General features: G+C 37.9%; 2 pseudogenes; both read left to right on the top strand.

The window, feature by feature from the left end:
* The first annotated feature begins 3,419 nt into the window (after positions 1–3,419).
* Positions 3,420–10,924, top strand: LOC104451586 (annotated as a pseudogene).
* Positions 10,925–41,100: 30,176 nt separating this feature from the next.
* Positions 41,101–56,087, top strand: LOC108960346 (annotated as a pseudogene).
* Positions 56,088–72,089: the final 16,002 nt, after the last annotated feature.

Below are 72,089 nucleotides of genomic sequence, written 5' to 3' on the forward strand. Positions count from 1 at the left end.
TTTACTCCTTTTCGAGCAGGGATGTGGACGTAGCAAATGCATCCAAACACTTTGAGATGCTTTGCTGAAGGCTTCCGTCCACTCCATGCTTCGATTGGAGTTTTATTTTGAACTGCTTTAGTTGGACACCTGTTTAGTAGGTATACAGCAGTATAAACTGCTTCTGCCCAGAAAAGTGTTGGGAAGGCCTTTCTCCTTTAGCATAGACCTTGCCATCTCCATGACGGTTCTATTTTTCTTTCAGCTACTCCATTTTGTTCTGGGCGTAGCCAACAGTTAGTTGATGATGGACTCCTTCATCTTCACAAAATTTATTAAACTCCTTTGAATTGTATTCTGTGCCTCTGTCACTTCTTAGGACTTTGATTCTTTGGCCACTTTGATTCTCAACGTGGTTCTTGAATTTTCTAAAGATAGAGAAAACCTCAGATCTTTCTCGAAGAAAGTATACCCACGTCATTCTTGTGTAATCGTCAATGAATAGGATAAAATATTTATTTTGACTTGGTGTAGGTGTCCTCATCGGACCGCACACGTCCGTGTGGACAAGTTCTAATGGCTTCTTAGCTTTCCATGCACCTCCAGATGGGAAGGACTGTCTCTGTTGTTTTCCAAGAAGACAGCCTTCACAAACATCTGAGATTTCTGTGATGGCTGGAAAATCTCTCATCATATTTTTCTGATGGAGAATTTTTAGCCCAACAAAATTGAAGTGGCCAAATCTTGATGCCATAGCCATGAATCATCAAGTTGAGCTTTCATGGCTATATCTTTGACCAATTTCCATTGAATAGGAAAATTGTTATTTTTCATCTTAACAGAGGCAATGATATTTTTATATTTATCATAGATAATGCAGGTATCTCTATTAAAATATAGAGAATACCCACTTTGTATCATTTGGCTCACACTTAAGAGATTTTGTGCAAGACGAGGGACTAAATATACATTACGTATATATTTTGGGCCTTTATTCGTTTCCACGGCGATGGTGCCTTTTCCTTTGACATCTACTAATGCACCATTGCCCAACTTTACTTGAGATTTCACCGACTTATCGATATCGGTGAATATAGTTTCGTCCCCTGTCATGTGATTGCTACACCCACTATCGATGTACCATATTTCGCTTTTATTGTCATTTGCCGCTTGGCCTGCGTAGAATGTATTCTCTTCACTTTCTTTTTTTTCTACATAGTTTGCTCGATTATTTGTTTTCGAGCGACAATCTTTTCTACGTGGCCATATCTTTTACAAAAGCGGCATTGTTTTTTATTTTTAAACCAACAATCCTTCTCCAAATGATTTGTTTTCTTGCAAATACCACAAGGTGGATAATTTTCTTTTTTTATAATTTCTCCTCCTCTTTTGTTTTTCCATGAGCTCCTTCCATCATTTTTAGTTTGATGAGACCGTATATTTACTTTAGACTGAAAGGCACTTTCAACCAAATCTTCATCTTGTGCCATTAGTCTTTTCTCATATGCTTCTAGAGAGCCAATTAATTCACTTATTGATAGGGTCGTCAAGTCTTTAGTTCCTTCTATAGTTGTAACTATAGAGTTGTATTTTTTTGTAAGTGACACCAATATTTTCTCAACAACCCTTTGATCAGTTATCCCATCTCCATAGGCTCTCATTTGATTAACGAGTTCCTTTAATTTTCCACAATATTCTTGTACGGTCTCATAATTTTTCATTTTAGAATTCTCAAAATCTCTTCTTAATGTTTGAAGACGAATAGTGCGTACCTTTTCCGATCCTTGAAATTCTTCTCGTAGTATATCCCAAGCCTCTTTTGCAGTCCTTGCTCCAATTATTCTCGGAAATACGGTTTCCGAGAGTGCTTGTTGGATAAAATATAGCGCCCTTGCATCCTTTTGTAGTTGATCCTTCGAAACACTTGCACTTAAAGCGGAGCCTCGTGACCTTTTTCCACGATGTCCCATAAGTCTTGGGCCATCAAGAATGTAGTCATTTTTATGCTCCAAAAGTCATAGTTGTTCCCATCAAAAATGGGAATGGGAAATGAGGACGAGGTAGAGTTGGCCATGGTTTAGTTAGTGGGTATTTGGAAATAGTAGTTTTAGGAGTGGGTGGGTAGGACAAACGCCCGACACCAACCAAAGACGTGGCTCTGATACCACTGTTGGTGTTTTTGCGGAAGCGTGTGTGTGTGCAAGTGTGTATGTGTGAAATATGGGCTACAAAGGCAAGGGTGTATGGATTAAAAAAAAACAGAACTTTTATTATGAAAGTAAGTATTACAAAGGAAGGAGTGGTTTTGGTTTTTCAGCCAACTAAAACAGACACCACACCTCTATTTATAGGCGTGAGCACCGCCTCTTCTTCACCGACATTGAGCACAAGAAATAATAAAAATTTCAGCTTGTTTCTTTGTCCCTGCATGTTGCGGCTTCTCCCGATTATTCTGGTCTCTCCTCCATTTTTCTGCATTTTTCTATTCTCTCCAACTCTCAGCCACTTTTGTTGACTTTTCTTTGGCCTATTTGCTGTCCACGTGTTCTGCTGCCCACGTACCAGAAAATTCTTCAGCCTTTGAGAGTCTTCGAAGCTTGCTTTTTGCTGGTTTGTTTTGGCCAACTTTTTCTCTAGTGTAGTCTAGAATTTTCTACAAAAATGGATCACTTTTTTTAACAATAATAATGTTTATGGGTCTGTGTGTCTGAGAAACTCTCCAAGCAAAATGAGCATGCCTTGGAGAAAGTTGTTATTACCTTATGGGCGTAAGAATGAAGCTCTTATGAGGTAGTTTAAACATTTGAATGGTGGTCTGGATATTTTCTAATAAGAAGATCCAACTTTGCGGTCGTTTGAATCACAGTTCTATTTTTGAGTCTTTGCCTTATATATCACGTCTGATATACTGTTACTAGGTGAAAATGTATTTATGCACTCCAACTAATTATAAAGTCTCCATTGACTCCAATTAGTCTTTCTCCTTTTAATTAGTTGAGAAAAGATATCTTTAATAAAGATAAAATATTACTTTCATCACCTTTTGATGTTTTCGCCTTTCAACTTGCCTTACCTGTCCAGATTTTGCAACTGGTCTGCATTTTTGTACACAATAATCATTTGATGGAATGACTTTCTGTGTATTCTTCAAATTGATTATATTTTGGAAATGGTTGACTATTTCTCTGTGTAGTGACCTATCATACAACAAATTCACTTTGGGATTATCAGAGTGTCAAGAACATGATGTGTATGTACTACTCCCTTCAGTCTAAATCAGGGATCCCCTCAAATGTGCGATTATGATTAGCCTATAATACTGCTTGCATACGAGATTTCTATTTATCTACTGAATATTGATTTTGTCTTTTCTCTGCAGCAACTTGTTCGCAAGCTAGGCGGTTGACAATGCGTATGTTTATGATTAAATGTTTCACCAAGAGATTTGAATTTCCAAGGACCTGCATTTTAGTTGTTTATGTATGTAGCATGGAACTTCATTCAGTATGATGATGATTGTAACATTAAAATCTTTGTTGACTTGCTCAGAACCTCATATCCTGCCACAAGTGAGCTTGCCTCATGTTTGAAAAGTCAGCAATGTCCAGGAAGTAAGTTGATCTGTTGTGCATCCTATCATTATCATCAAATCCTAATATTGCGTTGTACTCTGTGTATTTTCTCATCAAAACTCTCCTCTGGGCTATCAGTATCATTATTTGATGACTAATGCATAATTACTCTAGATATTTTAAAAGCCGCCTCCATGAAATAATGTCTTTTTTGTAAACTTGGGAGTTTCCATGTGATCTTTTAATAAGGGAATGCTAGATAACAGAAAGAAGACTTGATTTTTCTGTTTGTGGCTGTTTCATTACTCCATCCAGATCGGTATAACCTCTTCATAAATTGCGGTGGGAGTGAAGTAACAGTAGGGGACATCACATACACTGAGGATAAAGAGCCGCCTTCAGCTTCAAAATCCTTCCTGACTGGACATTACTGGGCCTACAGTAGCACTGGCCACTTCCTTGATGACAATACTGATTCAGATACATATATAGTCAGCAATAAATCTGAACTATCCATGGATAATGCGCAACTTTACATGAATGCACGGCTTTCTCCTATCTCTCTAACTTATTATGGTTTTTATCTGATGAATGGGACCTACAATGTAAGCCTTCATTTTGCGGAGATAATGTTCACAGGCAACAAAAATTATACAAGCCTTGGAAGGCGAGCTTTTAATGTTTATATACAGGTAAATTTTGGGCACCATGTAGTGCTGGTTCTTAGATGTAAAGCATATAAAGCGTTTAACATGTTATGATTGGATTTTTTTATCTAGATATCTCGTATTTGCAAATCATGATCTTTGCACAATTGGTCCAGTTTGTTGAGGCTGAATGTTTCACCTTGTTCTGTGTAAAGACACTCAAGTTGAATCAGATTAAATATTATCTCAGGGGAAATTGGTGTGGGAAGATTTCAATATTGAGATTGAAGCAGGTGGAGTTGGAAAGGCGGTCATAAGAAATTTTACTACCATGGTGACTGAGGGCACTCTGGAGATACGTGTTGGAAATTGGTGATTCATTTTCAATAAAATCTAGAAGCTACTAACTTAATGGAGAAGGAATGAGTCGGCAACGTTGCACGTGCATGCAAGAAAGATGAAGAGTCCAAGTTGAACTTGAAGACTCTGTGAAGAAGCATCAAAGAGAAACCTAGAATGAGCTAGAGAAATCTACATGCAATCTACGTGCATGGGAAACACGTGAAGACCTCAAGCTGATCAACAAAAGATGGGCACACATTATAAAATATTATAGGAGCTTGAACGTAAAGGAAAGCCCACAATTGTTGACTCTTAACCATGAAGGAAGAAGGAACGAGAAGCTTGGAAGAAAGAAGAAAAGAAAAGCAAAGTCCAACTTGGACTTTGACTAGAAGAGAAGAAGCCGCACGAGCAGAAGACAAAGAAGCTGCAATTTTATATTATTCTTGTACTCAAAGTCGGTAGATATGGCGGTGAACTCACGCCTATAAATAGGCTTGTAATTGATCATTTGAGAGTGTGTGAGGGGAAACCCTCCACCGAGAGTGTGAGGTCCACCTTGTGTGGGAAAATCCTCCACCATGACTATCTTCATCAAACTATTTCCTTCAACTAATGAAAATATTTCTTCCATATCTCATGTCATTTATCCTTCAAATAATCCTACCTAGTCCCTTGTCTATCCTCCACAAAATATACCATACACTTGCACACATCACAAACCAAAAACTATAACTAATATCAAAACCATGCTTCCGCACGCACACACATCTAAAATTTTTTAACAATACGCTTCTATTGGGCTGGGAAAGGAACCTATGCTATACCTGTCCGAGGAGTCTATGGTCCTCTTGTATCTGCCATCTCCGTCTATCCTGGTATGCAGATAGACACTTCCATGTTTCACTTGGTGCTTCTCTATTGCGAAAGTTACTTGTATTCATATTAGGAAAACTACCCATATTTTGTCTAGATTCAGTTACTTGATTTGATTGCCAATGTCCACTCTTAGATTCAGGCCATCTGTTACAGTTGTTCAGATAAATTTCCAAAGTAGCTGACTAGGATTTATCATTCTTCTCTTAAGAGGCAAAAATTGGCTATGGTTTGCTTTGTTTTCTTTCTATCTGAGCATGTTTCTGTGTGTATCTTTAATCCTTCTATTCAGACTATGAAACAACAGCCTTGTTCACTTTTCTACTATGGATCAACGACCATTGCGCCTGTATTATATAGTACAGCCTTGAGAATGAAGAATATATTTCTATTTATTTTTCTTGTTCCCTTTGTATTTAGTATTAAATGTTCCAAAGATGATATCTTCCTGTGCTCATTAATCTGATAGTTTTCGTGGAGTGTTCTGAGCAGTTCTCATGTCCTCCTGATTCTCAATTAGTGCTGTCCCATCTGTTGGTTTCTGTGTTCACCAAGAAGCTACCGATATATTTCCACACGTGTGCTTACCCCATTTACTTGAACATTTTTGGGTAAACATATGTTCTTTCTTCACTGCAGATTTTGAAATCCCACGAGAGTCGGCCATAATAACTGCTGGTACAGTGGTTGGGATTGTGGCTGCTATAGTTTTTGTAGTTTTTCTTATCCTGGGCATCCTTTGGTGGAGAGGATGTCTTGGGCGTGAAGATGAAATGGCAGAAGGTAGTTGCTTACCTAGAGTCTCTGTCATTTAGTTCACATAAATATGTCAAGAAATATGAGAATGTTATGCACTCTGAATACGTTGTCCCCCTTCCCTATTCTGGTGGGGGAGGGGGGTAATCACATTGCATCTTTTATATATCAGCTAGATCACACGGTTGTCCTGTCAAACTGTTGGTGCATGACTCTTCTTCTTACCTTTTCTGGTGGGGGAACAGGTAATCTCAATGCATCATTAATACTGCAACTAGGTTACACAGTTCCCTTGTAAAACTGTTGATGCATGACATTTGTGTATTCCATTGGAGATTTGATTTGACGTATAAAGAAAATCAGTTATTATTAAGCCATGATACAGCTGAAGGGTCATAGATCCATTTGGCTCACTAAACTTTTAAATGGAAATCTGAGAAATGAAGGGATAGATAGTTTATAGGAAGAGGACAGTAGATTTCCTAGTGTGTGAGTGTGTGTGTGTGTATGTGGGGTCTTCTTGGGGGCACGATTGACCATATATATACTGAATCTATGTTTCAAGACATTGAAAACAAATGCCCGCTTCGCATATATGAGACATTGAAACATACAACCCTGTGTTATGTTTCCAAAGTGGGCTTTCTCTATGATTTTTCTTTTCCCCTACTACTAAGTACCCTGAAAACACTTTTTTTTTTCTTTTTTAAGTACATACTGAACCAATACCAAAGTTTCCTAGAAAATAAATTTCAAGATGCTAAGATATTCAGTGATAATAATGTTTTTTGGTACATCGAGAAGGAATTGCTCCGTTTTTGTTAGATGGTAGGTTACATACTATAGTTGTTGACTCCTCCAAATTCTGAGAAGTTCCAAACCATGGTGCAAATTTGAAGGGTCTAGCATTGCAAATTGGTTCATTTACCTTGCGACAGATTAAAGCTGCCACAAACAATTTTGATCCTGCCAATAAGATTGGAGAAGGTGGTTTTGGTTCTGTGTACAAGGTATACAGGAAAATCGGTGAACCCATTTCCCTCAATTCCCAATAGAAAAGCTGTGTAGAAAGCAGCATTCAATGTAACTGAATCTTCACAGCATAAATCTGATGCGAAAGTGCATATGCAGGGTCTTCTGTCAGATGGCACCACTATAGCAGTGAAGCAGCTTTCATCAAAATCAAAGCAAGGAAATCGTGAGTTTGTGACTGAGCTTGGGATGATTTCTGCTCTTCAACATCCACATCTTGTGAAACTATATGGATGCTGCATTGAAGGAAATCAACTTTTGCTGGTTTACGAGTACATGGAAAATAATAGTCTTGCTCGCGCTTTATTTGGTAATTTGATATCACACCGTGCTTCTCTAGCTTTAGTTAATGACATGGGACTAATGTAGCTTTGATGTCTTCTGATACAATTGAAGGTCCTGAAGAATTTCAGTTAAAGTTGGATTGGTGGACAAGACACAAGATATGTGTGGGTATTGCCAGGGGCTTGGCATATCTTCATGAAGAATCCAGGCTGAAGATTGTGCATAGAGACATCAAAGCTACTAATGTTTTACTAGATAAGGATCTCAACCCTAAAATATCAGATTTTGGTTTAGCAAAGCTTGATGAAGAGGACAACACACATATTAGCACCAAGATTGCTGGAACTTAGTAAGTTTATTGCTTTATGTTCCTGTTAGCCTAATTAGGAGTTGGTCAGCGACAACATAAAAAACTGGAGTAGAGATATCTCGTCTAATTTAAGAAAAGTGAGTTGAAAGGAGCTTTGTGGTTGACTCACATCATCCCAAAGTTTGGTGCTCAACAAATGGGGCTTAACCGCAAAGCTTTATGCCTGTCCCACCAATCTTCACGTTAATTACAGAAAAATTGTTAATTATGTCTCGTACTCTACCATTAAGTAATGGTACTTTGATATTATGTAAATGTTAATTTGAATACAACTTAGTATTATACGGAATAGAGCTAATTCGCCCATGTTTCTGTTGTATACACACGGAAAAACGTAAATAAGCATGTTCACGTATTTGAGACGTTTGCATTAACATGTGTGAAAAGTCAACTTGTTTATGAAAATGATGTGACTAGTTAGGGAAAAGATAAAACTGTAAGTTCATTCTACCTACTCTAACAATAATTCAACAAAAAAGAACTATAACATTAACTAATTTCCATTATCTCAACAAACTTAGATAATCTGATACAATTTCTGGAAAGTTCATATCCTCCTACGTGAGATTTTACTCAAAAAGATTGATAATACCCTATGTGCTCCATTTACTACTTTAAGAACAATTCAAGATAAACATTTCATAAGGTAATTCAGTGTGCCCTACCTAATGCGTTCACTCAGACAAAAAGCTTGTGAAATTATCATGATACAATTATAATGCAATACATTTTAATAGTCTATATTGATGCGTAATTTAATTGTTTTTATTATGTTTCCCCGTTGACAAGCAACTTAATGCAAAAAAATATAATGAACAACAACTACTACTATATGTTAAAAAATTTCACTATAAATTATCTATATGCTCCTTTGTATGAAAAACACAGTTTTAGTAAATATGTCTCACATGACATTGACATAGATGTTGCACTTGCAAGTGAATTTAAAAATCATTTTTTGGTCAGATTGCCTCTTTTCCATGTCATAAAGTCACATATGTAGCCTGATAATTAAATAGAACATTAATGGTCTTTTTTTCTCTGAGATATCCTCGGTAAATTCTATCAAAAAATTTTAGGATGCACTTGTTTTTTTATCTACTCTTGAGACCATAGTGTCACATTTAGGAACGTCTCTTTCTTTTGAATTTTAGAAATATTAAGTATGTTCTATATGAGACAGTTACCTTGTTGCAAACACAAGCACTTTTCTTATTGTGCAGCGGATATATGGCACCGGAGTACGCAATGCATGGTTACCTCACTAACAAAGCTGACATCTATAGTTTTGGCGTCGTTGCTTTAAAAGTTGTTAGTGGCCAGAGCAACACTAGCTCCCAGAAAACTGAGGAATGCTTTAATCTACTTGATTGGGTAATCAACTCTATCATTTCAATTATGATCATATCCATATTTAAATCTCTGCTTGTGCTGGTGGAAAATGGATTACGAAGGTGTAAGCGTAGTGTGTAACTCCTCACATGCACTTTTAATGGTTGCAAATGAGTGTTACGGTTACCAGCTATCGAAATTTGCTCAACGAATTATCATGCTGTTATTTACAATTTGTCATTTCAAATTAATCCAGTTCTTATTATGTTGGTCTACACTGAATTTTCATATAAAATCTTTTTTTGGATTGAAGAAAATTCTATTCCTTGAAATTTGGCGTAGTTCAGTTTTAGTCTTTATGTTTTTATGCTTGACATTCATACTCCCTGAAGTTTCATTAGCACCAAACAAGTCCTTCGACCACTATGGAATTTGGCAATTACTGTCAAATTATAAAGTTTTCAGGACCATGTCTTGACTAGAATATTCATATACTTTTAATTGAGGCATAACTTTTTTCACATTCATCTAATTGAGTCCTTCAGTTAGATTTTGTTTTGCTTTGATTGAGCAATCATTAGAAAAAATAATCATTGTAAAATAACCTTGAGGAAAACGTTTTCTGAAATTTTCCGGTGGTCATTTCACGAAAAATGAACTAGTTAGAAAAAATATTTTCCATCAACAGAAAAAAAGTCTTCTAAAATAGGTGAAATTGTTTTTTTTTTTTGAGAAAGAGAGAAAAATATTTTCCATTTCTTCTTTCACCTCGCTATTTTTCACCAAATACATTTTCCTTTTATTTTGCTGTGTGTAAGCAATCATTTTTAGTCCTCATGAAATCTGATTGTCGCCCGGGTTGCATAATCAGGTATTTCTTGCTAAACTAGAAACGAGAGTAGAAGGCAATGGATGGTGTAAAACATTGAAGAACGAGTCTACCATTTCATGTAATGACCCCGACAAATAATTTGTACTGATAAAACTCAACAAGAGCTGGGGATTTCTTTCATTTATACCCTATAACAAAGATGAAAAACTAGCAGGTGCTTATCAATTGCATTTGTCACGTAATAATCAAGGGACATAATATACTTCTTCTTGTTTTAGTATTTAGAGCATATTTTGCAACTGATCAGTACCTGAAGCTTGAGAGGGAAATATCTTCACTTTTTATTTCTGTTTCTAGGCACACTTTCTGAAGGAGAGAGGAAATTTGATTGAACTAGTTGATTGGAGGCTTGGTTCTCACTTTGACAAAGAGGAGGCGCTGGCATTAATAAAGGTAGCTCTGATGTGTACTAATGCGACTCCGGTCTGTGGTTAGCATGCTTGAAGGCAAGGTTGCTGTTCCGGTGCTGGACTCTGAGGGCACTACCATGACAGAGGAGAAAATTGAGGCCATGAGGAAGCATTTTAGAGGTGGCGAACATCAGGCAGTTATTGAGAATATCACCAAGAGCATGTCCACTGATAGGCCATGGACTGGAACCGCTTCGTCTGCATCTGGTAACGATCTCTATCCAATACTTCTGGATACTGATTACTGGCAGAAGAGAGAGTAAGAAATGGTTTGTTGTGTTCTAAGTAAATTAGTTCCTGAAAGAACTGGGCCTTTATTTGGTAATCCTCGCACCGGAACTCCTAAATTTTGCTTCAAAGTTTCTCTTTCCCTCACGTTTGGAACAGAAAGGTATAGATAATATAAAGAAAACAGCGACTGTTATGCAATGCAGTAATTGTGTATTGTGAATTAATTATTGGGGAAAGGCATAAGACAATTGCTTGTGGTTGGTGGTTTTATTCGTACTGTTTCTTTTGATGTTGTTATTCGAACAGACGATGTTACTACTTTTCCTCTTCAATCAATAGCCGTGTGGACGGTTGTCGCTGTAAGGGTGGGAATCTATTATGGAAGCTTATCTTTGTTTGAATGGCGAGATGTGCAAAGTGGCGCATTCTTGCTCTGTGTGTGTTTTGTTCCCGAGCTCGACCTGTTATATTGGTACCTGAGAACTATAATAAGAAAATGCGAGTTTTTTTTTTCTCTTCGGTGTGGATGACGCATCGCCCAGTTCATCTGTCCTATCTTTAAGAAATGATGAAAGGGGCAGGTTCTCTAATGAATACCAACGACCAATTTTGCAATGGAAAAGCATTGAATGGTTTAAGACTTTTTTTTTTATATTAGGACATAGGATGGAAAGGAGCTAATATCAAGAAATTGGCAAACCATAGAAATGGTTTTTCTTGTCCTCATCTCTTCACATCGTCTTTCATCTGCGTTCCTTTCATTGGATGATGACATGTGCATTTAATATCAAAATAAAGCTAGATAATATCGGGATTAGAAACATGTAAATTGAATTAGGATATTATAAAGGAATAGAGAATTCACATAAGCATGGTTATTGTTAGGCCAAAGAAAATACAGGTTTCAAAATTTAAGATAGGTTATTAGATTCTTCGTCTCTGTTGACATCCAAAATTATTGTTACTGATGCATGCTGGTCACAAGGGGCGTTGACGTTAAAAATCACTCTCCCTATCTCATGTGGGTACCTAACCCGTGTCAGTCATAAAAGTAAGGATGTCCAATGTTTTCAAGAGCCCTTGGGCTGAATTTCGATGGGCCTACAAGTGGAGATGCATGATTTGATGATAAAGTAGTTGATTGCCACGTGTCTAGGTCAAGAGATATTACTGAAGACATAAAATTCAGATAAAATTGGCATCAAGATTTAAGTAGGAATAGTTGGTGCTCAAGAAGGCATGCAAAATCAAAGGAGTGGTTATTACTTGCTAGACAAGTCATGTGAGCATTGTCAACAAGTTAGGAAACAACAAGATATGGATAAAGTAGTTAAGCAAAGAATGTGGGATAAGTTAGGAGCGACTTTCAAGGAAAGATCAACCGATTGACGATTACTAGATTGTCCTATAAAAACCGTAGACAATCCAACGAAGAGCCCCCTGAACAATACATCAAAATCATTTATCTTATCCTTTAGTTATCTTAGCCTAGCCTAGTTTAGTTGTAGTCTCGGATTCTTGTCGTTGATTCAATTCTCACAAGTGTCTATATTCTAGGTAGTGTTGTTAATTAGATTTCAATGTTGTCCTACCATTCAGCGTCATCGATTAAATTCCAATGTTGTGTCCTCATATCCATCTAGAAACAATACCTACCTTGTGTTATTTCCACTGTCTAGCATTGTCGATTAAATTCTAATGTCTCCATCTGGGAGTAGTACCTATCCAGTGTTGTTTCCACCATCCAGTGTCATTGATTAGATTTTGATATTGTGTTCTCATATCCATTTAGGAGCAGTACCTACCTGGTGTTGTTTCTACTATTTAGCATCATCGATTAGATTCTGACGTTATGTCCTCATATCTATTTAGGAGCAGTACTGTGGCACCCCTCGACGGCCCTCGATCCGTTAGAGTCACTACAGTTCATTTACCTTTCAATTTCCCTAATCACATGTCACTCTGATACCATTTCAATTGCAGCGGGTCAATACAACCGGGGGGTTTACATTTTTTTTTTTTACTAAAGGTCCCTTGCCCCAATTCATATACGGAAGCACGTCCAACAACTCTCTTCCCTATATTCAGAAAACGATGCACACCAACTAAACATCTTATATGAGTTAAAGTCGAACACTTTTATTTACATAAACCAGATGGACATCGTTCATCGGTACATCAAAATGCTGTAGTCTTCTATACTCGACTACACTTCAAAAGATGACCGACATCTCCTCCAATAGTCATATACTTAAAGTCCATCGATTAGTGTCGGCGTCCAAAAGCTCCTTCCTTTGCTATCCTCCTCCTCACGGTCATATCCAATCACTCGATCCGTTTACTGGTAGCAGTGGCAGCAGAGGTATTTTATCTAGTCTGAAATGTTGGTCCCCGAAGGGGTGAGTACAACCACTCAGCAGGTAAAGGACCCAATAAACTACTCAATGCATCACACAATACAATCATAACAATCATAGCATAAGACGTATCATGCAAGCATTCATGCATAATTTACCTTGGAGCCATGCATATGTCATCATACCACATGTATACACATCCTCATGTAATCATCACCATCATATCATACATGTGCCATCATGCCATAGGTGCACATACATCCATGCACTTACCATCATCATGTCACACATATGCCATCAGGCCATAGGTGCACATACATCCATGCACTCATCATCATGCAGTCATGCATACATGTTGCCATACCATGCATAATTCAATTTCAATTTCCCAATTTTATTCTTTTATTTTGGGCCACCACATTTCTCTTTCCCGGGACCAATATTTGCATCCCACATTTATTGCTCGCGCCCAAACTGGTATCGCGAGGAACCTCCGGGCATGTATTTAAAATACAACCGGGCATCCGGCACCCCCGCATTCCGGGCATCTCGTATCCCAACTGGTATCACGAGGAACCTCCGGGCATGTATCCAAGATACAACCGGGCATCCGGCATTTACACTCATTGGCCGAGCATCTCGCATCCCAACTAGCATCACGAGGCATCCCCCCGGGCACAAACCTCCAGGGCTTTTGGAATTACGTACCGCCATACCACCAGGCACTCCCCTTTGAATTACGTACCGTATACCACCGGGCATCTCGAAACTCCCGAGGGCACTCCGGGCATGCATCATGATACAACCGGGCATTTAGCACAAACCTCCAGGCATGTATCATGACACAACCGGGTATCCGGCACTCCCTAGCCAGGTATCCCAACACTCCCGAGGCATCGTCGGCTCACACCTCCGACGGCATTCTCATTTATCATAGTTTATATTCACAATTGTGGCTCAATTTCAACATGGCATATAATGTGATGGCAAACAAGATCCTTTTCATCATTTGGTTTATATATGCATTTCCAATCATCAACATACATGCAGTAGGATCCAATCACTTATGTCAATACAATCCATGGGGTCCATGCAACATAGAATAATCCATACATCACGACCTTTTGAGATTTACCAATTTCCAGCTTGCACAATTTCGGAAAACATGTAAATTAAATATCCATATGATCTTCGAAAATCATGAAATCAGAATATGTGATAGACAAGACATAAAGGTAGCAATTCCATGAAGAACACATGCCCAAAAGAGCTTCACACAAGAAGATATAGCTCACACAATACAACATGCAAAATTCGGATAAAGTCAGATTGTGCAGTTCTTGAAATATTTCGATTAAAATACCCGAATGACCTCCAAAAATTATGAAATTTTACCAGGTTATATTAAAGACCCTAAGGTAGATTTTTGATGAAGAAATCTAGGCCAGATTCCTCCTAGATAATTTTTTATAGTCATCCGAAGCTTCTGGTTCTCACACCGAAACGTCCAGTGTAGTCATCTCCGAAATACCGAGTTTTTACCCACTTATTCTTCTTCGTTTCCTCTGAAATTTGGATATGTTTTACTTCAAGATGTCCCCTATAACTTTTATTAGGGGATCTAAGTCAAATATCCAAATAATAGTTACCATATGGGTCCATGAAGTCTCGGGTGTCCTGTGCCGTGTCTCCAGATTTACCGTCTTCAAGAGTAAGTCGATTCACTAGGCTACACCTACTCATTTTGCTTCAAATTTGAGTATGTTAGTCTTTAGTATTTTCTATACAAGTTTCATGAAGAAGTCGAAGAGAGATTCTTGATAAAAATCAACATGCAACCACAAATCTACCAAAAGGTCAGCAAAACAGTTTCAGATCTAGTGTCTTCGTAGGAAGAGGGTTTTTCCCCTTAAATCTCAACCATTGTGTCCCAAATTTTAGTATGTTATAGTTTAAGATGTTGGGTACAACTTTTGTGAAGGAATAAAAGTCAAAATCCAACTCTAAACATGCATGCAAGACTCCACAAGTTTCTGGGTCGAGCAGTACACACGAAATCAGCAAGCATCTTCAAGAGCAAACCACATTTGCTTCGATTTCTTGCCTCTAAACATCCAAGATTTTCAACCACACATGCAAGACACACATGCAAGAGTAGAAATTGATCCTAACTTGCCTCTAAGATCAAGCGGATGACAGCAAACGGACGGCACACCGGCGACGGACGGACGGCGTGCGGGCGGCGACGGGAGAGCTCCTTCCTTTCTCTCTTCCTCTCTTCCTCTCTTTCTCTCTTTATCTCCTCTCTCTCGGCACCTAGACCAACCACTCCCTCTCTCTCTCTCTCTCTTTTTGGTTGTATATATATATATGCATGCATTCTTATTTTGCATGGGGGACACTTGTCCCCAAGGAGGAGACAAGTGTCTCCCTTGTTGAAGACACTTGGAGGAAGCCATGCGGCTCCTCCTTCCCCCTCCATGCGCCGACATGGGCCGGGCTTATGGCCCACTTTAGGCCCATCTCACTTGGGCCTAAAGTCCAAACTTAAATGGCCCAAGTTTATTTTTAATAACACATCTTAATCCTCATTTTAAATAAATACCTAATTGCATAATAAAAAGGCCAAAAGACTTTGCAACATAGTTTAATAAAATCCAACTTATAAAATTCATGGCCAAATACATAATTTCCTCATCAAATAAAATCCTTGGTCTCACATGGACATAGGATGCGTTTCCAACAACAATAATTATCCATTTATATAAATACCAGATCATTCTTATTCACTTGGCCATAAATCTTGAAATCATAATCAATAAACTCCTACTTATAAAACACATGGCCGTGAGTTATTTTTGGGATGCCACAAGTACCTACCTGGTGTTGTTTTTATGTCTAGTGTCATCGATTAAATTTCAACTTTGAGTCCTCATATCCATCTAGGAGTAGTACCTACCTGATGTTGTTTTTACTATTCAACATCGTCGATTAGATTCCACCATTATGTCATCATATCCATCTAGGAGTAGTACTTACCTGTGTTGTTCCCAACATCTAGCATCATCCATTAGGTTCCAACATTGTGTCTTCAAACCCATCTAGGAGTAGTGCATTTCCGGTGTTGTTTTCATTGTTGAGTGCTGTCGAACAAGTCTTGATGTTGTATAAACCACTTGATTTTAATGGGCTTTCATTAGCGTATTGAATTGTGTTTGAATTAAGCTGTTGATTAGATTTTGACACTTGTTATAATTGATTCCGAGCTTGTATTGAACGATTCAATTAGATTTTAGACTATGTAATATATTTTTCTATTAATATTTGACCTTCTCTGTTCAATAGTAGCACACAACCTAAGTCCCTTTAAATAAAAATCAAAACATAACACTTGATGAAAAATATTTCACTGCAGGATCCAAAACTGGCAAAACTGGCTCATATTCATATGCTAAAAATCATATCTTTGCTAAAAATCATATCTTTCTTGCCTAATGTGTTAATTTTTCCCACATCTTACTCATTCGATAATTGGATGTAGATGCTTTGGTCAGTCCACACATATTCTCATCAGTTTGAATAAATAATTTATTTGCGGTCGGAACGAGAAGGACATTCATGAAAGTACAGGCACGAAAGACTAACATCATTTCTTAACACGATGAAACATTTCATCCATGAAGTTTCCTATCAAACAAAAAATAATTTAAAGAAAAAAAGGCGTTTGACCGTGGTACTATAGTCTGCTAAAAAGTCATATAGCCTTTTTCTTTGTCAGGTGGCTAGACCAGGTTTGGCTTTTAACAGTTGATTTTTCTTCGTTTAACATTGCTTCTCATTAATTCGAACCTCCAAAACATTAAAAAAAAAGAGGTAATTGAGATTGGCTTGAATCTTGTTCGAGGGGCTCTGCCTTTTAGCCAAATTTAGACTTGAAATCTTGGTTTTTTTGGCTAAAATTTAGTAATTTTAAGTTTGAAAGGAGATAAATGAAATTTAACAAACACACCCTCCATTTAACCTAATTCAAAATAAATTCACTTTTCGATTTTGTTGTAAAATGAGATTAACCTGTTAAAGACATTTTTATTTTTTTTTTTGACAGGATTGTCGATAAACTATTAATTTCGTTATGAAGCAGGGTAACTATCATTTTCTTTTTACAAAATTAGTTCATTTTTAATGGATTCATAAGAAGTTCCTGCTATTTAAGTATATATATTTTTAATTTAACCGTATTATAATGATTTATCTTTCATTTTGTATTTTTATTTAACAAATGTGTACTTAAATCAATTTACTTTATTATTGCTTGATACAATATGAAACTAAATATCTACTGCTACTATCAAATGTATTGGATGGTTTTCTATTTTCATTTTCGATTTTTATTTTCTTTTCTTGAATACATGTTTAATTTGAAAAACCAAAAACATTCAATAAGAATGGGAATTTTGATAACATGTTTGGCATGTCTTTGAAATCCATCCTTTTATATTCCTTTTTCAATCAGTATACTCCATCTTTTTAACATCTGTAAAGACACTAATGCTGGTAAAACGACATTAGTTGGGTAAATAAAATATTTTATCTCAATCAAAATTGTTGATAAACTATTAATTATTTGCTAAGCAGAAAAACTACAAAATTGTTGACAGCAGTGGGGATTGTGGTGAACCTCTTCATCCAAATTGTGCTCTTGTATCAACTAGAAGTTTCGAGTGGTTGGTCTGCAAACCCTTTTGCTGAAAATGTCGATTGAAGCCTTTCCAACAGGAACATCTTTGCCTTCCTCTCAGTAGGGGGCAAAGAAGGTGGTGAAAGAGTTGGGGCTTGGATATGAGAAAATCGACACTTGTCCGAGTGGTTGCACTTGATACATAAATGAAAAGAGATATTGGGAGTTTTGTCCACTCTGTGGTTCTTCGTGAGGAGATCAAACAGGATAATGTCAACGACGCATTTGATGAGGAAAGCGTCCGACCAAAGCAGAGAAAACCCGTGAAAGTGATGAGATATTTTCCTTTGGTGAAGGCCGCACAAAGGATGGAATGTTGAGGCATCCTGCTGATATCAATGGCTTGGAAAGATTTCGATCAATGAATATGCAGCAGAACTGCCAAACAATATCAGATTAGGTTTAAGCAAGCGACGGCGTCAATGCATTCAGAACAATGAGTTCTACTTGTGGTGCCCAGCCAGTTGCCGAGAATCGCGATTAACTACAACATTTAACCGTGGCCTTGCATGAAACAATCTTCAATCATTCCATCGATGGTCCATCCTGGTGAAGAGGAACCAGGAAACAATATTGACGCTTGTCTTTGACCATCAATAGAGGAGAATGAAGTTACGGTGAGAGGAGGCTGATGTGTTTGATGACACCACGAAACGAATTGTCAGACTTCGAGTAACTCTTCTCTGGAAGATCAATGATTTTCCCACATATGCAAATTTATCTGGCTGGAGTACGAAGGAATTCACTGCACGTCCTTCTTGACCAACTCAAAATGGTTAAGTCATGGAAGAAAGTTTTCCCCAAAAAAATAAATAATAAAAATTCTTCCCGGATTCTTCACCATTTTGGTTCACTTGATCATTCACTTAATAGATGAAGCAAGCTTTGTGGGTCAATGCAATTTATATACATGTATCCTATTGAAAGGTAATCCTTCTCTCAATTTAGTAGTCCATATCTTTTATACATGGATTCTAATTGAAGCTATAGGTTATCGGTTGTTGATTGGGTTAAATTCCAATGTTCACGACAAATATCTTGCAAAGGGATGAGGGTTATATTGTGATAGTGTTTGACCTTTTTCTCAAGACATATTGATCATGAGGATATATTGGGCGATTGACTATAGGAATGACACAATAAATTCACATGTCTTATAATGTTGCATGCACACATCCCATTTGGGAGGTTTGTTGAGTGTTGGGGAGAACTTAGGATAACAATTCATCATGAGCCAAACACAATTTAGGATCAATTTCTCTCCTGAAAGTAAACTGACCAAAATAAGCTTAGCCCCAACAACCGGCCTATATAACTTGGGAATAAGCAATATAACGCCAAATCGATAAGGAAATAAATCCAACAATAACACCAAGGATTTAACGTGGAAACTCAATATAGGAAAAAACGCGAACCGCCCTAAAACTTCAACTAATCACTAAGAATAATAGAATACACAAAGTAGTCTTCTTTAGTCACACACTAAGGATAAACATCAATACTACAAGCTCATTTCCTCACCATAAAGTGGATAAATATAATGGGGCTAGAAAACCCTAGCCACAAGCAGAGAATTTGGAGGTGGTGCTCGATGAACAAAAACCATCAACTCGTAGTTCTCAGTCTCATGAACAACATACTCAAATTTGAGCCGATTCTATCAATATTTAGCCTTCAAATAGGGACAACAAAAGTTGCAGCTATCTTCTTCTTCTTCTTTCTCCCCTGTTTCTTTGGTGCTCTCGGGTGAGGGGGCTCACTTTTTGCTCTTCTCTCTCCGGTGGTCTCTTGCACGAAGTAGCCAATGACTTTTTTTTTTGGTTCTTTTCTTTTCTTTTGACGTTTCTTCCTTTTTCTCTTTTGTTTTGTTTTATGTGAGCTAGGTCCCAAGAGATGGACCCAACCAACAAATCTCTCTCTCCACCTAATGTGGGAAGATCCATCATGCCCATTTTTCTTCTACAAGAGTCAAGCTTTATCCTAAGTAACACCGACATCCATACATGACACGCGGCACAACACAACACAACATGCCGACATGTTATTTCTAAAAAAATATAGAATTCTGATACGTTGGGACACGTAGTATAGTAAATGTATATTTTTATATATACATAGTAAATTATCATTAAATTAATTTGATTCAAATTCATAAATAAATAAATAATAAAAAAAGCCTAGTATGAATTTATGCTAAAAATATTAGTCCATCATTTATTAATATCATTCATTATTTCAATTTGACAAATTCAATTCCATTCTAATAATCTATAAAACCTAGAGAAAAAGAGCAGTTTACATTCTGAACTTGCATGTCAAATGTGCCGGAAGAGAAAAGGAAAAGAAAACTTGGGGGTTGAATTGTGTATCATAGGAAGGAAAGTTAGAATAGAAGAAAAAATTAGAATTTTCTTTTTCCCAATTTATAATTTATAATTTATTTTATAATTTATTTATTATTTTTTCATATATATACATTTTAACCCTTCATTTGTTGAAAATTTTTAAAATTGACCTCGTATGTTGAAATACCTATTGGAAACTCGCATGTCAAAATTTCGATTCGAGTGTCGAAGAGTATCGAGAAAGTTTGACCAAATGTTGGATTTTCCAACATGTGTTGATTGAATGTTCGAGAGTATTCGAGAGTATCGGAGAGTGTCGAACTCCGACATGACACGAAAGTTTCTAGAGAGTGTCGGTGCTGCCTAGGCTTTATCATAGACAACACCTTGGTCATCATATCGAATCTATTGTTGTTGATGTCGATTTTCTCAAATAGGAAAAGCTTCTCTTCTAACTTCTCTCGGATCCAATGATACTTCATGTTAACATGCTTTGATCTTGAATGCAACACCAGATTTTTGCTAAGATAGATAACGCTCATGCTATTGCAATATAGAATAAACTTATTTTGCTTCATGTCCAACTCTTGTAAGAATTTTTGCGTCCACAAGAATATTTTACCTTATTTGGTAATAGCAATATACTCCGCTTCAAGTGTAAATAAACCAATACATTTTTGTAATCTTAATTGCTATGAAACAACTCCCCCTACAAAGATCATCATATAACCCAATGTAAATTTTTGAGAACCATCATCACTTGCATAAATCCACATCCGAGTAGCCACTTAACTCAGGTTTCTACTTCCACAACACAAACAAAATCTAGAAATGCCTGTAAGATACCTCAAAATTCATTTAATAGTGATCCAATATTGCTTACCTAGATTTGAGAGAAACATACTCATGAGCAATATTAGGTCTTGTACTGATTATTGGAATACATCAAACTATCTACAGCTGATGTTTAAGGAATTTTCTTCATTTCTTCCTTCTCTTTCTCACTTGAAAGACACTTATTATTACTCAACTTGAAATGGCTTGCAAGTGGAGTATTCACCGGTTTACATATGTTCATGTTGAATCTTTCAAATACCTTTTCAATGTATCTCTCTTGAGATAGCCAAAATTTCTTCTTCTCCCTATCACGAGTAATTCTCATCCCTAAGATTTGCTTAACCGGGCCTAGGTCATTCATTGCAAAAGCTTCACTCAATTCATTTTTCAAGCTTTTGATTTTCTTAGCATCATGCCCAATAGTCAATAAATCATCCACATAGAGTAGGAGAATAAGAAAATCATTATCCGAGAATCTTTTTATAAAGACACAAGAATCAGAATTAGTTTTTCCATATCTATGTTCTTTCATAAATAATTCTAACTTCATGTGTTATTGCCTTGGGCGCTTGCTTGAGACCATATAAGCTTCTTGTTAATCTACATGCAAGGCGCTCATCACCTTCAACTTCAAAATCCTCCAATTGATCCATATAAATTTCTTCTTTTAAGTCTCCATAAAGAAAAGTTGTCTTTATATCAAGTTGTTCAGTTTTTAAATTCAAACCGGCGGCTAACCCAATAACAACTCAAATAAAAGGCATCTTTATAATCAATGAAAAAATCTCTTCAAAGTCAATGCCCTTATTTTGATGAAAGCCCTTCATAACAAGTCTAGTCTTGTATCATGGTTGCAAACTATTTTCTTCCGCCTTCAACTTGTACACCTACTTATTTGTGAGTGGTCTTTTACCCTTAGGTAATTTCATTAATTTAAATGCATGGTTCTCATGCAAGGATTTAAGCTCGTCATGCATAGTTTCATGCCACTCATTCTTTGTCCACATGAATTAACTTTTTTCATAAATTTCTGGTACTCTTGCATTAGTGAGTAACACATACTCATGCAGCAAATATTTTTGGGAATATTTACAATCTCTTTTAGATCTTCCAACTTGAGCTAGGATAGGTTATTCTTGCTCAACTGGCTCAACTGGCTCAACAAGCTGCTCTTGCTCAATTATTTCACCTGTCTCAATTGAAGAATCAACCTTATATGAAGATTCACCATCTTCATGATTTTCGTGCACTTCTCCCCCATGATTTCCACCCACGCTAAGAAGATTTTGACTGAAACTAACCAAACACTTAGCTATGCTTTTTTGGTCTCTTTAGCTTCTCGATGTCTTCAATAATTTGATGCTCAAAGAACATCACATCTCGACTTCTAATGACTTTCTTTACAACTGAATCTCATAACCTGTGGCCAGACTCTTTATGTCCATAACCCAAGAAGATATACTGCTTAGACTTGTCATCAAATTTGGACCTTTCATCTCTTGGAACATGCACGAATGCTCCGCAATCGAACACTTTTAGATGATTATAGGAAACATCTTTCCCATTCAAAACTCTTTAAGGAACATCCCCTTAAGAGGAATCGATTGAAAAAACTTATCATTTCCACTACTATTCTTATCGTTTCACCCTAAAATAGTTTAGGCAACTTTGGATGAGAAAGCATACACCGAATCTGATTTATTGTTCGGATCATTGTCTCCACTACTCTATTTTTGTTATGGTGTCTTCGAAACAATCTTCTCAAGGTTAATAACATATTCCTTGCAATAATGTTCAAATGGGCCTCTATATTCACCACCATTGTCAACTTGAAAACATTTAAGGTTCTTACTGGTTTCTCTTTTTATGTTTGAGATGAAATTGCTTGAAAGCCGCAAACACTTGATCTTTAGATTTCAAAACAACAACCCACACTTTTCAAGAGCAGTCATATATGAATGTCACTAAGTATAATGCACTACTAAGGGTTTTAACATCCATACAATAAACATCAGTATGAACTAAATCAAGTGTATTTGATTTCACGTGTGGAGAGGAACTATGGAAGGAGAATGCATGTCGCTTATCCATAAGGCAATGATTACATTCCTTTAAATTTCTCTCATTCAATGGTAGTAGATTCTTCCTAGTAAGAGTGTCAAACTCTTTCTCACTAAGATGACCAAGCCTCATATGCCATAAATCAACTAAGGAATCCTCTACTGCATTTACCTATTCTTTAATCAAATTAGCTCGCATGGTATGGAGAGAGTTTGTCTTCTTATCATTTTCCACTACCATGAAACCTTTAGTCAACTTTTATTTGCCATTGAATAAAGAATTGTGATAACCATCATCATTTAAGGCACCCTTGGAGATCAAGTGAAATCGAATATCTGAAACATGTCTCACATTTTTCAAAACCAAATTACATTCGACATTGGTTTCCAAATAAACAATGCCAATAAATTTGGAAATGCCACTATTTCCCATCCTAACACAATCAAAATCACCACTGTGATGAGAAACAAACTAGTTACTCTATGGAGTGACATGAAACGAAGCTGTGAAATTAACAATCAAAGAAGAGCCTTGGCATGTAAAGTTCACATATCTGTCGTCACATACTAACACAATATCGCCATCGAATGCAATCGCCATTGTAGCATGTTTTTTTTCTTTCTTTTGATCTCCATTTTTATCATGGGATTTATCTCTCTTTGACAACCAACATTCTTTTGCATAATGTTTCATCTTACCATAATTGTAACACTTCACATTCCTCTTGATTTAGACCTTTCTCTTGACTTGCCCTGATTATCATTATTTTGAAACTTTCTTGATTGAATTCTTACCTTGTTTTCTATGACAAGAGCCTCCAATTTAGAAACATAATTCAAGCATTTTCTTTTTGTTTATTCATTGAAAAAGCTTTCTTTAACCATACTCATAGAAAGCATATGAAAAGAAGCCGAGTTGTTTAACGCCCAACCAAGGTGTCCAAACTATCGGAAAGAGTATTAAGTAATAAACATGATTACAATTCATCACCAAGGTCAATCTCAAGATTTATAAATTGATTTATAACATCTTGAAATTCACTCAAGTTTTCCAATATGCACTCTCTTCCTTATATCTCAAATTCACCAATCGTTTAATTAGAAAAATTTATTTTGTGGAGTTCTCATCTCGTAGAGATCTTGTAATTTTTCCACAAAGTGTCTGCCTTTGTTTCTTAAGCAATGTGATGAAACATACTACCATCAATCCATTATCAGATAAATCCAACCATTTTCTAATTCATTTGCTCACACTCTTTGTCTTCTTTATATCCTTTAGCTTCATCACCCTCAATTAAATTAAACAATTTTTGCAATATAACATATCATCCATCCAAGGCTTCCAAATAGAGTAATTCAAGGCATTTACTTTAACATTATACCGCTAATTTCCTCCATGAATAACTAGAATCTCAACTCTAGCTCTGATACCACTTTGTTTGGGAGAACTCAAGATAACAATTCACCATGAATCAAATACAATCCAGGATCAATTTCTCTCCTAAAGCTAAACTGACCAAAATCAACTTTGTGAAAGCTAGTATGAGCACCTAGAGGGGGGTGAATTGGTGTAAAAATAAATTTCCCGAAGTGAAGTGTGCAACTTAAATCGGCAATAGATTATGAAAAGGAAATTAGACTCTTGTAAACAAATCGAGTTACGATCAAAGTAAAAGAGCGTAGGGAAGAGAATATGAACACAAAGTTTATAGTAGTTCGACTTAATCCAAGCCTACGTCCACTCTTCCGCATTGACAGCCCACCGACTGGATTTCACTATGAACAAAAGAGTTGTTACAGTAAAGCTCTTCCATGATTCCACAGTGTAGAGACTCTGCTACACTTCTTTAAGGTCTCTCAAAGATATAAACTCTATTTTGCGTATAAGGTTTCGCTCAACAGTTTAATTGACTAAGAACAAGGAGTTTCAGATTTTGGAATTCTTCTATCGCGCACTCCCTTGAACAACTGGAACGTTTTCCTTATATACTCCTTTATGCCATCACACTCGTTGGCACTTACCAAAGGAATTCTTCCAATCTACCCATTGGACAGAATTAATTAGGAAGATTTTTTAATTATTTAAGGAATATGACGATAACCCATCAATACTGCTCGCCCATATAATCAGGATCTAGGTTTCCATAAGTAGAACCTTCCAAGTATACTTTGCCAATCAACGGTTCCAAAATCCCTGAATCAATCTTGATTTGAGTAATGGATTCCGACATGCTATATCTAGCCAAGAGATCTTATTTGGACGACATAATCAAATCCTTAACGAAATACTTCGTTCGACGTTTTAGAAACTGTCAATGAGGATAGACTTTGAGTCTTGAGTCTTGAGTCCAGCCCGGTCTTCGGACTTTGATGGAAGAGTCTCAAGTCTTCGGACTAGATTGATGGAAACGTTTTGTCAACTTCAAAATACTCAAGGAAGTTTTCTCCAACAATCTTAACCCCAACAACAACCAGCTAATATAACCTTTAAATAAGCAATATAGCGCCACATCGACAAGGAAATAAAGTCAACAATAACACCAAAGATTTAACATGGAAACCCAATGTGGGAAAAATCATGAACTATACAAAAATTTCTACTAATCAATAAGAATAATAGAATACACAGAGTACTATTCTCTAGTCACATACTAGAGGATAAACATCAATAATACAAGTTCATTTCCTCATCACAAAGTAGATAAACATAAACGAGATTAGAAAACCCTAATCACAATAGGAGAATTTGAATGTGGTTCTCGACAAACAAAAACCATCAACTCATAGTTTTCGGTCTCATGAATAATATACTCAAATTTAAGTCGATTCCATCCACGTTTAACCTTCGAACGGGGACAATAAAGTTGCAGCCCTCTTCTTCTTCTTTCTCCCCCTTCCTATGGTGCTCTTGGGTGAGTGGGGCTCACTTTTTGCTCCTCTCTCCTCTGGTCTCTTGCACAAAGCAGCCACTCACTATTTCTTTTTCTTATTTTTTTGTATTTGACTTTTCTCTTTTGTTTTGCTTTTATTTTATTTTATGTTAGCAGGGCCTCACAAGAGGTGGACCCAGCCAAAGGAATACCGGGACGATGTAAACCCGACACACACGGCACATTTAACAAATTGCCCCTAGTTACTCTGGGACGATTATTAGACGTCCCAAATAGGCTTGAAAATTGTCCCAATCTACATGGTTTTCTCGTAGTCTAGAAAAGACTCCAAGTAAGCGGCAAGATAACATCCTGAGAATTCATCCTTTAAAGTTAATTTGGAATTTTCAAAGCTCTCCTAAATTGTGTTCTTGAAAAGATTAAAACACCGCTAATAACTTGACATTAATCTGATTAGACATGCCTGGAAAACGACGTTTGGCTTAAGTCTTGTGCATGACATAGTCCGTGCTAACATTGTTATTTGGTCAAAGTCAGAACTTTATTTCACGTGCCGTGGTTTTTTCTGCGGTTGGTTTTGCATTTATTACGTGGAATGGAGACAAAAGACGCCACGTTAGGCCAAGGCAAAGAGTAGTATCTGCGGTGAAAGTACAAAACCCACCTCGCGCTGGTTCCAAATTCGACCAAATCTAGAACATGCTCCATCGACGACTCCATGACTCGTAATGTGATTGGAAAATTTCAGCCTTTTTCGACAATGGCTATGTAAACAGTTGAAAGTTTCGTTACGTCTCTAGTTACGCGCATAATTTGGCTTTTTTTATAAATAAAAAATTATAAGCACTTGACATTTGCCCCTACTTTCTATAATTTTTGAAATATTTGAGTTTAAAAATTATTAGACTTTTTAGAAGCCAAAGCAAGAAAGTCGCGCATGGACACATGCATCTCCACATGTGTCTGATCTAAATATATTAATTGTTCTGATATTAATTAAGTGTTGTTATCTCTGGACCAAGTTAAAGAGCTTGTAGAAGCAACTCAAGAATGAACGTTGCATGGTTGACTTGGACAAATCTATTTTGAATAATTTCATGTTGAATGGGTGAAACACTTGTCAACATTGATAGAGACTTAGATATGCTAATGTACAAGCACCCATTAATGAATGGAATAGACTATGATGCTAAATATTTCAATTTCCACGATTGTACAATTTAGTTATTGTCCTAAAAAATCTTAAGATATTATTATTCCGTTGTTGACATCTAAATTTTGGCGACCCGATCATTCATTTATTTCATACAAAATTAGGGATTAATTTTTAATCCCTAAACAAAAATAATAGAATTAAATTGCATAGCATATAATTTTAGGAGCATATATTTAATTAGTTTATTGCCTTCGCATTGAACCGGCAATTGAAAAATTTGATTGAATGGCTCTAAAATTAATTGCATGCTATGCATGTGGATTGTTCTGAAATTGAAAAGATCATGAGCAGTAGGGTTTATTGTCACGCCCCGATCCTCGGGCACGCACGCATCCTTCTCACTTGGTCGATTTTATAATGCGATATCCCAGGACTATAATCGCCGACCCTTTCTTTTATTAAGCACATGCGGAAGCAGTTATAATCCCCAGACAATAAATATGATGGGATAGAAAAGCAAGGCCATATTTTTCATATTGAAACTTATAACCAAATTTTTATACAAAACACAAACCAGAGAACTTCATAACTATTCACATCAATTGGAGTTCACAAAAGAAGATGGAATCTCAATCCATCGAGGTCGTACTCAAGATCTCTCTCGGTATTATCTTCTTCTTCCAAAAATCCTTCTCCTCAGGTTTCACCTCCGAGTTCTCCTTCTCAGACTCCTCCTCTTCAGCTTCTCATCGGGGTCTTGAAATGTTTTCCCCAAACCGGAATGAGACTACGTCTCAGCGAGTTCTACCTCACTAAGGCCCGATTAGTAAACCATTATACTATAGGCTACCTAAACACGCACAGGTCAGAGGACTTACCTTGGCCTCATATCCCACCTGCAAGTCAGTACAATTCACAATAGGCACCCAAGTAATCATATCACAGATCGAAGCATCGATCAAATCGACCTAGTCGATTATATACCAACGAGACCACTCATGGTCATTTCCATCCAATCAATCAATTCACAGCATCATATCAAAGTAATGATCAACCGACCTAGTCGATACATGACATCACGTAATGATATTCAATACTATCTATGAAATCCTATCAAATTAGGACTATTCACCCAAAGCTAATAAATAGATGGCATAGCTACCTGACATCATATCGCCCGGCCGATATAGTATACCATATGCTCACCCAAAGCTGATAATATATTGCTATTCAGTCCTAACTGATAGAACCAATCACCGAGCCACATGCATTCTCCAAGGCGACATACTTCGTCATCGAGCCATGTACATTCTCCGAGGTGATATATACATCTAGTCACCGAGCCACATGCATTCTCTAAGGCGATATACTTGTGCATTCTCCGAGGTGACATATCTAATCATCAAGCCCCGTGCATTCTCCAAGGCGAATCGAGCCACATGCATTCTCCGAGATACCAAATCACCGAGCCACGTGCATTCTCCGAGATGATGTACTATTCACCGAGCCACGTGCCTTTCATGATGATTCATCCCATTTCTAAAGTAATTATCCACAACCTTAATTCGTACTCAATTTACCCAAATAATCAATTTAGGAACATATCCTAAATATCCACAATTAAATCAATTTGGCACAATTCAAAGCTCCAATAAATAAACGGATTGTGCCACGATAATCAAAAAAATAAGGCCCAATTAAATAAATGAACTGCACCACGATCACCAACATAAATTTCCGGTCACGGGCCATCCCAGTTGAATTTTCGGAAATAAATAAATAATTAATTAATTTCAAAATTAAATAATTAATATTAAAAATTCAATTTAGCTCAAAATAAAGCCCAATTAAATAAACAGACTTCACCACGATCATCAGTATAATATTCCGGTCACTAGCCATGCCAATTGAATTTTCAGAAAATAAATAAATATTTAATTTAATTCCGAAAAATAATATTTAAATACTAAAAATTCCACTTAGGCCTGAAAAGCCTAATTGAAGCCCACTAAGGGTCGGGAAAATTCCTGAGATGTTTTCAATAAATAGTAGACCGCGTCTACTTGCTAATTGCACAATCAATTTGTCTAATTTACATCACAATTAACTAATAATCGCTAATCTATTCTAATCTAACCACCTAAACCTAATTAATTAAAACTAAACAATCCTTAAGCATAATTAGCAAACTAATCAAGGATTAGTGAGATTACTTACCGGAATCACGCGCAAAACGTATCAATCCTACAGGGACGACACGAAACGGAAAAAAACAGCGAGGCGGGGCCGACGGAGGGTGAGGGGGACGCCGGGAGGCTCTGGAAGAGGCGCCGACCGAGCCGTCGCGCGGGAGAGGGACGGCAGGTGCAGGCGGCGCACGGGAGGCGAACGGTGGATGCACGGCGTGCGCGGGCGGTGCGGATCTATGACTGGTCAAAAAAAAAAGAAGAGAGAGAGAAGGTAAAGTGGGAAACGGCAAGTTCGGTGGGGGTGGAGGGGCGGGGGTTTCTCGCACGAGGAGGAGGGGAGGAGAGAGAGAGAAAGAAGAGAGAGAGGGAGAGAAAAGAAATAAAATAACCTAATACTCTTATTTTATTCTTTTCTTTTCTCTTTCCCTTTCAATTTTCTTTTCGATCTTCAATTTTTCCTCCGATAATTTCTTTCTTGAAATTTCAGACTCAATCTTCCAACCAATTGAGTAGCTTTTAGGATTTTACTCTTCACTCAAAAGATGAGAAAGATCATAGTCACATCTATTTCACTTTATTGAAACGGACAATTATTCCATTAAAATCTCATATATATGGAGAATTTGTCATGGCCTCGATTAGAAATGATGAAAGAAAAAGACTAGTCATCTATATTTGCAAGAGATTTTTTTGTTAGATTGGAAAATCAAAAGAATCACGGCCTGGCCATGGACGAAATCAAGCCACATATAATGGGACGTCCTCAAGATGAAATAAAATCTCGCCCCTTTCTTCGGTGCTAAAATTGTTACGTCTATATAAGCAGACAAAAAACAGACAAAAAACGGGGGTTGGCTAATTTTTTCTCGGAGCTCATAATATAGAGACACACAGAGATTAACATTCTGCCAGAAGAGAGAAAAGGGAGACGATGGGTTTGTCTTCTTAGGTGGTCCCATTGTGAGTTAGAGGGAAAATCGTGGAGTTCCTCTGGCAATCGCACGTGGTCTTCACATCATGGCATTGTGCACCTTTTGCCATCAAGCTCACTTATTCCGAAGACCCAGCCCAGACGACCAACGAAGCACCAGCACCCACCAATTTCCCAACATGTCAGAGATTGTCCTTGCCATGTCATTACTTTAGCCCCACCTGAAGCCAATCTCGACGCTGCATTCAAAGTTTGTTCAGCAACTTCAACTGTGAACCGCCCACCTTCCGACAATAACTCGTTCCTGCACCTCAACTGTGAACCGCCCACCTTCCAACAATAACTGCTGTTCTTGTTCATATCTGAACCGAGTCAATTCTACGAAGTTCTTATTTTTGCAGGTTTGTTGACCGTGAGCCCAACCTTTACCAAGGAGCACCACCATGCCGAGCTTCACCCATGGGCTATTACCAGTCATCCATTGAGCTGATTCCGTTAAGTTCAAATTTGGGAATATTACTTGCAAAATTAAATAATTATCTTATCTAAATTTGATTTAGATATTTTATTATCTAATATATGTCTATTAATATCTCACATGCATATTTATGTGTGATAGACATATCTCCCAATCAAGATTTATTTCCTGACTCGCAACTGCATATAATCTTTGACAAAAAGAAAAAAAAAATTGATTCTAATATTTATATTGATATTTTGATCTTTAAGGCTTAAGATCAACTGATCGATTTTATTCTCGAAATTTCAAGTTGGTTGGGTATTATTTCCTTATTTGCATTGATTGGATGATATATGATCTTGAGTGATTTGGTGCTTATCTTACTTTAATTGTTTTATTTATCCCAAAAATACAAAAAATATTACATTTGCATATCATGTAAATTAGAATCGATTTCCTAGATAGAATTGCATGATATAATAGTTAGATATATTTCCTATTATATTAGAATTAGGGGTGAGCATGGTCCGGGTTGGGCCGATCCACCCCCTAACCTTAGGATTAACCCACACAGTGCTGGTTCTCAATTTTTGGGACTGAGGACCGACCCTATTGAGTTTGGGACCGAGGACCAGACCGACCCAATGGGTTCGGTCCAGTTCCAAGGTCAACCTGGGACCAACTGATAATTTTTCATTTCATTTTTGTACTCCTTAAAAAAGTGATTGAGAATTGGATTGACCTAGTGGATTCGGTCCAGTTTCAAGGTCAACTCAATACTAACCATTAATTTTTTATTTTATTTTTTTGTACTGCTTGAAAGAGCAATTGAGAACCATACCGAGCCAATGGGTTCGATGATAAGTAAGGTCAGCTAAGAAAGACAAGCGGTGAGGGTCAACTGGGGGTGAGCGTTGAACAGAATGAGCATCGAATGTCGGGCGGGGAGCAATAAGCCAAGCAAGCATCGAGCGGCGAAAGGCACGAGTGACCCAAAGCGAGCGAGGCGAGTGTCGAGTAGCGAACGGAGAAGTTTTTTTTTTTTAATTTTAGCAAATTGAAGACTAAGAAGACAAATAAGACATAAAATAACGAATATTAGAGGAGGATGCCATAAAGTGCCTTTTTGGACGCCGTGAGGACTCCTCACAAAAACATTTTCCTCCTTTGTAAATTATGACTATTGACATCATAAAAGACATTAAAAACCTAATTTATTAAAGAATAATATAAAATTACTTGAATTACTCACTAAAAGCTATTTAATATTGTTAACGCTTTAAGGTTTTCTCTATATAAAAAAATTATAAATAATATTATATATATATATATATTTAGTCAGGGTTGGTTCGGGTTGGACTGACCCGGAACTCTCAGGATTGAGGACCGACTTGCAAAGTGCTAGTCCAGGAATTCTAGAACCAATGATCGACCCACTCTTCCTAGGAATCGAATTAGGACCGGCAGGGTTGGGTCAATCCGGGGGTCGGTCTAGGGTTGACACTAGACCGATGCTCACCCCTAATAAGAATGCATGTTTATATGATATCTAGGTTAAAAAATATCTTGGAATTAAACTGCATGTCGAGATAAATTTCTAAGTTAAGATATGATTCAGATTAGTTTATTTCCTATATTAAAATATATAATATCTTACTTTAGTTAGATTTTTATTGTTAGTAATTTTTATTACGAATTTTTATTAAAAAAACACAAAAATAGCATGTGCATGTAATATATAATTAAGTTAATGAAATGCATGTCTTTTAGTAATTGTTGCTAGGTCAATTTAATTAGAAATTGCCAGTCATTAGAATTAGGCCATTTAGTTAAATTGCATGACATATAGCTTAGATTTCATTAAATAAGAGAAAATTCTAAAAAAATTGAGTGACTGCGTGTTAATTAGAAATCATATATAGAGTTGTTGATATGAATTCTAACATAACATTGCAAATGTTTTCTTACAAGGTAAGTCCCGTAACTTATTTATTGCTTTCTTGAGTGTTAAATTGGTGGTTTGTGCATCCGTATAATCACCTCACATGTTAGGAAGGCAAATTAAAATCAATTCAAGCTGCCTACAAAATATTTTTTTGAGATAAAAAAGAAAAGGTATATTTCAGAAAAATTTAGCGTAATCAAGTCCCTAAAATCACAATCTCTAGTTCGCAGGAGTAAAGTAAATCTCCTGTTACTTTACTTGGGTTTTTAATCAACCCACCATAGAATAGATTCGTGGCAACTCTTAGATAATAATCTTTTGCATGCTAAATACTTGAAGCTAAGTCGCGAATTGATATGAGTTTGGGAGAGCCCGACCTAAGTTTAGACTTAGTAATCCATTAGCCAAACTCTAGGTGGTTTACCGGAGGTTAGGTCACGACATCCATTCATAGATGTTTGATTCCAAACTCGACATCTATGATATATATTGTAACACTTTGATAAGACAACATTTTCTATTATTTATATTCAATATGAATTAGGGTCAAAGAATTGGACTTAATCGATTTGTATGATTTGCAAAGTGTTTCATCGGCCTCAATAATCAGGTCTGCACGGTGATACCCCTGAAAAAAATAATTTGTTACAATTGAAGTAAAAAGAAAGAGGAGATAAAAGATTTATCCGACGAAAGTGAATCTACTTAATTTCCAAACTAATTTCCAAACTACTTAAAGAGCTAATGAAGTTTCTAAGAATGGCAGAATTTGGACTCCACCATCGATAAACTGTATAATAACCTAAATCTGAGACGTTGTCATAGCAAACTCAGAGCAATGGAAAAGGCAATTGTAAGTGGAAGAAAAAAATTATGCAAGAAGAGTTGGACAGAGATTTACTACTCCATTCTAGATGGAATATCCCTACATTTATCTCTTGCTTTCACACATCACTCCCCGCTCTCCCATGTAGAAGTACAAGAGCGAAAAGTCTTTGTCCGCTCTCCCAACATTTCGCACATAAATACATGAAGCTAAGAGCACTCGCTTAACAATCATCTCTCTCTCTCTCTCTTGGCCAAGTTTTTCTCTCTCTCTCTCTCTCTCTCTCTCTCTCTCTCTCTCGGCCAAGTTTTCTTTACCAAACTCCCGTTAAAGAGCGTTGAGAACTCTCTCTCTCTCTCTCTCTCTCTCTCTCTCTCTCTCTCTGGGTTGAGCTCGAGATTGAAATGATGATGATTCTCTTCTCGGCTCGATCTCTCTTCTCTGTGCTCGTCCTTCTCAGCGCTACTTACTTAGCTGCTGCCACCACCACTCTTATGCCTAACGACGAAGGTGAGGGGAAAAAAAAGAAAAGAAAAGAAACCCACCGATCTTGTATTGCTTTCATCGTAATGTTCTTTTTCCTTCTTCTGTTTTTGGCTCGCACATTTGTTTGTGCTTCCTTTCACGGTAAAGAAAGACGCTATACAAATGTTCAACCTCAAGTACATGCAAATTTGACATCGCTTGTGCTTTTTCTACATGAGATATGGTTGTTCCTTTGACTCGTCGGCTTTCTCTTTCAGTGGATGCGTTGAAAGAAATAGCAGCGGCCCTAGGGAAAACGGACTGGAATTTCAGTGTGGATCCATGCAGTAAAGAGGGTCAATGGAGTGACAACTTACCGCTCAAAGACACTCTTAGCCACGTTGATTGCGGCTACAATTTCACCGACGCCAATAACAAGACGGTTAGCCATGTCACTTGGATGTAACTCTCTCTCTCTCTCTCTCTCTCTCTCTCTCTCTCTCTCTCTCTCTCTCTCTCTCAAATAAATAAGCAACTTAAAGTGTTTTTTATTTTTTTTCCGGTTGAACAAGTTCATGTATCAACTAACTAACATGGTGAACTGTTTTATTATTATACAAAAAAAAAAGGTTAATACCCTGAAAAGCCCTAAACTTGTACACTTGTGACAAATTTACCTAAAACTATTTCTTTGATCACCAAAAACCCCAAACTGGTATATCTTTGACAAATTTAACCTAAATTGGTATACTTGTGACAAATTTACCCTCTGTTAATTTTCGTTAAATTTTACTATCAAATTATTAAGTTAAATGACACGTGACAGTTAACTGGTATATCAATTTAGGATTTTACGCTCTGTTTGTCATAGTTTACAATTTTTGTGATTTTTTTGTGGTATTAATTCAATTTAGTAGATGGCATATTTGTCACAAAATACTAGTTTGGGGTTTTTTTTGCGGTTGAATAAATTAGTTTGGGGGTAAATTTGTCATAAATATACCAGATTTTGGGGTTTTTTTCATGGTAAAGAAAATAGTTTATGGTAAATTTGTTACAAGTGTACCAATTTGAGATTTTTCAGGGTATTAACCAAAAAAAAAAATATGGCCAATTTTTTAAAAGAAAAGTATCAAAAAGTTCTAAACTTATTGCAATTTTTTTGAATTAGTCCTAAACCAAATTTTTTTGTCAATTCAATCTTAAACCTTTTGTAATTGCGCCAATTCAGTCCATTCAATTAATTTTGGTTGGTCGATACCGACATGGACACTGGCCGATTGACATTGACGTGGCTATGAATAATATTTTATTCTTTCGAATTTTTATTTTTATTTTTTATTTCTTTTTCTTTTCTTTTATTTTCTTCCTACTTTTCTTAGGCCCCATTTGGTTCGTCATTTGGAAGGCCCTTTTGGGCTCTAAGGGGGGTTTGGCCAAATACAAACACGCTTGGTTCAATTTTTTGATGACTTTGGCAAGATGCAATTGTATCTCCAAATGGCTCTAAGGGCCTTTAGCTCAAAGTAGCTCCAGAGGTATTTTGGGAAGTTGCATCTTTGGAATGCAGATCCCACGATACCGTTCATCTTCTTCGGAGAAACGAACAGAGGCCGACGATTGCCGGCCAAGAAGTTGTCCGCACCGGCGATTGTCACCTGAGGTGTCGCCCGACCGCGGAGACCGTTGCCTGGGGGTTGTGGCCACCCGACAACCGCCATCTGAGGTCATGCGACCTCAGGCGTTGCCTGGGTTGCACGACCCAATCATTGCCTAAGGTCCAGCCACCTTAGGCGGTGGTCGCCTAGGTTCGCACGACCCAAGCAACGGTGGCTTGAGGTTGCTAGACCTCAGGCAACACCTGGGTTTGCTCGACCCAAGCAACGACGCCTAGGGTTCGCGACCAGGCGACCATTGCCTAGGTCACGTGTCGCCGCTTGAGGTTCACAACCTAGGCGTCGCCTGAGGTTTGGCGGCAACAAGCGACTGTCACCTAGGTCACACAAACCCAGGTGACCACCGCTTGAGGTTGCCAACCCAAACGGCCACTTGGGTCACGAGCCCAGGTGTCGCTTGAGGTCCAATGACCTCGAGCAAGGCTATCCGATTGCCGGATTAAAAAAATATAAAAATTTTAAATTACAATTTACCAAATGCTATTTGCATTTTCACAAAACCCTTTAGCTCAAAGGTTTTTGCATTTTCCCAATAACATTTGCCTAAAGCCGAACCAAATGGGGCCTTATTCTCTTCCCTCATAGTAGCCAGTGAGGCTCTGGTGAGGCTCTGGTGAGGCTCACTGATGACTAGCAACCCTTGCCTAGCCTCGCCAAATTTGGAAGAGGCATGGGAGCCGTGAGCAAGGTGGCTTTACCCAAATTTGGGCAAGGCCGCATTGCCCACAGCGAGGTTAAGCGAAGGCCACTAATTGTCGGTGAGGGCTTCACGGCCCTCGCCTAGTGGCTAGTGAGGACTAGTAAGCCACTATGGGGGAGAGAAGAAGAAAACGAAAAAGAGAAAAAAAGAAAAAAAAAGAATTAAAAAATTGAAAAAAAAATAATAATAAATTGCCATCATCGGTTGGCCAACTAGCTAGCGCTGAGATGTTAGTGCGACTTGCCAAAAAATTGGTCGGATAAACTAAATTTATACAATTGCAAAAGGTTTAAAATCGAATTGGCAAAAAAAAAAAATTTATTTGAAAAAAATTGCAATAGGTTTAAGATTTATGATTTATTTGAAAAAAAAAAAAAAAGGGAAATTGCAATAGGTTTAAAAAACTATTGAGACATTAGGAAGGGGAAGAAAAGGAGTAAAAGAGATGTCGTTTTATGTGTTCGACTTCTTGTCAAACTTTCGATTCAACAATGATTTACCTGTAAAGAAAACGGTGGTAGTTTTGTTAGGCTAATTCCCTGCTTGAGTTTCGTCAAACTTGAAAATGGTCACCGAGTTTTCACTCTCTTTGTTTTACGTGATTAAGGCCTTCTTCACCGCTTATGCAGCATATTATCATCCTTAAGAAGTTATCGACCTATGCAACTCCGTTTCAACCATATACTAAAAGAAATCTTATTAAACAAATGAAATTCGTGACACATCCGGTTTCATTTCTTCGAACCGATCGAGAGGCCATAGCCAAGCTTGATGAAGAAGATGGACAATAAACATAATCCCATTCAAGTGATGTAAGCTTGATGAAGAAGATGAACAATAAAATTTTCTTATCTCTCTCTCTCTCTCTTTCTTTTTTTCTTTTTAAAATTATACCCACTTTTGCTTTTTTAATATAAAAACTCAATTTATATTCATAGTGTAGTGCTTGATGGGCACCACATTGGTGCCTTGTGTCTCAAGAAAGTAATAAAAAAAGCACGTAAGCTTTTTCTTTAGCCAAATTGGACTATAAAGTAGGAACTTGATTTCCCCATTTTGATTAATTTTAACACTTGTGATACACTTATTCCAATTTCACATTCGTCATTTTTCACTAAAATTGAATTTGTTATGGGCTATCATTTGTCCATAAATTGACACGATTGTTTGGTTATTTTAAGCAAACATAATCACTTATGTAATGTTAACTCTAATCTTGTATTTTGCCTCATGTTGTGTTAAATGAGCTCGAAGTAATTTTACTCTCTGCATTATAGTATCGATTCATGTTAATAATTTATAGATTAATTCTAAATCACTTAACATATTGTGCATAGTATGGTCAACTCTATTTTTAAACAATTTCGATATATTGTTTCGCATCAATCTATTTTGCATGTTATTGAAAGGGAAAAAGTCAATTTTTCTCTTTACAATATACATATATGTGTTTATGATTTTCTCTCTCCACTACATAATATATGTCGGGCATGATAGAGTCGATATTTTTTTTTTTTAATTTACTACTTATTACTTGAGATATTATTTGATAGTGTAGTATTTATAACCTTGTTAATTTTTTTTCTTTTAAATTTTCGTTGAAAAAATAAGAGACTTCTCTATTAATTACCATTTACATTGAACTCATTAAGTAAATAATAACTTTACCAATGGTTGTACAGATAAAAGTATAAAATCATCACAGACAAATATTTCTAATAGAGATTCAGTCTACAACATGGTTATTTGCATCGAATACACTACATGTATAAAGAATTTATAATGCATTAAGTATATGCATTTAAATTAACATTCAAGAGATCTTCGTCAAAATTTACTTTCTTGAAAAAAAAAAGCATAGACTTTTGTTTGGAAAAGAATCCTCTCATGTAAATTTAACGCAGCTAGCTTTTATTATAAAACAAATAGATTCTTCGTCGATGCCCAAATTTGTTGACGGCTACAAGTATCATTTACATTCAATTATCTATCTAGAAAAGAAAATATAAACGAAAAAAATATAATCGTTAGTTACTTTCTTTTCTCGACAATTGGATGATGTTGAAAAATGTGATTTGAGAAACTTAAATTTAAGAGAAAGTAATACAATTCTTTCCTATTGCTTTTTTAATCAAACTACAAATCATTTCTTTTTCATTTTTAGATATTAAACAAATCATGAAAAAATGTTTAAGATCAGCATACGACCTAAGGACCTCTAGACTTAGAATCTCAATGCCCAAACCTTGGCCCATGGGAGGGCAGCACAATACCCTAAGGGCCAAGCACTTGGGCTGCAAATCCTAATCTTCTGGTCCTTGGCTTGAGAACTTGGGTCTCAACTGCAACTGCAGGCATTGAGGTCTCGAGTTCAACCTCCAAACATAGGTTCGGGCTTCTAGGCCTAGATCTGGCATGCTTTTTCTTTTTTCTTTAAAAAAGAAGAAGAAGAAGTCCTATTTATGATAGAGAGAGAGCACGCGATCGTGATAATGGTATAATGATTTAATTCACTTTTTTAGTTAGAATTTCGTCCATCTTTATATTATATAAATCTAATGGACGAAACACCTGATGTAGATGTTGACCAATCCTAGGACTTCGTTGGGTTATAATCTACACTAAGGAGAAGAGAAACTCTAATGTGGGACAAAAATCTCACATTTGAAGAAGTTAACTGAGTAGTTAGTATTTAATCAGGATGTAAAAGATATTCTATTTAAATCACAATTAATCCTTTGCAGAGTAACTTTGGAGGCCAATTGGTCACTCTATGGTTTATATGACACTTAGTTGAGCAAAATATTTGAAACATTCCATATGAAAAAAGAAGAAGAAGAAGATAAGAATTTAATGCCAAAGCCCACAATGACGAAGGCCAACCTATTTCATGAGTTAAGCTTCAATAAACGTGGTCCTTTTGAGAGAAAAAAAATGGTTTAGTATATTGCTTTATGGTCGTAGATTGAGCTTATGGCAACGAACTCAATTCCGTTGCCTTGGCTTTAATTTTGCTACAAAGTATTGTGCCGTCTCTATAATTTCATCCCCAGAAAGCTATTTTTGTCGTACCATTGTAATAGCTCTCTCAATTTTATTTATGAAATACTTGTATCTATTACCTCGATTTAGATTAAAAGTTTGAAATCAAGGAAAACTGATAATGTTGAAAACGGATACTATATCGAACGATAAAAACGAAAACTATTCAAGGAGTACCTATCGCATTTTTTTAAAGAATAACTTTTTTTTTGGGGGGCTGAATGGATGTTTAAAAGGAAAACATCATTAGACAAATCTCAAGCAATAAGATTACCCAATTATGTGTGTATTCAATTAATAAAATCTCATCGTCTTTCTTATACATGTATTCAAATAATACATTTAGGTTACACAATAAGGAAGAATATAAATAAATTTTAAGAATGAGGAAAAAAATGTAGTTGGCTAATAAATCCTCAAGTAATCACGTTGTTTATTCTGTTCACAATCCACTTTCTCTATTATTATTACTTCAATCATATTGTTTATCGTGTAATAGATTATATTTGGTTTGATAATAAATCACATTAATGCTTAAATCTAAATCATACTTTTTGACCAAAAAAATCTAAATCATACTCATAAGTTAAATTTTGAATAATAAATAAAAATGTATATATTAATTGTAATATCTAAATCATACATTTAGGTTATGCAATAAGGAAGAATATAAATAAATTTTAAGAATGAGGAAAAAAAATGTAGTTGGCTACTAAATCCTCAAGTAATCACGTTGTTTATTCTGTTCACAATCCACTTTCTCTATTATTATTATTACTTCAACCATACTGTTTATCGTGTAATAGATTATATTTGTTTTGATAATAAATCACATATCGTGTAATAGATTATATTTGTTTTGATAATAAATCACATTAATGCTTAAATCTAAATCATACTCATAAGTTAAATTTTGAATAATAGATAAAAATGTATATATTAATTGTAATATCTTGAATATAAATGGGGTATTACATTTTATGATTGGATGCTAAAGTTATAATTACTATAAAATTATATTTATCTTAATAAATTATATATCTAGTGATTGGTATGAGTGTTAAACTCATGGACTATGATTGAGTATTAAAGGAATAATTAATTATTTTCTTTAACTCTGGTTTTAGGGGTATTTTAAAAATTCCGTTTCCCCCTATTACAAATGTTTTCATGAAAGTAAATAGCGTAATGGTATTATAGTTATTTAAACAAAAAATTTCAATTTCAATTACATTATAATCTTATTTCATCGTTACAACCAAATGAGCGATTATATAATTGCCATGCACGAAATGACACTGCTCTAAGTCATGCTTGTTTTTTTTTTTCCCGTTAGCTATATTTTCTTTTTGTGGGGCAATTCTAAGATTTTTTTTTTTTAATCAATTGGTATGTAGATGTATAATGTATGTAGCCATTCTCCAAAATCATTTTTGTCATGTGAAAACAGAGTACTCAAATCTCAGTCGCTTCCCGGCACTCTCCCACCGCGACTATTCAGATTGCCTTACCTCGAAAAGTTGTAAGCCTCTTTATTCTTCTTTCTCCGTTATCCATTATTCTTCTTCTTCTTCACAAGCATCTGTCTCTGTAAACAGTGATGTCACCCGCAACTACCTGAGCGGCACAATTCCGATAGAATGGGGCTCTACGAACCTGGTCTACATGTATGTGCTCTCTCTCTCTCTCTCTCTCTCTCTCTCTCTCTCTCTCTCTCTCTCTCTCTCTCTCTCTCTCTGACGCGCATTGCGGCATAGAGATGCGAGTGTCTCTTCTATTGATTGGGGGAAACGGGATGATGTGGGTGCAGTTCTCTACACGGAAACCGATTGACTGGTCCAATCCCGAAGGAGCTGGGAAACATATCCACACTTCAGGAATTGTAAGTGATCACTCATCCTGCCTCTCGCATTTGGCTTCTTCGCTGTGTTAAAGTTGATCGATGCTGAGAATATCAACTCTCTTCCGCTCAGAAACGTTGAGATCAATTGGCTTTCTGGACCTCTACCTCCAGAGCTGGGGTACCTATCCCAGTTAAATAAATTGTGAGTCTCTTGATTCAAATTCCTGTGTTAGGCATCGAGTTTTTATGTCATGCCCCAAACCTCGAGTGCGTGCCCATCCCTCTTTGGTCAATAATATTTTACGACTTTCCAGGACGAGTCGCCAACCCATTCATTTTTAAGCACATGCAGAAGCGAAAATAAATCCCTTGACAGTAATCATCTCGGGATAGAATAGTAGGACAACAAATTTACAAACAAAACATACTTTCATAAACCAATTGAGTCATGTACAAGTCTATGGCCAAAAGACTATAAGGTCTGGCTTTCTAAAATGAAACGATCCTAACTGACCTACACTTCACATCACCTCCTCTCGACTCCAAGTCCTCCACTCAATGACCCTGAAAAATTGTCCCACAATGGGGTGAGATATAAATCTCAGCGAGTCCATACTCTAAACCCCGATTAGGAGGGTAATATGCCTAGAGGCATCCTAACCACAGAATCACGCATTTAGCATAAAGGACTTACCTCGTCTCAGATTCACCCTGTAGGTCAATACAGTTTATATCACAGATAGCCATACCAATATGAGCAATAATTAAGCTCCAACAACTGGAACGCCACACTCAACTCTCAAATCAGCACAAGGGTCCTGATTATAGAGCCAAATTGTTACGACACGTCTCATTTCATGTCACACAATTTTGTCCCATAATCTAGTGCAGATATTTCACTCAACACGCTCACACAATTGATAATTACGCCCGCTCTAGGGCACGGCCTACTTGAAGTTCGGCAGTCTACTGGCGTAGCCAGACATCGTTTCACCCCATTGAGCACAGCTACGTCTCTCAAAGATGGCTTTCCTCCAAGGGCATAGGTCCGTGACCCATCGTGACCCGAAACCCAATGAATGGGTAACCCATATAGGATAACGCCCATCCGACATAGTTCGGGGACGGGTTCTCTTAACCAACACACGACCAATCAATCTCAGCTCAGGACACCGTGCATTGCACTCAAATGCCTAAATTAAAATAGTGTTCCTAGCCTATTTTCATCGTATTAAAAACTTCCGATGAAAAATAGTCATGTGTGGGTACATAGTTAGATTGGACCTAGAAAATTCATAACATTTTTTTCAAAATTCCACTGGTTTATATAGTATATAAAACCATTTTCGGTGTTTAAAACCCTACACTCGGAATTTTTGAATAAATATTGAAATTCACAAATATTGAAATAAATGACCAAATTTCCAATCAGCACTCAATTTTCACAATTTAACAATCAATTGCAGAAATTAACCACATCATTGCAATCGGCACAAAATTCCGATCACTAGCTATCCCGGCCTAATTTTCGGAAAAGTATTTAATAATTAAACTAATTGCACTTAAATAAATCTAAGCACCTCTTAAACGCCATTAGCCTACTAAGAAAAGTTTAGTGCCTAAACTCACCGGGCTAGCAAATACACCGGTTCACAACGATAACGACACAATGGCGACTGAAACTCAAGCCTACAACGGCGCGGGAGGTTGGTGGCTTGGGTGGTGCGAGTGGTCGACGAAGCACGGGCGGAACGACGTTAAAACCTTAGGTGGAAATCGCTGAAAGTTTGCTGTCGAGGAAAATGGAGCGGCCGAGCGTGAGAGGGAAGAAGAGACTGGCGTCGAAGAAAAATGAGGGAATTGCGTTGGTCTTCGCCGAATGAAGAAGGAAATCGCTGCCCTCTTCATTGTTGACTTTCTTATTCAACAATTCCTCCACTTCGTGGCAGCACGCAGCGAGGACAGCCGAGGGACTCGTGGCCGGGCGTGAGACAGCTCGCACGTCCCATGCAAGGGACGTGTCTCTCCCTTGCTCGCTGCTTCTGTAGCTGGTTTCGTTCCTCCCGCGGGTTGACTAATCCAGTCAACAACCGCCCTCCTTGGTGGCAGCGAAGAGACGAGGACAGCTCGAGCAGTGCGTGGCTGTCCTTGAAGAATTTTGGTCGCCAACTCTCCTTCTGCATGCAGCGGCGTGTCCCTCCGTTAATTGACCACATGGGTCAACCGAAAGAGGTCTTAGTGGCGGTCAATTGAAGAAGCAGCTTGATGCCGACGTCTCCGCTTGTTGCATGGAAGAGGGACGTGGCTCTCCCTCCTTGCATGCATGATAGTGGACGTAGCTTCTCTTAGTTGACTAAGTGAGTCAACTTATCTAAATCATCAGCCAACTAAGGGACCATTCCATGCACGTATGTCTTAATGTGTCGCATGGAGGAGAAATGGTTAGTGTGATTGCATGGCCCTTCATGCATGGTAAGATCCCCATCTTGTTCGTCACCGAATGGGTGTGTATCTAGAGACGTCGGGTGCTTGCACGAAAGGTTTGCTTTAGGAAGGTACAAATGTGGAAGGGCTGGTCTCGAGAGTTACGTAAGAAGATTTTCGACGAGATGATAAGCTATACAAAAGTCGGATCATCTCGATGCGGCAAAGACGTGACTACGATGGTACATTATAAGACTATTTGATGTCTGGGTCTGGTGATGGAAATGATGAAACGACGGTCGAAAGTGGCGCCAATGACGCAGTCCGACGACAAATTCGTTGACCTGTCACGAACCGTTACGTACTCGAGATCCGGCGAAAATCCGGATGTCACATTTTATTCGCTGATGATTTTGTGTCTGGCGAGGGAATTATATCCATTGGTCTGTTGAGAGATTAGCATTCAAGTTCAATTAACCAATGTGATACCATCGGTTTTTCTTGTTTTAGGTACCTTACGTCAAATAATTTCACCGGGGAGCTGCCCAAAACATTTGTTAAATTGATGGCATTGCAGGACCTGTTAGTTTCCAGTTTCCACAAACTCTACTGATATTTACAGATTTCTATCCTTTCTTCTGCATATCAATCTTGTAGTTTAATGCACTGTAGGCGACTCGGTGATAATCAGTTCATGGGAAAGATACCTGATTTTATTCAAAACTTGACAAATCTCGAAAAACTGTAAGGCTTAACGCTTCTTCACCTCTTAAGTCGGTCAATATAGATATACTCCTAAGATAATATAATCTGTGAATTGTATCATCAGGGTCATTCAAGGAAGTGGATTGCAAGGGCCAATTCCCTCTGGGATTGAACTTTTGAAGAAATTGTCTGACTTGTCAGTATGGAGCTTTGGCAGTTCAATTGATCTCTCTTTCTTTAAGATGGTATTGATCAAATAAAGTTCCCTATTTGATTTTGATATGCAGGAGAATAAGTGACCTCGATGGACCCGAGTCCCGAGTTCCACAACTTAACAGTGCAAATATCAAGACATTGTGAGACCAATGTTCCTTCACAGATAGTTTACTTTATGCAAAAGAGCCAAACTGTCTTAGCAATGTGACAATATCAATGCCATTTTCTTATAGGATTATGAGGAACTGCAATCTCACAGGAGAGCTACCTGGTTATCTAGCAGCAATGACAAATCTACAAGTATTGTGAGTGGAAAACAGCTTTCTCCTGTTCCTGTTCCTATTCCTAGGAGAATAGATAATTTTACCCTTAATGAGTGATTTTCTACTAGTTTATAATTGACTATAGGTTACAGTTATATTTAAGATGGCTTGAAGGTCCCTTACCGACTTCAATGGAGTTTTGATCTTTTCTATTGATATTGCTGAATTTGTGAATTGTGAATTGTGATGTGGCATTTAACTCTCTGGTGATTGTGGTCTCTGCTGTAGAATATAAAGTTTCACTCAGAAGTATATGGACATTTTCTCTCTTTGTTTTCACTTTTCCAGGAAGAGAAACCACAAGAATTCTTATCTCAGCTATGGTGCCCATCTCGTCTAATTCACTTTTCCTTTGATTTGTTATCTTATCTTCTTAAGATCATTAATGCAAAATGGAGACTTCTAGTGATTGATTGTTTGGACTCTTTCCTTCTAGTGGTTTACATTCTCGAATCTCAGCCTTAACTGGAGTTTCATGCTCGACTGCCGTATATTTGTCAGCCATGACGTTCTTATTTCAAACAAGAGTATGCCTTCATGTGCATCTCTATATAAGCCAATTCTTCTCCTTCATCTGGTCATCTCTGTAAGATTTTATAAATGCTACATTAAACAACACTTTTTTGCCATTCTGTCATCATCAACAAGCAGCGGTTATTCTTTGCTTTTTTGCCATTTTGGATAACCGGATTTCTATGGTTCTGCAGTGGTTTATCATATACTCCATTTCCTTTTCTCGGTTCGACTGGGTTTTAATTTCTCCATTGATATTTATATCGAATTGCAGAATCATGCTTTCCTGTATTTTGAAATCCTCACTTTATTTTTATTTTTTATTTTTTATTCACTCAAGCTGATATTGTACTTTCTAAGCACCCTAATATTTAGTCCTCATCCCTTTATTCATGAATAAATTGTTATGAAGGAGATCTGCTCAGTAGATTATGATTTGCTTTAGTTTTGGTCCTATTAGATAAATCTCCCGATTTAAACTATAATATGTTACATTCCTCGGGATGCATTCAATTTAGCACTCAAGTAGCATTTCTAGTTATATGAATTGACATTTCCAATTTGTAAATTTGATTTACGTCAGAAAATTTACAGCAGAAGTTTTGTATGGCTACAACATGTGATAACTTGAAACTTGGATTTTAGTGATGAATGCCTCTGGAAATGAATGTCCAGTAGAAAGCGTAGGCACTAGGCAGTTGACCTGTATGTCTAATCATTTGAACTGGACATGTATGTTCATTGATGGAGTCTGTGTTTGTACAATCCTCTGAAGTATGCACAAAGAGTGTCCAGTAGGAGTCGGTTAAAACTATCTTCTCATTATAATTGTCTCCTTCACATTAAATTGCTTTGCAGAGACCTCAGCTTCAATAAACTGAGTGGAATAATCCCTAGCTCCTTCAGCAGTCTGGAAGTGGTGGATTATATGTAAGTACTTCGATGCAGAAATGAGGCTTCTTTTCCGTATTTTATAGAAGAATCTAAAATCCCAAATTGTTCTAGTGGCCAAGCTATAGGCAGCTTTTTATAGTAAAGTAGTCGAGCTATCAGTAGAACTCAGACCATGATAATAAATCCAATTTACAACTCTCAAAGTCCTCGTGTCGCGAATACTTATCATTGCACCATCTTAAGTTTACAATAAATTGGGTTATGAAGTTATGATTATTGTCAAGTAATTATTTTGGTGGGACTCTAGTCTTGGAGCAGGCATAGATCAATGTTATTATGTTGCTTAAAGGGCATGATTCACAAGTTTCAATAGAGTTACTTGTTTAGGCTGGAAAAGATTAAATGGATCAGTGTTACTTAAGTATTTGACAGATTGAATGTGTATGTACTTAATGCTTGTACAGTGCACCTGTTTTATGATGAATAGGAGATTTAACATAGCAAAAGTCCTTAGGCTCTCTCTTTGGTTCTTTCCATAACAATGGCCCTAGATTGTTTGGTGAGTGCAATTCTCACGTGGTGATTAGAACGTCTGCAGCTAGGAGCTTGATGTCTTGTCCCTATTCTTGAAAATGACTGTTTTGACATTGGCACATCTTCCCTCATTATTTATTGGGCTAATACCCTAAAAAACTCCAAACTGGTACACCCGTGACAAATTTACCCAAAATTATTTTTGACCACCAAAACCCCAAATTGGTATACTTTTGACAAATTTACCCAAAACTGGTACACTTGTGACAAATTTACCCTATATTAGTTTTTGTTAAATTTTATTGTTAAATTATTAAGTTAAATGACACGTGAAAATTAATTAGTATACCAATTTGGGATTTTATGATCGGTTTGTCACATTTTACAATTTTTGTGATTTTTTTGTGGTATTAATCCAATTTAGCTAATGGTATATTTGTTACAAATTTATCAGTTTGGGGTTTTTTGTAGTCGAATAAATTAGTTTGGGGTAAATTTGTTATAAATGTACCGTTTATGGTTTTTGGTCATCGGGGTAAATTTGTCACAAGTGTACCAGTTTGGGGTTTTTCATGGTCAAAAAAATAGTTTTTGGTAAATTTGTCACAAATATACCAGTTTGGGGTTTTTCAAGGTATTAAGCCTTATTTATTTTATGTCTTAGAAGGACAAGAACATTATTGCGAGGAAATATTTAATAAGCTAGTATGAGTGTATCCTTCATTATGTTTAGCTTTCTGTACTAGTGTTATGGTAATTCTTTCCCATGCACTCCAAGTTTTGCTAGGATCTAGTGTTTCCTCTGTCATTGATTTCCTTTATCTTTCATCTCTAGCTGAAAGCTCTATATTGATATTACTAGTTAATTGATTTTTTTTTCTACACCACTAATAATTAAATGCTTCTAATCTGCTAAATAATGCGTTTTCAAGGTATAACTCTATAAGTTTTCAGTTTGAGTGCATAGAGTACACGAGGAACTGACTCAATCAAATAATATTGTTTAGCTATCTGACTGGAAACCAATTGACTGGAGCAGTCCCTGATTGGATCCTGAAGAGTGAAAAAAATGTGTAAGCTTCGCTGTTTGAAAAATTGTCTTGCTTAATCCCGCACTTGCTTCTAGCTCTTTCTTGCTAATCTTGCACTGTAGTAAGCAATTGTGCATTCCCATCTTGCATCTTTATAGTTTGTAGCCTAAGGAGTTTAACAGAAACATCATAAGTACCTTTCTCCTTGTTGGGATCTGTTTTTTGAAATGCTACAGGCAAGACAAGAGGCTGAATTGTATGGTAAGCATGACAGAAAATAAAGTGGATTTTCTTGGAAGTGCCAAGTTGGCCCCACTTTCCCCCTCTACAAAAAACCCCTCCCAGCTCTAGATTTTTTCAAACCTCTTGGAATGATAAAACTAACATTTGGAAAACCTTTGCTTCCCATAAATTCTCTTTGAAAATTTGCACAACGCATCACCTGCACAGTATGATTACTTGCTTGAGCTATTTCTTTATGATAACAATGATTATGGGTTTGTGTATTTGAGGAACTCTACAACCAAAATAAGTGTGCCTAGGAGAAAGTTGATATTATCCTATGGGCGCCAGAATGAAGCTCTTATGAGGAAGTTTAAATTTTTAAAGGGTGGTCTGCATATTCCTTAATAAGAAGATTCGACTTTGTAGTCGTTGGAATCATAATTCTATTTTTGCCTCTTTTCCTTATACATCATGTCCGTTCTACTATTACTATGTAAACATGCATTTGTGCACTCCGACTAGATCTAAAGTCTCTGTTCACTCCAATTAGTCTTTCTCTGTTAGTGTGTAACAATCTTTGGACTATTGTTAAAATAAGAGTATATTGGGAGTTCAAATTCTTAAATAAGTGAACCCCACAACTTTCTAATTATTTGTTATTTATATTTTTTTGCTCAAAACAGATTGTTATTCTCATAGTAAATTAAAAATATTCACATAAGCAGTTCTCCGAAATAAAATATCTTGAATAAAGATGGACTATTGCTTTCATCATCTGGTGATGCTTTCGCCTTATAACTTGCCTTACCTGTCCATATTTTGCAACTGGTCTGCATTTTTGTACATAATAATCATTTGATAAAATGTCTTTTAGTGTATCTTTCAAAAACGGCTGACTATTTCTCTGTGTAGTGATCTATCATACAACAACTTTGAAGCTACAGACTCAGGATGTGAAGAAGGATCTGTGTATGTACTATTTCCTTCAGTTTAAGTCTGGGCTCCCCTCAAATGTGCGGTTACGAGTGACTTATAATCCTGCAAGTGCACAAAATTTTCATTTCTCTACTGAACGTTGATTTTGTCTTTTCTCTACAGCAACTTGTTCGCAAGCTTGGCGGTTGACAATATGTATGTTTGAGATTAATTTTTTCACCAAGAGACTTGGATTTCGAAGAACCTGCATTTTAGTTGTTTATGTACATAGCATGGAACTTCATTCAGAATGATGATGATGGTAACATTAAAATCTTTGTTGACTTGCTCAGAACCTCATATCCTGTCACAAGTGGGCTTGCCGCATGTTCGAAAGGTCAACATTGTTTAAAATGTAAGTTGATCTGCTGTATATCCTATCATTATCATCAAACCCTGATACTGCATCGTACTCTGTATTTTCTTATCAAATTGATTTCCTTATCAACTCTCCTCTGGGCTATTGTGTCAATATTTGATGATTAATGCATCATTACTCTAGATATTTTTAAAAGCCGCCTCCATGAATTAATGTCTTGCTTAAAAACCTGGGGGTTTCTATGTGATCTTTTGATAAGGGAACGCTAGTTTACCTAGCGTGTCTGGAAAGTCCACTCCGTATTAAGAAAAAGAAAAACTTGATTTTTCTCTTTGTGGCTGTACTCCTTCCAGATTTGCATAATCTCTTCATAAATTGTGGTGGGAGCGAAGTAACAATAGGGAACAACACGTACAGTGCTGATCGAGGGCCTCTTGCAGCTGCTTTCAGTTCCTTCCCAAGTGGACGTTACTGGGGTTACAGTGGCACTGGCCACTTCCTTGATGACAAAATTGAATCAGAGATATATATAGCTGACAATGTATCCGTACTGTCCACAAACAATGCCCAGCTTTACATAAATGCACGGCTTTCTCCAATATCTCTAACTTATTATGCTTTTTGTCTGATGAACGGGACCTACAATGTAAGCCTTCATTTTGCCGAGATAATGTTCACCGGCAGTAAAAGTTATACAAGCCTTGGAAGGCGAGCTTTTAATGTTTATATACAGGTAAATTTGGGCATTATGTACAGCTGATTCTAATATGTAAAGCATATAAAGCGTTCAATGTGTTACGGTTGGGTTGTTTTATCTAAATACCTTGTATTTGCAAATCATGATCTTTTCACAACTTGTACGTTCTATTGAAACCGAAAGTTTACCTTGTTCAGTGTTGAGACACTCAACAAATCTATTAAACATTATTTCAGGGAAAATTGGTGTGGAAAGATTTCAACATTGCGATTGAAGCAGGTGGAGTTGGAAAGGAGGTCATAAGAAATTTCACTGCCAACGTGAACAAGAGCACTCTGGAGATACGCTTATATTGGGCTGGGAAAGGAACCGACGCTATACTTAGGAAAGTCGTCTATGGTCCTCTTATAGCTGCTATCTCTGTCTATCCTGGTATGCAGATAGACAATTCCATGTTTCACTTGGTGCTTCTCTATTGAGAAAGTTACTCGCATTCATATTGGAAACAAATACGTGTGTTTTGTCTTGCACCAGAAGTCATCAATAGGCAATTCAGCTACCTGGTTTGGTTGCAAATGTCCACTCTTGGATTCAGGCCATTGGCATCTGTTACAATTGATCAGATAAATTTCTACAGTAGCTGACCAGGATCTATTATTGTTCTCTTAAGAGTCAAAAATTGGCTATGGTTTGCTTTGTTTTCTTTCTCTCTGAGAATGTTTGCTCTGTGTATCTTTAATCCTTCTATTCAGACTATGAAACAATAGCCTTGTTCACTTTTCTGCTATGGATCAGTGACCATTGCACCTGCATTATTATATAGTACAGCTTTGAGAATGAAGAGTAGATTTTTTTTCTTTTCTTTTTGTCCCTTTTTATTTAGTATTATGTTCCAAAGGAGATATCTTCCTTTGCTCATTAATCTGATAGTTTCACTGCAGACTTTGAACCCTCACAAAAATTGCCCAATTCACCAGATTCAACCAGCATATCTGCAGGCACAGTGGTCGGGATTGTGGCTACTATAGTTTTTGTAGTTTTTCTTATCCGGGTTATCCTTTGGTGGAGAGGACGTCTTGGACGTAAAGATGGAATGACACAAGGTAGTTGCTTCCCTGGAGTCTTTGATATTTAGTTCACATATATCTGTCAAGATATACAAGAATGTTATGCACTGTGAATACATTGTCCCTGTTCCCTATTCTGGTGGGGGAGGGGGGTAGTCACGTTGCACCTTTTATATATCAGCTAGATCACACAGTTGTCCTATCAAACTGTTGGCGCGTCACTCCTCTTCTTCTGCACACAGTTGTCCTGTTAAACTGTTGGTGCACCACTGTTCTTCTTACCTTTTGTGGTGGGGAAGGGTAATCACAATGTGTCATTAATACTGCAACAAGGTTACATGGATCCCCAGCAAAACTATTGTTGCATGACATTTGTGCATTGTCACTCCTCCTCCTCCTCCTCCTCGTGGGGGGAAGGGTAATCATGATGCATGATGCATCATTAATACGCAACTAGATTACATGAATCCCTAGTAAATATTGCATGAAATTTGTGCATTCCATTGGAAATTTGACTTGACACTGAAGAAAACAAATTATTATTATTAAGCCATGATACAGCTAAAGAGTCCTTGATCCATTTGGTTCACTAAACTCTTATTTGGAAATCCAAAAAATGAAGGGATAGTGTGTGTGTGTGTGTGTGTGTGTGTGTGTTGGGTATACTTGGGGGTGGCAATCGACCATATATGTACTAAATCTACGTTTCAAGACATCAAAAATAAATATCAGAACTTTTTATATACAAGACATCGAAACATACATACCTTGCCTTACTTATCCAAATTGAGCTTTTTCTATGATTTTTCCTTTCCCCCACTACTAAATACCCTGAAGACATCCTTTCTTCTTCTTTTTTTCAAAGTACATACTGCCAACCAATGCCAAAGTATATAAAAAATAAATTTCAAGATGCTAAAATATTCAGTACTGAACTTGCTCAGACCAAATAGTCATTATGAGGTTTTCCGGTACATTGAGAATGAATTGCTACGCCTTTGTTAGATGGTAGATTACATACTTTAGCTGTTGACTCCAAATTCTTAAAAGATCCAAAACCTTGTGCAGATTTGAAGGTTCTAGCATTGCAAATTGGTTCATTTACCTTGCGACAGATTAAAGCTGCCACAAACAATTTTGATGTTGCCAATAAGATTGGAGAAGGTGGTTTTGGTTCTGTGTACAAGGTATATAGGAATATCGCTGAACCAACTTCCTCGAATTGCTCTCGGAAAAGATTTGAAGAAGGCAGCCTTCAATGTAACCGAATCTTGATAGCATGGATCTGATGCCAAAGTTCAATTGCAGGGTCTTCTGTCAGATGGCACGACTATAGCAAGAAGCAGCTTTCATCAAAATCCAAGCAAGGAAATCGTGAGTTTGTGACTGAGATTGGGATGATTTCTGCTCTTCAACATCCGCATCTTGTGAAACTTTATGGATGCTGCATTGAAGGAAATCAACTTTTGTTGGTTTATGAGTACATGGAAAATAACAGTCTTGCTCGTGCTTTATTTGGTAATTTGATATCACACTTTCTTCATTGACTTCAGCTGATGAGACATGATTAAAGTAGCTTTGATGTCTTTTGATACAAATGAAGGTCCTGAAGAATTTCAGTTAAAATTGGATTGGTGGACAAGGCACAAGATATGTGTGGGTATTGCCAGGGGCTTGGCATATCTTCATGAAGAATCAAGGCTAAAGATTGTGCATAGAGACATCAAAGCTACCAATGTTTTACTGGATAAAGATCTCAACCCTAAAATATCAGATTTTGGTTTAGCAAAGCTTGATGAGGAGGACAACACACATATTAGCACCAAGATTGCTGGAACTTAGTAAGTTTCTTGCCTTTTGTTCCTGTTAACCTAAGTAGGAGCCAGTGACAACATAGAAGCATGGAATAGAAACATTTAGTCTGATTTGAGAAAAGTGAATTGAATGGAGCTTTGTGGTGCATTCACATCATCCCAAAGCATGGTGCTCAACAAATTTGGCTTAACCACAAAGCTTTATGTGTGTCCCACCACTCTTCACGTTAATTAAGGAAAAAATATAAGTTATTTCACATACTCTACCATTAAGTAATGACACTCTGATAATGACTTATGTAAATGTTACTTTGAATTAAACTTAGTATTATAGGTAATAGAGCTAATTCACCCATGTTTCTATTGTGTACGCATGAAAAAACATAAATAATGTTCACATGTTTCAAACGTTTGCGTTAACACATGTGAAAAGTCAACTTGTTTGTGAAAAGAATGTGATTAATTAGGGAAAAGATAATTGTAAGTTCATTCTACTAACTCTAACATTAATTCAACAAAAAAGAACTATAACATTAACTAATTTCCATTATCTCAACAAACTCATATAATCTAATGCAATTTCCAGAAAGTTCATATCCTCCTAAAGATTGATAATATCCCATGTGCTCCATTTACTGCAATAAGAACAATTCAAGATAAACATTTCGTATGGTAATTCAATGTGCCCTACTTAATGCGTTCACTCGGACAAAAAGCTTGTGAAATTATTATGAGACAATTATGATGCAGTACATTTTAACAGTCTATATTGATGCATAATTTAATTTTTTTTTTATTATGTTTCCCATTGACAAACAACTTAATGCAAAACAATTTAATGAACAACAACTACTGTAAGTTAAAAATTTCAATATAAATTATCTGTATATCCTCCTATGTATGAAAAACACAATTTTAGTAAATATGTCTCACATGACATTAACATAGATGATGCACTTTCAAGTGAATTTCAAAATCATTTTTCGGTCAGAATACCTCTTTTCCAAGTTATAAAGTCATCTATGGAGCCTGATAACCATATAGAACAACAATGGTCTTTTTTTTTTCTTGAAATATTCTCAGTGTATTCTATCAGAAAATTTTAGGATGCGCTTGTTTTTTTCCTCTATAGCTTCAAATTTAGGAATGTCTCTTTCTTTTGAATTTTAGGAATATTAAGTATGTGCTATTTAAGGTAGTTACCTCATTACAAACACAAGCTCTTTTCTTGTTGTGCAGTGGATATATGGCACCTGAGTATGCAATGCATGGTTACCTCACTGACAAAGCTGACATCTATAGTTTTGGCATCGTTGCCTTAGAAGTTGTTAGTGGCCAGAGCAACACTGGTTCCCAAAAAAATGAGGAATGCTTTTATATACTTGATTGGGTAATCAACTCTATCATTTCAATTATGATCGTATCCATATCTATATCTGCTTGTGTCGGTGGAAAATGGATTATGGAAGCGTGAGCGTAGTATAAAAGTCCTCACATGCACTTTAATGGTTGCAAAGGAGTTTACAATTACCAGCTATTGAAACCTACTTAAGAATTGTTATGCTGTTAAGTGCAATTTGTCATTTCAAATTAATCCAATTCTTCTTATTATGTTGATCTACACTGAATTTTCATGTAGAATCTTTTTTTGTATCCTTGAAATTTGGGGTCCTTTAAATTTGGGATAGTTCAGTCTTAGTTTTTATATTTTTATGCTTGACATTCATGCTCCCTGTAGTTTCATTAGCATCAAACAAGTCCTTCGACTACTATTGAATTTTGGCAATTACGGGTAAATTAAAAAGTTTTCAAGACCATGTCTTGACCAGAATATCCATATACTTTCGATTGAGGTATAACTTTTTTCACATTCATATAATTGAGTCCTTAAGTTAGATTTTGTATTGCTTTGAGTAAACAATCATTAGAAAAAACAATTATTTGTTAGTCATCGTTAAATCTGATTGCCGCCTGAGTTGCATAATCATGTATTCTTGTTAAACTAGAATTGAGAGTAGAAGGCAATGGATGGTGTAAAACATTGAAGGGCTTGTCTACCATTTCATGTAACGACACTGGAAAATAATTCGTGCCGATAAAACTCAATAAGAGCTGGCGAATTTAAAGCAATGTTGGTAGTTTTTTGGCAACCTTTTATCCATTACTAAGTGATGTTGGAGTTACTAACTTCTTCTTCTATTTTTTAATCAGTAAAGAAATTATGTTCGATCCACATTGACTCATTCAATTCTTTTTATCCATTTATACCCTATAACGAAGATGAAAAACTAGCAGGTGCTCCTTAACAAAAATAAAAAACTAGCAGGTGCTTATCAACTACATTTGTTGTGTAATAATCAAGGGACATAATATATTTCCTTCTTCGTGTTTTATTATTTAGAACATATTTTGCAACTGGTCATTACTTGAAGTCTGGAAAGGGAAATATCTTCACTTTTCATTTATTTTCTAGGCATGCTTTTTGAAGGAGAGAGGAAATTTGATGGATCTAGTTGATCGGAGGCTCAGTTCTCACTTTGACAAAGAGGAGGCGCTGGCATTGATAAAGGTAGCTCTGATGTGCACTAATGCGACTCCAGCACTTAGGCCGCTGATGTCGTCTGTGGTTAGCATGCTTGAAGGCAAGGTTGCTATTCCGGTGCTGGACTCGGAGGGCGCTATCATGACTGAGGAGAAAATTGACGCCATGAGGAAGCATTTTAGAGGTGACGAACATCAGGCACTTGGTGAGAATATCACCAAGAGTATGTCCCCCGATGGGCTATGGACTGGAACCGCTTCGTCTGCATCCGCTAATGATCTCTATCCAATACTTCTGGATACTGATTGGCAGAAGAGAGAGTAAGAAATGGTTTGTTGTGTTCTAAGTAAATTAGTTCTCGAAAGAATTGGGGCTTTAGCTCTTAAATTTCTCTCCGAAGTTTCTGGTTCGCTTACGTTTGAAACTGAAGGTATATATAATATAAAGAAAACAAGTAGTCTATGCAGCACAGTAATTGTGCATTGTGAACTTATTAGTGGGGAAAGCCTAAAGACAGTGGCTTGTGGTTTGGTGGTTTTATTCGTGCTGTTTCTTTCCATATTGTTGTTCGAACAGAGATGATGTTGCGACTTTTTCCTCTTTACACAATAACAATGGGGATGGTTGCCACTACAAGGGAGGGAATCTATTATGGAAGTTCTTCATTCGTTTGAATGGCGAATGTGCAAAGTGGCACGTTCTTGCTCTGGACGTGTTTTGTTCGCGAGCTCGACCTGTTATATGTTGTTACTCAAGAATTTTCTTAGCAACACGAATTTTTTCTGTCTTTAGTGTGGATGATGGTTGGCCAACTTCACCTTTCCCATCTTTGAGAAATGATGAAAGAGAAACTCGATACTTGCATGTCTACCCACATCAGCAGACTTCTTCCATTCCATCAGTGGATCTGAATCATGAGTCAATGCCCTAAACGATCCTAGGTTAATGTCAAAAGAATCAAACAAGTTGAAACCGAAACCTCAATGGGTTCATCTGCTCACCCTGAGATCTGAGAGGTGGGGGCCAAGTAAATATTGATAAAGTTGACGTCCCACGACGAAAATTGAAGTGTTCCGCATCAAAGGCGGGTGATTCGCTGCTGCTACTACAACTACAACCCGGCAAAGCAAAACAGCAGATCTGCTGCAACTTCGTAAATCCTAATTTCTAAACCAGCAGACTTCCACCGAAAACGAAAACCAAATTCTGTATCCCAAGTAACTAACTGAAAAAGAACAAAGAAGGTGTGCATTAAGTAGAATACGACAAGCGCCTACCACAACCACTGGGAGTTATTATTATTTGTTTTAACTTTCTTATCAACTTAATAAATAGAGTCAATTCGTTTCGGATTCATATTACGGAAAACTCGAAATTGGTATAATTGTGACAAATCTACTATTAGTTAGTTTACACTACATTTTACTGTTGAATTGTCAAGTTAAATAACACGTGATAGTTGATGAGTACACCAATTTATCACATGTGATCCAATTTAAAGTTTTTTGCAATATTAACTCTCTTTTTTTAAACTCTCTATTAGTAAAAATTAATTCGTTTTCATGCAATACAAAGCATTGGATTATGGGAAATAAGTGAAGTCAACGCCACTATGGAGCCTGCAGGGTCACATCGACGGTTGGTTTTTGGTTTTAACTTTTATTTATTTACTGTCAATCCTAGCAAGTTTTATATTTACAAACCTCTACAAGAACCAATAGAAGTTTAGGGTTAATTTAAAATTTCTCTAGCGCAAGGCCAACCCCGTGTCTCCAGAGGGACCCAAATTGAACATGAAGGTTCTCCATACTACGTATTTGGAAATAATAAATAACAATAGGGTGAGATATAAATCTCAGCAAGTCAACCTTCTAAACTTCGATTAAGACGGTAATTCGCCTTGAAGGCAACCTAAGCATGCAACAACATAGAATCTTACCTCGCCTCAGCATACTTCTACATATTAATACATCACATATGCTAATATCAATGTATCAAGCATAGCCAATAATCAAAATACACAACTCTCATGCACCAAGTTGACCCGTCCCATATTATACCTTACAGTTTTATCGCATAATTAGGTGCAATGCAATACAATCATTTACACGTGTTCTGATTATTATGACCCATCGGGTTATGGCCAATACAAGAGTTGGCGGTCTTCTGGCATGACTGGACATCTTCTTGCCCTATCGGGCATGGCATCGTCTAGAACCCCTACCTAGATGGTATATCATAAAGGAGTATTGGTCTAACCTCAACTGCGACTCGGCATCAAATAAACATCGGGCATCATCTCCAAACTCCCGTTGGTTGACAGGTTCAATTAGGTGACTACTCAAGCACGTCAACATTCAAGCCAATTTTATTTGCCGTCAACCGGCCCAATGCAAAAGAATTTGTGCTCAAATAACAAATCTCAGAATATCTTTACATTTAAAAGTCCGATGAAATAATTGCACGTGGTGACGTACTTAAAATCAACTCACCAAACTTTGCATGCTTTCATTTTAAAACCCCATCATTTCATTTAGCACGTAGAACATGATTTGGCCAATCATCCATATGGCATTACAAGCTTAGACAATCAGAATCATGCATAATCTCATCTAATAAATCAAGCATAAAATTGTACTTTTACGACCAATTCGTCATTAATTATTGCTAATCGCGATTAATTAAGCTAACAACAATTAATTACACTAATCGAGATTAATTAAGACTAATTACAACTAATTAAAACATCGTCGTTAATTAGTCTAACTCCGATTAATGAAAATTATCATTGCAATTAATTAAGCTAACCATGATCAACTAAGCTAATCGTACTTAACTAATACTAATTACAATTAGCCTTAATCTAATCCATCCTTAACCATAGTTAGGGCTAAACCATCATTATAGGCCACTAACTACCATTAGCCCTAAACTAAACTTAACTCTAAACACAATTAACTCCCTAATCAAGGATCAAGAGTTAACTCATGGTTTATTGGTGGCGGCAAGTTCACAACAATGGTGTCAAGACGGAGACGAGAACTCAGGTCTTATGGCATCAACGGCAGCGGTGGCGTGGTGAGCTTTGAGACTCACGACCACCTTGCTTAAGGGTTCGGTGGTGGCGATGAACTGACAGAACAATGGCAACAGTGGATGACGTGTGAGACATGGGCAAGCGACGGCGGCGAAGGATGGTGTAGTGGTGGTGGTTGAATGGCGATATAGGGGGCGGTTATGAAGATGGCGTGGTAATAGTGCCGAGCAGCTCGAGGTCGCAAGCAGCGGCAAATGAGGCGCGGACAGGAGGCAAAACATGGTGGCCTAAGTGGCGGTGAAAAAGGGGGGGATGGCAGTGGTGAATGGCGATGATAATGAAGATGGGGAGAAGAAGAAGATGAAGAAGATGAAAAGTGAAAAAGAAGGTGGAGGGGGAGTGCTCGACTGAAAAGGCGTGAGGGGGAAGAGGGGGGGGGGGGAGAGATAGATCTTTTTAGGATTTTTCCCAAAATCCATCATTAGCAAATCCAACATAATTTCTCAAATTCCTCTCCTCCCATTGCTAAGGCATTTTGCACATTTCACACATTTTTTCCCAAACATTCCAATTTGGGCTCGTTTGCTTGAATTGAGCTTGAAATGGGCTTGGTGGCTCATTTGGCCCTCACTTGGGTCTCCTTGGCCGATCCACATGGGCGTGAGGCCCAACAGCCTTTGCTTGGCTCGGCTTCTCTTTCTGACATCAAGTTCTCATCTGATTAACCCTTTTTCAAAAATTTTAAACTTGTCGATAAATTTGACAAACAATGGGGCGACGTCCAATGGGTTAGTCTCGAAATCCTAGAAAGTTTGATACCTGAAATTGAATTAAATTTCATAGTTAAAGTCATTAGTACGGCCTAAACTATCGGATGACTTTTAGGAGTTTTCATGCAGTTGACCTGTGATTGATAATATTTCTATCCACGTTTGTGCATTTTCAAATCATGGACGACCTTCAATTGTCATTTAATTGTAAGGGTTTAATTACGTATCTTGAGTACAAGGTCAATAGGGAATCGGTTTATCATCGTTCAACGTGAATATCGTAATAATGTAGAACCACTCGCAAACTGACTATGTTCTTCTGTTAAATTGATTTATATCTATTCGTTAATTGACTTATAACAGCGTAGAATTGACCCTTGTTGATCTTTTAAGTCAAGCGATCGATCCCTAATTAAATTCTCTAATCTGTCGCATTTTAACCCTTTACAGCATCACCCAATGGATTAATTAACTTATGAGTGATCAGTTCCGAGTAAATTAATCATCGGCTCATTGATGAAATAACTATTTCATATATTTCGAAAATGGATCAAATTTCAGGATGTCGGAACTTTTTCTCTTTTGCAAAAATTTCGTCCTTGAAATTTAAACTATTACAACACTTCCTCAAATAGGTGGGGATGTTGACACCTCATCATCTCTTCGCTTTCCCCTGTGGCTCCATCCGTCCCATGGTGTTGCCAAACAACTTTGACTAAATGAATCGTCTTATTCCATAACACTTGCTCGATTCGTTATCCACATTGTTGTCCACATCTATTTTCTTGAAATTCAACACGTGGGTCGAATCAAGTTCATACTTCCTTGGCATTGACACATGAAAGACGTCATGTACTTTAGTAAGTCTCGGTGGCAACGCGAGACGATAGGCCAAAGTTCCAATTCGCTATAAAATCTTGAAGGGGCCAACGTACCTCGGATTTAGCTTCCCATTCTTGCCAAATCTTGAAGTGCCTTGCATCAGTAATACCTCCAGGAATACGTGTTCACCCATTTGGAATTCCAAAGGCTTGTGCCATTTATTTGCATAACTTTAGGTGGGAAAGAGCTTGAGTCTTTGACTGCATAAGGAAAATCCATGTAGCACGAATATAATCATCTATAATGGTAAGAAAGAATCGAAATTCATCATGATGTGAGGTGTGATAGGGACCCCATATATCTGCATAAATTAAAGAAAAAATATCCGTAGCTCGAGATTTGCTTATGGTAAAATAAGCACGTGATTATTTAGCAAGAGGACAAATTTTGCATTGGGGATGCTGAAAAGAAGTGCTATGGCCCAAACGTTGACGGGAAAGAATAATTTTATCATTGGTAGTAACATTACACAATGATTCTTTATTCATAGAAAATTGCGATAAATCAAAATTTTTGGGAAAATTGGTCTAAAAATACAATCCTTGTGAAAGACTATCCAAACCCATCAGTTTGCCAATCGAAAGGGCTTGAAAGAGACAAGTGTCAGAATTAAAAAGAATACGTCAAGGATTGTCCTCACAAGCTTTTGATACTAAGATAAGATTGAATTGAAACTGAGAAACATAAAGGACATTTCGAAGGGTAATCAAAGGACTAAGATTTACCGTCCTTATTTTAGTGACATTTATGGTATTTTCATTTGGAAGCTTCACAGTTATAGTGAAAGGATTTTTATGGGTATGAGCAAAAAGACTTTTATCATAGACAATATTGTCACTAGCACCTGAATCAATAATTCATACATTATGAGAAATAGAGTTGAGACAATATGAAGTACCTAAAAAGCTTGCCCTTTTATCAGAAATTTCCAACTGTCTCAATGCTCTCATGATTTTGATACTGATTTTGGGTAATCGACCGATCGTGCCCAGTGACTTGATTAGCTAATGATTCCTTCTTTCCTTTCTTCCTAGGTTTGCCATGTAATTTCCAACAGGTTTCCACCGTGTGGTGTAACCGCTTGCAATAATCGCAGTATAATTTCCCTTTTCCTTTAATATTTCCTTCTAAGGATGATGTGGCATTGCGAGGATCGTGCAATGCTTTAAAATTAGGTGCCATCATGGCTTGTTGAGAGCCATTGGATTCAACTAAAGCCATGGCTAAATAATAGCCATTGGATCTTTGGAGTCCATAATAGTCCATCCCAAAAGAATTAGGGCTTCCTTCTCCTCCTTGAGTTGCAGCAACAAAACGACGGCCCCATTCTCCATGGAGACCAAGATGCTTCTCGGTTGAACCTAGGATAGGAGGAAGGCCGCCAATCGGTGGTTGCCCAGATCCGAAATCGGCAAAGCCCCGACGAGAAGAGGCCAATTGAAGATGGTCTAAACCCGAGAACAGCAAGGGCGATCCCTTCTCCAGTTCGTGCATGCTCGGTCGCAATTGCCCTTTGGCTCTCTTCTTGGACGGCCAATTGGTAGATCCGCCCGAGTGGAGGCACCGACTCCATCGCAAGGATTTGGGACTTGAAATGTGAGTAGCTTTCATTTAATATTAGTATAAAATAGGTTGCTTTCTCCCTTTCTCGTATCGCTCGATATTGTCAAAGCATTTCCTCTAACCCCTTGAGCTGCTCTTCGGCGGCCTCGAGTTCATTCCACAAGGCCGAGAGTCAATTGAAGCATGTTGTCACGAACTGATTTCCTTGCTTCAGCTTCGAGATGGCTAGGGTGAGGGAGAAGATTTTGATCTAGTCAAGCTTTCCATACTTCTCATGGATGTTATCCCAAATTGTCTTTTGAGTCTTCAGTTGGTGGAAGCCCGGCGTCTACCTTAGGAGCCAAGCAATTACCAATCCACGTCCGCATGAGCTGGTTATATCTTCACCAATGTTGCCGTGAGCATTCATCTGCCAAAAAAGGCACGGTTCCGTCAAGGAACCCATCTTTATCTTTCGTGACCAATGCCCGTCGGAGATCTTGAGCCTACATACTGTAGTTTTTGGGTCCACTAAGCTATAAGGAGATGAGTTTCAATTCGGGGCCGTTCCCCGAAGACGTATAGAGTGGGTTGCCAAGCTCTAGTCGACCACCGTTAACCGAAACAGGATACGGCACAAAGCTGGGTGCCACAGTCAGGTAAGGATTCACTCCTCGTCCTTGCAAAATGGGTTCAGGGCCTGGACCAATCCACCTCGTCCCGACACTAGCATTTCCTTCGTCTCCAGATGCGCCATATGAGGCACATGTCTGGTTTGACCCAACAGTCCATGGACCTTGAATAGGAAACCACTGTATAGAAGCCCATTGGGTTGGGTCGGAAACATGAACTGGAGAAAGAGTGGTTTGGCAAAATGTTGAGCTGCAGAATGCTGGTCTTTGGTGGGATCAATTTGATCCAATTCTTTGTTCTGTGGTGAGTTCGGATTTTCCTCCATTGAAGAGTTTCCTCTCTCGGTTGTGTTCTTATTCTTGGCCATGATGTGAGAAACAAATTCCTACCGAATGCTGATTTGTTTTGCACAGCTTAATTTGCAATAACATATAAAAAAAAATGGAGGCAATTTGAGTGATTTGCAGAAGCTAGGTCAGAAAATATGGCTCTGATACCATGTTAGAGCTTGAGGAATAGGCCAAGAAGATGGAAACGACTAGTTTTTGTATATTTAGTCGTATGTTTTACATTGTACAAGCTTCCTATATGTAGTACAACGAATGTCTAGTTGTGGAAAAAATAAATGAAGATACATTAAATCAAATCCAATCTCGGATTAATATAATCTGTCAATTATAACCGCTTGTAATCTTGGATTGATACCAATCACAATCTTCTCAATCCAATCACAATCTCAGGTCCTCGTATATCTTCAACAGTTCAAGCATTCCGTCGAGCAGGTGGTGGGCATGGAGTGAGGAGAAGGTAGACATATCCGAAACTCAAGCTCAGACCATGGGGACGACTCATTTACGCACAGTACAAACGTGAAAATCAGCAAGTCTCGGCCATCAACAAAGAACACGAACGAGCATCTAACGTAGGCCTAACAGCAACAAAGCATAACATAGTCGGGATCGGAACTCGCACGAACCGGACAACGGTAGCCCGGTCCGGCAAGCCCAAACCAGGGCACAAAAACAGAACGACGAGGAAAAAAAAGGGGCCGTCGGTGGTGCTCCCTAACCGGCTAGGGGGCGGCGAATGAGAGCGAGCTCGATAGATCGGACAATGCCCGGTCGCCTCGCGCGCCTCCGAGCCAGAATCCTCAGGAACTCGACGCACCCGAAAGGAGAACAAACAGGATTCGAACCAAGACCTACCGTGGGTTCGGCTCGGGAAGGGGGCTGACGTCGGTAGGTTGTCGACTGGGTTTCGTGTGTGTCCGTCGCCGGAGGACACTCGCTCGTTCTCTGTTTCTCTCTCGATTTCTCACAGCGGACCTTTTTTTCCTCTCTTTTCTCTCTTCTGTCCTGAAACCCCTCCGAACTCCCCGGTCAGCGTCCAGAGGCCTCCTTTTATAGGCTCTCGACCTGCGGAAGAGTCCAATCGAAGGAGGCCCATTAGCCTCCGGTCTCTCGCGCGCCGGCCGGTCCTTGGGCTGTACCGGCGGTCCCTTCTTCTCCTCCCTGCTCTGGCGCCGATCTGTGCTCTGCTTTGGACAGATCTGCAGCCTTGTCACTTCGCCGCCTGCTCTTCTCTTTTAGCCGGCGGTCCCTTCCGGCGTCGCCGGTCCCTCGCACGAACGGCGGTCCCTCGCGTGCTCTGTCTCCCGCGGGTGAGCGGGGGAGAAGGAGGAGGGAGTAAGGAGGGGCCTGGGCCGGGGAAAAAAAATAAAGAGAATGGGCCCCGCCCGGGCTGCAAGGAAGGAGAAGAGAGTGGGAATAGGCCGGCCTGGCCCGGCTTCCTTTCTATATCAAATTCTTTTTAAATTATTAATTCTTTTTAAATTTTTAAGTTTTTAATTAATAATTAATAATTTTTTCATTTTTATAAAATTAGTAAAATTTAGCACTATTAATGCAAATGATCTTAATGCCTACCTGCTATGTAATTTAATGAATTTTTTTGTTTATAAGTTAAAAATTAATCCCTAATTTTCTATGCAACTTAATTTTAAGTCAATGACTAAAATTTAAATATCAACAAAAATTAGAGCAATGGAAAAGACTATTGTCATTGAAGAACAATATGAAAAGAGGGAAAAAGAAATTAAAAGACTTTTCTTGGATAAACCGACAATATGAAAACGGTTATTACACAATAAGAGTTGGACAAAAGTTTAACAGCTCCATTCTAAATGAATATCCCTATAATTGAGACAATTGAGGAAAACTTGGGGTCGTCTCTCTCTCACTTTCACACATCACTCTCTCACTCTCACATCAAGATGTACAAGAGCAAAGAGTCTTTATCCGTTCTCCCTCTTTCATGAAGACCACTCTCTCTCTCTCTCTCTCTCTCTCTCTCTCAGGAAAATTTGTAGTCCAAGAAAGTTATTGTGCAAGAAAAGTCGAACCAAAACTCATTGAATTCTGGATGAATATAAATACATAGAAGACTTGGACAAAAGCTTAACAATTCCATTCTAGATGAATATCCATACATTCGAGGAAGACTTGGGGTCGTCTCTCTCTCACTTTCAAACATCACTCTCTCACTCTCACATGCAAACGTACAAGAGCAAAGAGTCTTTGTTCGTTCTCCCTCTTTCATGAAGACCACTCTCTCCCTCTCTCTCTCTCTTTATCTCTCTCTCTCTTGAAGGAAAACTTGTAGTCCAAGAAAGTTATTGTGCAAGAAAAGTCAAACCAAAGCTCACTCAATTCTGGATGAATATAAATACATAGAAGACTTGGACAAAAGCTTAACAATTCTATTCTGGATGAATATACATACATTTGAGGAAGACTTGGGATCGTCTCTCTCTCACTTTCAGACATCACTCTCTCACTCTCACATGCAAACATACAAGAGCAAAGATTCTTTGTCCGTTCTCACTCTCTCATGAAGACCACTCCCTCCCTCCCCCCCTCTCTCTCTCTCTCTCTCTCTCTCTCTCTCTCTCTCTCTCTCTCCATGCATTAAGCTTGAGAGTGAAATAATGATGATTCTCTTCTCAACTCGATATCTCTTCTCTATGCTTGTCATTCTCAATTGAATTTTAGCAGTTTTTCTTCTCAGCTCACTCTCACATTCATACTCCTTGTAGTTTCATTAGGGTCAAACAAGTACTTCCACTACAATTGAATCTTTTCAATTTCTGTTAAATTAAAAAGTTTTCAAGACCATGTCTTGACCCAAATATCCATATACTTTCGATTGAGGTATACATTTTTTTCACATTCATATAATCGAGTCCTTAAGTTAGATTTTGTTTTGCTTTAAGTAAGCCAGTCATTAGCAAAAACAATCATTATCAGTCCTCGTTAAATCTGATTGTCACCTGAGTTGCATAATCAAGGACATTGAAGGACGAGTCTACCGTTTCGTGTAATGATACCCACAAATAATTCGTCTTGATAAAAGTCATTAAGAGCTAGTAATTTTAAAGCGGTGTTGGTAATTTTTTTGGCAACCGGTTAACCATTAGTATTACTAACTTTTATTTAAAATCAGTAAAGAAATCGTGTTTGATATGTATTTGAGTCATTTGATTCTTTTATCCATTTATAATACCCTGTAACGAAGATGAAAAACTAGCAGGTGCTTATCAAATGCATTTGTCTCGTAATAATCAAGGGACATAATATACTTCTTCCCGTTTTAGTATTTAGAGCATATTTTGTAGCCGATCGCACTGCTTGAGAGGGAAATATTTTCACTTTTCATTTCTATTTCTAGGCACACTTTTTGAAGGAGAGAGGAAATTTGATAGATCTAGTTGATAGGAGGCTCAATTCTCACTTTGACAAAGAGGAGGCGCTGGCATTGATAAAGGTTGCTCGATGAGTACTAATGCGACTCCAGCACTCCGGCCGCTGACGTCATCTGTGGTTAGCATGCTTGAAGGCAAGGTTGTTGTTCCGATGCTGGACTCTAAGGGCATTATCATGACTGAGGAAAAAATTGAGGCCATGAGGAAGCATTTTAAAGGTGACAAAGATCATTTAGTTGGTGAGAATATCACCAAGAGTATGTCCATTGATGGGCCATAGATTGGGCTGCTTGCCGCATCTGCTAATGATCTCCATCCAATACTTCTAGATACGACACGGCGTAAGAGAGAGTAAGAAATGGTTTGTTGTGTTCTAAGTATATTAGTTCTTCAATGAACTATGGCTTTATTTGGTAATCCCTGCGACAGAACTCTTAAATTTTGCGTTGAAGTTTCTTTTTTGCTTACGTTTGACACAGAATGTATAAATAATATAAAGAAAACAAGTGTTATGCAGTGCATTAAGGGTCCGCTTGGTTCAACTTTGGGAAATAGCTTTGCGTTTCCCCAAGTATCTTTGACTAAATGGGCATTTTGTGAATGCTAGTGTGTTTGGACAGTCAAAAATGTGTATATATTGCAAAGTAGCTTTAGGTTGAAAAGAAAAAGGAAAAAAAGAGAAGAAAAGAAAAAAGGGAGGAGATCAGCTGGGTGGAGAGGGGAAATTCATGGGGGGAGGTGGCTCTACAATGGTGCCGGTGGTGGTGGGGAGGCAGCTGGTGGCGTTGGGGAGGCGGCTAGTGGCGGCAACGGCGAGGCTTCCCAATTGCTACATCTGGCCGCTCGCAGCTGAGTGCCACCCACCGTGCCCACCGGCTAAGCTTCGCAATGGAGTAGCAAGGCTAAAGAAGACGATGAACAGTGTCTTATGAGGGCAAAAGAGGAAAACACAATTATAATGAGGGCAATATTGGAAAGAAAAAAAAACTCATTAAACCTTGTATTAGCATTCCACAGCATTCCAAATGCTAGCATTTGGCCAAGAACACCTCTAAATGTTGAACCAAACGCCTAAAATTTTTCCCAATGGGCTTTCCGAGCTAAAAGCCCCTTGGGAATGCTGAACTAAACGGAGCCTAAGCCTAACGTGTATTGTGAACTAATTAGTGGGGAAAGCCTAAAGACAATGGCTTGTGGTTTGGTGTTTGTATTCGTGCCGTCTCTTTCCATATTGTTATTCAAAGAGAGAAGATGTTGCAAGTTTTTCCTCTTCACACAATAACGATGTGGATGGTGGCCACTGCAAGGGAGGGAATCTATTACGGAAGCTTTTCATTTGTTTGAATGGAGAGATGTGCGAAGTGGCACGTTCTTGCTCGACGTGTTCTGTTCAGAGCTCAACTCTGTTACATGTTGCTACTCAAGAATTTCTCTTAGCAAATGCGAATTTTTTTCTGTCTTTAGTGTGGATGATGGTATGATGGAAGAGAAACTTGTATTTCTACCCGCAAAAAAATTATCTAGAGAAACATGCTTGTCCAATCACTATTTCTTGCAAATGGTGGATTACTACCTCATCAGCAGACTACTTCCATTCTATCCATGGTTTTATATTATGAGTCAATGCCCAAAACGATCTTAGGTTAATGTCAAAAGAATCAAACAAGTTGAAACCAAAACTGAAAGCTTAATGGGTTCATCTACTCTGCCTGAGATCCGAGAGGTGGGCGCCAAGTGAAGGAAAAGTATTTAAAAAGTCACAAATCTTTTGTATTTATGCCAATTTAGTCATAAACATTTTTTTGGTACCAATTTAATTTTAAATCTTTTTACTTAGTGCCAATTCAATCCTTTTTGACTAATTTTAGCCGGATTTTGCTGATCAAGGTGTTGATCGATTGACATGGCACGATTAACTTAACATGGACAATTTCTAATAATATTTTAATATTTTTGAATATTATTTATTTTTCTTTTTATTTTCTTTTTTTCTCTTCCTCCTTCCTCCAGGTCGGTTGTCGAACCTCGGCGAGGCTAGTGGCCACGAGGGCGGCCTCGCATGGGGCAACAAGGCTCACCCATGGCCGACGAGGCTCGACCCTCGCCAGCCCGGTGTGAGGTTGCCCTCGCGACTAAGGCCTCGCTAGATCCAGCGAGGGCGAGCCTCACCCAGCCTTTAGCAAGGCCTTGGCCACGCCCCATGGCCGACAAGGCTCGACCCTCACCAAATCTAGCAAAGGCAAGCCTCGTCGCCCCTCGCGGCCACCAACCGGAGGAAGGAAGAGAAGGAAAAAGAAAATTAAAATAAAATATAAAATATTAAAATGTTATTAAAAGTTATACACGTCATCGCTGATTGTGCCATATCAACCGGCCGGTGCCTAGTCAGCAAAATCCGATCAAAATTAGCCAAAATAGACTAAATTGACACAAAGTAGAAAAAGTTGAGAATTAAATTGGTACCAAAAAAAAAAGATTTATGACTAAATTAGTATAAATACAAAATGTTTAAGACTTTTTAACACTTTTCCCACCGAGTGATATTGACGAAATGGACACGTGGCTTGTATGTTAAAACTTGTTTCTATTCTCCGAAACAATTATTTTTGTTCTTTTGTTCCGAGAAACAAAAACAGAATATAAATGTGTTTGGTAAAATTTTTGTTCCTGAAACAAAAAATCTACTTTTTGTTCTCGGGAATAGATTTAGAACATAAATAAGAAGTAGAAAATAGCTTATTGTTTCCGGAAATAATTTCTAAAAACAATTTTTCTCTCTCTCTTTTTTTCTTCTCTTTCTTTTCTTCTTTTCTTTCTTTTCTTCTTCTTCTTCTTCTTCTTCTTCTTCTGCTCCTCCTCCTCCTCTTCTTCTTCCTCTTCTCCTCCTTCTCCTTCTTCATTTTCTTCTTCTTCTCCTCCTCCTCCTCCTCCTCCTCTTCTTCTTCTTCTTCTTCTCCTCCTCCTCCTTCCGCTTCTCCTTCTCCTCCTTCTCCTTCTTCTTCTTACGCTTCGCTGCTCCTCCTCCTTCTTCTCCTCCTTTTTCTTCTCCTCCTTCTCCTCCTTCTTCTTCTCCCCTGCTTCTCCTTCTCATTCCTTCTGCTCCTTCTCCTCCTTCTTCTCCTCCTACTTCTCCTTCTCATTCCTTCCTGCTCCTTCTCCTTCTCCTTCTACTTCTTCTTCTCTTCTTCTACTTCTTCTTCTCCTCCTTCTCCTTCTCCTTCTTCTCCTTCTCCTTCTGCTTCTCCTTTTGCTTCTCCTTCTCCATCTTCCTTTTGGCCAGGCCTCCGAGAGGCTTGGCCTCGCTAGATCTCGGCGAGCTCGCGAGCCTCTTCTTCTACTTCTTCTTCTTCTTCCTTTTGGCCAAGTCATCGGGAGGCTGGCCTCGTCGGTCGCCAACAACCAGCCACAAAGAGGAAGAAGAAGAGAAAAGAAAAAAAGAAAACAAAAAGAAGAAAAAAAGGAAAATATAATAAAAATATTAAAAATTTTAAAAAAACAACAAAATTATACAAGTTTACCAAACACATTTCTATCTTGGGAATAGAAATTTTGTGCGATTACCAAGTGCGTTCTTATACTAAAAATTGTTCCCAAGAAAGAAACAAAAAAAAAAAAAAAACTATTTCTTGTCAAAAATTTTCCTCGAAACAAAAGCGTTACCAAATATGCCATTAACATCCCACGACATAAATTGAAGTGTCCACATCAAAGGCGAGTGATTCCCTCGCTACTACAACTACAACCCAACAAAGAAAAACAACGGATCTGCTGCAATTTCGTAAATCGTGAATCCTTAACCGGCAGACCCCCATTGAAATTGGAAACCATATCATGTATCCTAAAGGCCTATTCTTTTTCTTCTTCACGATTCCTTAACCGGTAGACCTCAATTGAAATTAGAAACCATATCATGTATCCTAAAGGCATGTTCTTCTTTTTCTTCTTCTTCTTCCTCCTCCTCCTCCTCCTCCTTTTGCTTCTTCTTCTTCTTCTTCTTCTTCTTCACGATTCCTTAACTAGCAAACCTCCATTGAAAATGGAAACCATATCATGTATCCTAAAGGCCCGTTCTTCTTCTTCTTCTTTTTCTTCCTCCTCCTTCTCCTCCTCTCCCTCCTGCTTCTTCTTCTTCTTCTTCTTTTTCTGCTCCTCCTCCTCCTCCTGCTTCTTCTTCTTCTTCTTCTTCTTCTTCTTCTTCTTCCTGCTCCTCCTCCTCCTCCTCCTCCTCCTCCTCCCGCTTCTTCTTCCTCCTCCTCCTCCTCCTCCTCCTTCTTCTGCTGCTCCTCCTCCTCCTTCCTTTTGGCCGGTTGTCGGCCTTGGCCATGGCAGGCACCGGCGAACGACCAAACAAGGGCCAACGACGCCGAGCCTCACCGTGGCTAGCCAAAGTATGATGAGGCTTGGCCTCGCGTTGCTTGGGTGAGGCTTGGCCTCACCGTGGCTAGCCAACCTCGCACCGCCTAGGCAAGGTCGAGCCTTGCCGGTGGCCTGGTAAGGCTCGCTTGGCCACCGGCGAGGCTCAGGCTCACCTAGATTGTGACAACTCAGACCCGGGGCAATACAGAGGGACAAACTAAGATCACCTCAACAGTACGCGAACGATGCTAAGTACATGTCTCCCGTCCCACATCGCTTAGGGGGGACTTATAGGTTAGCTTATAAGGCTTGAGTCCTTCTAACTGTATATACACGTTTTCTTGAGGGAGTATGAGCTGCCCCGAGAAAAATAAAATTGTGAAGATTTAGTATACAAAGCGGACAATATGTGTGTAATGGAGACCCGGATCCTTACAGATGGTATCAGAGACAACTCTCGACGCGTGTGGAGCCACAATGAGGGCACTATGCCTTAAGAGGTGGAGAATGTGACGACCCAAACCTGAGGCAGTACGGAAGGACAGACTAAGATCGCCTCGGTAGTACGCGGGCGAGGCTAAGGGCGTGTCCCCCATCCCACATCGCTTAGGGGGAGAGTCATGGGTTAGCTTATAAGGCTTGCGTCCCTCTAACTGTATATACGCGCACAACGAGGGCACTGTACCTTAAAGGGTGAAGAATGTGACGACCCAAACCTGGGACAGTACAAAAAGACGGACTAAGATCGCCTCGGTAGTACACGGGCGAGGCTAAGGGCATGTCCCCCGTCCCACATCACTTAGGGGGAGAGTCATGGGTTAGCTTATAAGGCTTGGGTCCCTCTAACTGTATATACGTGTTTTCTTGGAGTAGTATGGGTTGCCCCAAGAAGAACAAAATCGTGAGGACTTAGTGTTCAAAGCAGATAATATGTGTACAGTGGAAGCCCGGGTCATTACACAAATTTGGTGAGGCAGAGCCTCGCGGTGCTTGCCAAGCCACCAATGAGACTTGGCCTGCCCAGATTTGGCAAGGCCGAGCCTCGCGGGGGCCAGGCAAAGCTTCGGCAAGCTCGCCAAACGTTGCCCAACTGGTCGCTAGCCACGGCGATGGCCGTGATTGGCCAAAGAGAAAAAGAAAAAGGAAAAAGAAAAAAAGGAAAAAGGAAAAAATGAAAAAAATGATAAAATAATTAATGATAAAAGAATTAAAAGAAATAATAAAAATTAAGAATTTTACCAAACGTATTTCTATCTCGAGAATAAAATTTTTGGGAAGTTACCAAATGCGTTCTTTTGCTCAAAAATTATTCCCAATAACAGAAACAAAAAAAAAAATCATTTCTCGGTGAAAATTGTTTCTCGGAATGTAAGCGTTACCAAACGCACCATAAGTAATTAACCAAAAAAGAACAGAAAAAGGGGTGCATTACCCGTTTGGTTTGGCTTTCCTAGGGGCTTTAGGCCCCCAAAGCTCCTTGGGGAAAATATTGTGTGTAGCATGTATTTTTGAAAGCTCATTTGCCCAATGTTAGCATTCCCAATGTTGAAAGCCCAATAATGGGGAGGGGCTGCTTTAAGCATTGGCATTTTGGAGAATCAATTTTATTGCTCACCGAGCCATTGTTCATCTTCATCTTCTTCAA

The sequence above is a fragment of the Eucalyptus grandis genome, chromosome 6 (genome assembly GCF_016545825.1).
Source record: "Eucalyptus grandis isolate ANBG69807.140 chromosome 6, ASM1654582v1, whole genome shotgun sequence".
Classification (NCBI taxonomy): domain Eukaryota; kingdom Viridiplantae; phylum Streptophyta; class Magnoliopsida; order Myrtales; family Myrtaceae; genus Eucalyptus; species Eucalyptus grandis.